We start from the raw sequence: 72,089 nt of genomic DNA on the forward strand, positions 1-72,089 counted from the left end.
GTTCCTGGGTGTCAATGTCTCTGAGGACCTAACCTGGATGCAACATATTGATGCAGCAATAAAGGCGGCAAGACAGTGGCTATATTCCATTCAGAGTTCGAGATTTGGTTTGTCACCTAAAACACTCGAAAACTTCTACAAATATATTGTGGAGAGCATTCTGTGGCTGCATCACATCTGGCATGTGGAGGGGGGAGGCACAAGATCGAAATAAGTTGCAGAAACTTGTAAAATTCGTCAGATCTATCAGTCTCCGTAGCATCCAAGATATTTTGAAGGAACAGTTCCACCACCCAGGACATGCCCTGTTCACACTGTTACCATTGAGAAGGAGGTACAGAAGCCTGAAGGCACTCACTCAGCGATTCAGGAACATCTTCCCCTCTGACATCTGATTTCTAAATGGACATTGAACCCATCAACACAGCAGGTCAGGCAGCATCCGTAGAAGCTACCAGCCTTCTCCTTCCCACCCTCCCCCCACCTTCTTTAAAGGGCCTCTGCCCCTTCCCTCTTCAGTCCTGATGAAGGGTTCCAGCCCGAAGCGTTGACTGATCGTTTCCACGGATGCTGCCTGACCTGCTGCATTCCTCCAACGTGTTGTGAGTGTTGCTTTGACCCCAGCATCTGCAGAGCATTTTGTGAACCCATCAACACTACCTCCATTTTTCTGTTACTTCACACTGCTTAACTTAACCTCCTGTTTAATAGACAAATATATATATATATTAGATTAGATTAGATTCAACTTTATTGTCATTGTGCCGAGTACAGATACAAAGCCAATGAAATGCATTTAGCATCTGACCAGAAATGCAAAGAATAGTGTTATTTACAAAATAACTGCGAATAAAAGAAATGCTACAGCACACAAATATAAAAGTACTGAGACAGTACAATATGGGTGCAATACTGCTTAGTGCTGTGATGAGAGGTTCAGCAGTGTCACAGCCTCAGGGAAGAAGCTCTTCCTGTGCCTGCTGGTGCAGGAGCGGAGGCTCCTGTAATGCCTACAGGATGGGAGGAGAGTAAAGTCCATGGTTAGGGTGAGATTCATCCCTGATAATGCTTTTCACCCTGCCCAGGCAGCATTTATGGTAGATGTTCTCAATGGTGGGCAATATATATTTTCTATATCATATATTTCATTGTATTTCACGTTGAGAATTTCCTTCCCACCCTCTGTTAATACTGTTTGACCTGCTGAGATTCCCCAACGTTTTTCTGTGTTGACCCTTCTCTATCTGACCGATTTAAGTGTCTGTCTAAGTGGCTCTTAAACACAGGAGCTGTATCTGACTCCCATCAGCTTCTCTGGCTGCCGCTCCCTGTGTAAAATAAAAATCCCCTCTGATCCTTTGTATGGACTCCTTTGGATGTCCTCTCGTTTTTTTTTATATGCCCCAAGTGCCCCTCACTGATCTTGCCCCCCAGTGCCCCTCACTGATCTCGCCCCCCAGTGCCCCTCACTGATCTCGCCCCCAAGTGCCCCTCACTGATCTCGCCCTGAAGTGCCCCTCACTGATCTTGCCCCCCCAAATGCCCCTCACTGAACTCGCCCCCCCCAAATGCCCCTCACTGAACTCGCCCCCCCAAATGCCCCTCACTGAACTCGCCCCCAGTGTCCCTCACTGATCTTGCCCCGAAGTGCCCCTTACTGATCTTGCCCCCCAGTGCCCCTCACTGATCTCGCCCCCAAGTGCCCCTCACTGATCTCGCCCCCCAGTGTCCCTCACTGATCTTGTCCCGAAGTGCCCCTCACTGATCTCGCCCCCCAGTGCCCCTCACTGATCTTGCCCCGAAGTGCCCCTTACTGATCTTGCCCCCCCAGTGTCCCTCACTGATCTCGCCCCCCAGTGCCCCTCACTGATCTCGCCCCCCAGTGCCCCTCACTGATCTCGCCCCCCAGTGTCCCTCACTGATCTTGCCCCCCAGTGCCCCTCACTGATCTTGCCCCGAAGTGCCCCTTACTGATCTTGCCCCCCCGTGTCCCTCACTGATCTCGCCCCCAAGTGCCCCTCACTGATCTCGCCCCCCAGTGTCTCTCACTGATCTCGCCCCAACCACTTCCTCCAGCTCACCTCTCACCGGCTGTCAGCTCTGCCCGGGCTCCCATCCCTCCGCTGCTCGCCGCTGCCGACCTAACGCCCCCTCCGTCTCGACCAATCCCGATCGCAGAAGTGAGGTTGCGTGGGCGGGGCTGACGGCGGATTGGCCGAGGCCGTAGTCAGTCTGGCGCCGGCTCTCCATAAAGCCGAGCGGCCCGGCGCGTGTGGTCTCCTGGCTCATCGTGGTGCGGCTGCGTTGCTGCCGGCGGGCGTGCGTGCGGGCGGGCAGGCAGGCAGGCGTCGGTGCCTCCACCGCAGGCAGGCGTCGGTGCCTCCACCACAGGCAACCAGAGCCGGCCGGTCGGCCCTGAGCTACCGAGAGATACCCGGCCGTCGGGCACCCAGGGATACCCGAGCAAGCCCGGCAGACACCGAGCGAAACCCGTCAGCAGGCCCCACAGGCACCGAGCGAACCTGGTCGGCGGTTCTGGAGCGCACCGGCATCCGGCAATGGACATCATAAAGAGCGGCTGGTTCACTGAGACCTCCACACTATGGCCGGGCCAAGCCTTGTCGCTGGAAGTGGAAGAGATCCTCTACCATCAGAGATCTTCTTTTCAGGACGTGGTTGTCTTCAAAAGGTCAGAAAATTCCAGCCGATTCTGGGAGATAACAACGTGTATGGCTCGTTTATAAAAAGGAAGGGAATGAAAATGTCCCTGTGAGTGGTTGTAGTAGATCAGCGCAGGTTAGGCCCGGTGCGAAACTGACACCCGGCCGGCCACCCGTGCAGGGGAAATCCCAACCTTACTAACGTGTCCGGAGCATTTAATCGCATCTGCTTTTGTGTAGCGCCACTGACGTGGCAAAGACGTGCTAAGGTGAGCGATATATCAAGTAAAATCTGGCACGGAACCCCCTGTTTGGGCTAGGTCAACGAAGTAGCGTCTTAAAAGTGGGAGAAAGGTATTTTTTAGTGGGTCTGGGGGTTTGTTCTAGGGTCGAGGGCCTAGATATCTATAACGATTGCCAGTGGTTGCATTGGTTTGTCAGAGAGGTTGAAATCAGTGAAATAAAGTTATGAGAGCAATTATTAACGGAGGAGGGTAGGCATGGATTTAAACCTGAAGATACAGATAGAGCACCCCTTATCTGAAATGTTTGGGTAGGAATTATTTCGGATTTTGGGATATTTGGCTCTATATAAGGTGATGCCTTGAGGATACCAAATCTAAACAGAAAATCCATTTGCATCGCATATACTCTGAAGGTAATTTTGTACAGTAATTTTCTGCATGAAACAATTCTGTGTACATTGAATCATCAGAAAGATAAGCTGTTGCTACCACAGCAGTCCAGATGGACAGTTAGTGGCTATTTGACATCACTATCATTCCCTACTGGTAAGGAAAATTTGTCTTACACTTGTTCATCACACATATGTACTGATTCAGCTGTTCAGTGTTAGACTTTCATCAGCAATAATCTTGGCAAACTTATCAATGAATTGTGCTTCATCCGCCAGAAGTGGGATCTCAGTGGCCACTCATTTTAGCTCCACCTCCCATTCCCATACTGTCGTGATGAGACCACACTCATATTGGAAGAACAATACCTTATACTCTGTCTTGGTATTCTCCATCCTGATGGCATGAACATTGATTTCTCAAACTTCCAGTAATCTCTTCTACCTAAGTCCTTCACCATTCCCTCTCTTACCTTATCTCCTTGCTCACCCATCGCCTCCTCCCTTTTCTTTCTTCCATGTCCTTCTGTCCTCTCCTACCAGACTCCCCCTTCTCCGGTCCTGTATTTCTTTCACCAATGAACTTTCCAGCTCTTTATTTCATGCCTCCCCCTCCCATTTTCACCTATCACCTTGTGTTTCTCTCTTTTCTCCACCACCTTTCAAATCTAATCCTCATCTTTTTATCTCTCCAATCCTGCCAAAGGGTCTTGGCCCAAAATGTCAACTGTACATTTTTTTTCCATAGATGCTGCCTGGCCTGCTGAGTCCCTTCAGCATTTTGTTCTGTGTTGTCTGGATTTCCAGTTTCTGAAGATTTTCTCTTGTTTGTGAATGAATTTCTCTGCTGCTTCATGATCAAAAGACACTTTGTTGCCACAAATCTTTTACAAATTTAATACGGTATCTTTTCTTAAGTTTCTGAAACCAGCCTGCTGAATATTCCTTCAATTTTCTGTTCATCGTTGTTTCACGATCAGTATACCATTAAGCGGCAGGTGTTTGCTCCGATACTGATAAATCCACTCTTTCCATATACGATCAAGACTTTCATTTTTCACTTTATTCAGTGTTTTTCATTAACTTCTGCTCATTATATATGTGGGGTCACTTTTCAGAACTCTGTTGTTCAGTGACCTGTACGTCACCTGGGAGCATTCCCAGCTTCTTGTGGAATTCCCCATTTGTGAAGTCATGTCAATGTTCAAACATTATGGAGTTTGGAGGATTTCAGATTTTGGATAAGGGGTGCTCAACCTGTAATTATAAAATGTGGGCTTTGCTGACTTGGAGAACTGCTGGTACCACCAAGTTGTTAATGGACTGGAGGAGGTTAGAGAGGCAAGAATGTTGACATTTTAGCTTTGTCAGATTGTGTATCAGTGATGCCAGCAAATTTTCAAAAGGTAGTTGAATTGGATTTGAGACTAAGGGTGTGGGGTGGTAAAGTTTTGGATATCATACTTGTGTTTTATCGAAAAGTAGAATAGCAGTGCACCCATTAACCATCTCTGCCCTGTCTTATGTTAACTTTCATTTTGCTAGGTCAATTCATAATTTTGAGTCATTTCATAAGGTAGAAATAAATGTAAAGGCAATTGTATTCTAAAGTAAATTGCAATTCATCTTTGGGTTTTTATTCTGCCTTTAGTTAGAATACAAACAAAATATGTTTGAATTTGTCTAATCCATTGTGCTCAAACAAGTTCTTACATACCGTCATATACCAGTCATTGAAAGTGGGCATGCAGGTACAGCAGGCGGTGAAAAAGGCGAATGGTATGCTGGCATTCATAGCAAGAGGATTCAAGTACAGGAGCAGGGAGGTACTACTGCAGTTGTACAAGGCCTTGGTGAGACCGCACCTGGAACATTGTGTGCAGTTTTGGCCCCCTAATCTGAGGAAAGACATTCTTGCCATAGAGGGAGTACAGAGAAGGTTCGCCAGATTGATTCCTGGGATGGCAGGACTTTCATATGATGAAAGACTGGATCAACTAAGCTTATACCCGCTGGAATTTAGAAGATTGAGGGGGGATCTTATTGAAACGTATAAAATCCTAAAAGGATTGGACAGGCTAGATGCAGGAAGATTGTTCCCAATGTTGGGGAAGTCCAGAACGAGGGGTCACAGTTTAAGGATAAAGGGGAAGCCTTTTAGGACCGAGATGAGGAAAAACTTCTTCACACAGAGATTGGTGAATCTGTGGAATTCTCTGTCACAGGAAACAGTTGAGGCTAGTTCATTGGCTATATTTAAGAGGAAGTTAGATATGGCCCTTGTGGCTAAAGGGATCAGGGGGTATGGAGGGAAGGCTGGTACGGGGTTCTGAGTTGGATGATCAGTCATGATCATACTGAATGGCGGTGCAGGCTCGATGGGCCGAGTGGCCTACTCCACCTATTTTCTATGTTTCTATAAGATATAGGAGCAGAATTAAGCTCTTTGGTCATTAAGTCTGCTCTGCCATTTCATCATTGCAGATCCATTTTGCTCACCGGCCCAATCTCTTGGCTTTTCCCCATATCCCTTCTTGCCCTGACTAATCAAGAATCTGTCAATCTTTGCCTAAGTGTACCCAATGATTTGGCTGGCCTCCACACCCACTTATGGCACCAAATTCCACAGAATCACCACTCTCTGGCTAAAGAAATTCTTCCTCATCTTCATTCTAAATGGATATCCCTCTGTTTCAAGGTTGTATCCTCAGCTCTTAGACCCCCTACCATAGGAAACATTCTCTCCACATGTACTCTGTCAAATGTTGAAAGGCCTCAGTAGGTTTCAATGAGCTTCCCCCCCCCGCCCCCCATTCTTTTGAATTCCAGCGAGTACAGGCCAAGAGCCATCAAGTGCTCCTCATATGATAAGCATTTCAATCCTGGAATCATTTTCATGAACCTCCTCTGAACCCGCTCAAATATCAGCACATCCTTTCTCGGATAAGAGGCCCAAAACTGCTCACAATACTTCTAAGTGTGGCCTCACCAGTGCCCGATAAAGCTGGAATATTACATCCTTGCTTATATATTCTAACCCTTTAGAAATGAATGCTAATGTTGCATTTACTTTTCTCACCAATGACTCAACCTGCAAATTAATCTTTTGGGAATTCTGCTTGAGGACTCCCAAGACTCTTTGCACCTCAGGTTTCTGAATTTTCTCTCAAGATAGAAAATAGTCTGATTTTATGTCTTATCAAAGTGCATGACCATGGGACGCGGACCGGTACAGGGCCGCAAAGCATGTGCTACCGGGTCGTGAGGAAACGATATGAGTCAGCTGCACCTTTCCTCATTTCCCTGTCACGCACTGTTGAACTTGACACAGGGTTGCCAACTGTCCCGTATTTGCCAGGACATTTTGTATGTTGGGCTAAATTGGTTCATCCCGTATTTCCCCCGTTAAGGTAGAGCATTCATATGAAACCTTTCATGCCGAAATGGTGTGAAGCGAAGAAACAATTACCATTAATTTATATGGGAAAAATTTTTGAGCGTTCCCAGACCCAAAAGATAACCTACCAAATCATACCAAATAACATACAAAACTGAAAATAAATAACACTAACATACAGTAAAAGCAAGAATGATATGATAAATACACAGCTTATATAAAGTAGAAATAATGTATGTACAGTATAGTTGGGAAGATGAAGGCAAAACCGATTTGTGGGAGAAAAATTCAGCATGTACACGCAAGCGCACATCACGCATGTGCGCGCAGGTGCCCGCACAAGGCTTCATGGTCATGGTAGTCTTTCCTGGGGTAAAGTGTTCCGGGATTTGACTGCTACTTTTGTCCCTTATTTGGGAGTGAGAAAGTTGGCAACCCTAACTGTAAAAGACATGTTAAGGTGAGTTTAACTCTACTTGAAAACCCCCTGCCCCCTGGTCGGCCGGTCCACAAGAATATTGTCAATATTAAACTGGTCCACGGTGCAAAAAAGGTTGGGGACCCCTGCTGTATTGCATCAGCCACTTCTTTGCCTATTTTCCTAATCTGTCTTAAGTCCTTCTGTAGTGCCTCTGCTTCCTCAACACTACCTGCCCCTCCACCTAACTTTGTATTGTTCACAAACTTGGCCACAAAGCCATCAATTCCTTCATCCAATTGATTCCAATTCTCAACTCTTTCTCTCTAGTCCAGGAAATTTGACCTTTAACTGTACAGCTAGCTCCTTTCAGAAGTTACTGCATCTCTTCATCTCTAAGCGTAGTGAAAAGTGATATTCAGCAGTGATTTCTTTAAAATCTGTTAACGTTTTCTCATGCTGCCTTTTGTCCTTTTTCTATTTACGTTGCATTTGTATTCTGTTGTGTAGTTTGAAACTGTTTATTCTGCTTATTCTTTTATAATCCTTCATCATTATGTAGCCTTAACAAATCTCTTTATTTTTTGTTTAAGAGCTCCAGCTTTCCAGCGTTTCATGCAATGGTGCTGTTTTAATGTTGAGGTCTAATCTTGTAAATGTTGACACTCCCTTTAAAGGTTTGAATTGTATTACTCCAGCTGAGGCATAACCAATGTTTTAATCAGCATATCGTGTAGCTGACTTGCCATTGTCCTCACTTAAGCCACCAATCTTTGGCTTTTAATGAGTGGTCTTGGTTTGTTGCACTACTTTTCAAGAACTTGTATACATACACCCAGATTTTAATGCCCTAGATTCATTTTAGAACTGGAGTTTTCCCCCATTTTAGCTGTTGTATGTCAGCCCACATAAGTCAGTGCGAAATGAGATCCTTCTCAAAGTTTATTACATTTGTGATTTGTCATCACTGCATACCCATCCAGTTTATCAGCTATTATGCATTTAATCCAAAGTAGTCAACTGAGAGCAAATGAATGAGATTTTTTTTAAGAACTGCATTGATTATAACGTTCTATAGAAAACAAATCTTACACCCATGTAGCACAGAAACACGGCCAATTGTGTCTGTGCCAGTCACCAACTTCCATTTACACTTAATTACTTACTCCTGTTATGCTTCTGGTAATTTGGGTTCTCCATTTCTCTCTGTCCTTGGCCATCTCTTCTCTGGTGTGGTTCAGAGTCCTCATTTCTGCCTCTATGTACTACACCAAACTGTTTTTAGTCTCCCATATTTAATCCGCCCTTCAGGGGTCCAATGAAGGAAGGTCTGTCTTAATGGAGTTGGCCTTTCTTCTCATCATGTGCCATTTACACCAATCTTGCATTAAGCCCCATTTTTAAAAATTCTTCCCTTTAATTTCCCTCAGATTCTACCACTCAGCTACAGGGGCAGTGGCAGTTTATAATGGCCAATCAACCTACCATCCTTGCATCTTTAAAATATGGGAGGAAACTGGAGTATTCTCTGAGGCTACGTCCACACTAGACCGGATAATTTTGAAAACGCCGGTTTTGCGTAAAAACAATAGGCGTCCACTCGAGGCGTTTTTGAAAATACCTCCGTCCACATTAAAATGGGTATTTGGGCGAATCTCCTCCTACTGGGCATGTGCAGGACACATCTACAGAAAACAAGCGAAGAGGAAACGGTATACTTGGCGCATGTTTGTCCAGTTACAGACTAGAAAAACTTAAAAGGAAATTGCCAAACAACGGACAGCTGTTGGCTCTCGCGCAGGAGGACTTAAAACTAAAACAAACAAATACTGGAGCGTATGGAGGCAACCGACAGGGAGTTCACAGACAGTATGACCCGGCTGACGACGAACATTGAAAAACTGACTAACTCTGTTGCAGAGGGATTTGCAATGATGAGGAATATGATGGCTCCCCCCCCCACCCCCCAAGTACTTTTCACCACCACAATACCAGCTTCACAGCCACTACAGTAGCTACACATATGGACACACAGACCCCCGGGTGGCCCCACTCCCACAGAGGTGTCACCCTGAAAACATTTCCGACAGCCATAGTCTCTTCACTGATGAAAGTGACAACAGGTTTTTTAAAACCTCCGGTTACCCTGTACACACTACAACGCCCAACCGGTGTTTTCAGATTTAAGTGTTTTAGAAAAGCTCAGTTTTCAGGGGAGGAAAAGGCCGTTTCAGTGTGGATGGAGAGTCAAAACGAAGAGAAAAAGCTTCGGTTACGGATTTATCCAGTCTAGTGTGGACGTAGCCTCAGTTACTGGCTTCACATCTACACCCAGCATCATTGCTGCAGGCAAACAGTGTTGTCCTGTAAACAGTGCTAGGATGGGAAAGCAAGCAATTGTCACTATTGTGGAAGTTACTTCAGATTTTGAAATCCTTTTGGGGAGATCATCTAGACTATGGACATGTATTGAAATAGATTTGATTCCAAAGTCTTTTGCCAAAATGTTTTACTTTACCAGTGGCTTACCATTGTTTATTGCTGCTGATGTGAATGAGCTCCGATACGATACAGCGCACATGAGAAGTATTAACGTTACAATATGTTTGTGCACTTGCATTCTGTTTAGCGATTAGTTGTGGCAAATGCTGGGGAGTAGGGATGGAGTGTGTGTGTGTGTCCCACACCTTGAGCACATCTTAAATTATTGCTTGATCAAACCATGTGTTCTTCCTTCAGTGTTGTCCCATCTATAATATCCTTATTTGAAACAACAGTGATAGAACCTGGGTTTCTTGACCGTGCACCCTGTTTGTAATCTGTCCTGCTGATCTTACTTTCAAACCATTTCAACTTGTTGGCCTGTTTATTCTCTGGAGTATAGACCAATCAATATGAAGCTCAAATGTTCATGACTCTGAATATTTGAACATCAATATCTTGTGTATATACAAGAAGCTCAGAAGTAGATGGAAGTGCACTTTTGAGAAAGTTCCCAGACTTCACTGGAGACAGACATTGTCTCCAAAAATTAAGAATTTTTAATTCAAGTGTGTGGTCTATTGTATTCCACCCTTTACGTTGACCCAGCATCAGGAACAAAGTAAATAAGCTTAAGAGACAGATCTCTTCAGATTTTGTGCTGATGTTCAATTTGAATAATGCATGTATTTATTAAAGTTTGATTTCTGTGGTATTAATTACCTCGTTTTTCTCTTTCCACTGATTTCTTCCTATACTTGGCATGCTAATTTGTTCACTGTCACAGATAATAGCTGAATCAGCAGAAATATTCCATAACTGTTTATTTGCCAGTTCAAGCAGTATTCACAGTACATTAAAGAGTAGATTTTTACTGACAGTTATTTAGTACAGTCTTTCTTTCCTGCAACAAACCTTGTGTTGTTCTATTGATTTGAGGGAAGGGTGAGGAGGCAATTAACATGTAAAACTATTATAGGATCAAGCTTCAAGAGGAGCAGAAGCAACACCCAAAATTTTGGTTGTAAGGTTTTAGATGGGGTAGAGAAAAGAGAAGGGTGGCTTTGAGGGTGTGATGAAAGGAGCAGAAATATCTTTGAAGAGGTTTTGTACCATTCAAGACAAGTGAAACAAATACAAATACAGATAGCGTATGAAACACCCTGGTTTCCTTGGCTGTGTAAGTCTAGGGGAGACGCTCTCAAGTCCCACCAAACTCATGAGATTGAGACAGCTCGTCCCACCCCAAACCCTGGTTTGTGTGGATGCTGTGTGATTTGCTCCCCTGTTACAAATTAGTACCACAAAATAACAGGCAGTGCACTGCATATGATGAAAGGAATGACATTTAAAGATTCAAAGGTACAACTTACTATCAGAGAAATGTATACAATGTACATCCTGAAATGCTTTTTCTTTGCAACCATCCACGAAAACAGAGTGCCCCAAAGAATGAATGACAGTTAAATGTTAGAACCCCAAAGTCCCGCCCCAGCTCCCCTCCCTCCTGTGCGTAAGCGGCAGCAAGCAACAATCCCCCTTCTCCCCCACCCCACCAGCAAAAAAAAAGCATCGGCACCCAGTATTCAACATACCGCAGGTTCTCTCTCTCCCTGATAAGGGAGAAAGAGGTGTCTCCAATTTCCCACCGAGCGGGAAGACATAACAAACAACTCGCTGGTTTACGATGATAAGAGGCTGAAAGCAGAACAGAGCTGCTAAATGAAACCTACAGCATAACAGTAAAGATGTGAACCAGGGCTTTACATATATCTGGTAAGAGAATTGCTGCTTAGCAATGCCACACCTCCACCTTTTTTGCCTCCCTGCCTGTTCTTTTTAAAACATCTGGCACTCATTCATGCCCTTGAGTCATTCAAGTTGTTGTAATGGGCACCGCATCATAGTTCCATGTTTTGATCCATGTTCTAAGTTCATACGCCTTGTTTATGATACTCCTTGCATTAAAATACACATCTCAAACCATCGGGTTGAGTGCATCTTTGCTCTATCATCTGCTTATCCTTCCTCTCAAACTCTCTACAAGCTGTCTCTACTTGTGCGCCAACTGCCCCATCCTCTGCCTCTTCACTTTGGTTCCCACCCCCCTGCAAATCTAATAGCATTGGCAAACCTCCCTGCCAGGATATTGGTCCTTCTCGGATTCAAGTGCAACCCGTCCTTTTTGTACAGTTCCCAATGATCCAGAAATCTGAATCCCTGCCCGCAGCATCAATCCTTCAGCCACGCATTTATCTGCCACCTTATTCTATATTATTCTATTCCTATACTCACTATTGCATGGTACAGGCAGCAATCCCAAAATTACTACCCTTGAGGTCCTGCTTAGCAGCTTCCTTCCTACTCCCACTATTCTGCTTTCAAGACCACCTCCTTTTTCTACCTATGTTGTTGGTAGAACAGCCTCTCACTGCTCACCCTCCCTTTACAGGATATTGTGGAAGTGTTCAGAAACATCACAACCCCTTGGCACCTGGGAGTCAAACTACCATCCGTGTTTTTTTTGTGACACAGAATTGTCCATCTGTATCCCTAACTATAACATCCCCTTCTGAGCCACAGTGCCAGAGGCACAGCCATTGTTTCTTCCCCTGGGTAGGTTCTCTCCACCCCCCCCCCCCCAACAGTACTCAAATCGGAGGAGTTAAGGTGAAGTTAATAAGGTGAAGAAATAAGGTGGAGTTATTGTTAAGGTGAAGGGCCACGGGGGTACTCTCCACTACCGGACGTGCTCTCTTCCCTCTCCTGACAGTCACATACTTATCTGTCTCCTGTGGCCCCGATGTGACTACTTGCCTGTAGCTCCTATCTATCACCTCTGCACTTTCCCTAAGAAGGCAAAGATCATTGAGCTGCAGCTCCAGTTCCCTAACTCAGTCTCTAAGGAGCTGCAGCTCGATGCACTTGGCACAGATGAGACCATCAGGGAGTCTGGAAAGTCTCATGGATATCCCACATCTGACACAGAACAGAGAACTGGCCTTGCAGTCATACCCACTATTATTAAGTTAGAAGGAAAAAGAGATATGAAAATAACTTATCTCCTTACCTCGCTGAAGCCCAGATGAGCCAAAGCCCTACTACTCTGACTCGTGCTACTCCTATGGCCGCTACCTTTTATCCCCGACAAGCTACTGCGTCTGCGCACTTCTCCCAATCGAATCGCCTGCGAAAGAAACTGCTTGCTTATTGCACACATTTAGATTAAAGTCTATTGTATTCTCTTAAAATTGATAATTAAATTATTGCTTTTCTTCTGTGCAGCAAAAGCTATGGTAATGTGTTGGTGCTGGATGGTGTGATACAGTGCACCGAAAGGGATGAGTTCGCGTACCAAGAAATGATTGCAAATTTAACCTTGTGCAGCCATCCTAATCCGAAAAAGGTAAAGTTAAGACACATTTTACTTGTCAAAAGCTTTGGGTAATGAAAATGTCTCCTAAACTTGGCATTGATTTTAAGAAAGTACGGGGGGAATTGGAGAACAATAAGTTGCTAAGATGTGATGGCCTGCCTCAAGAAAATTCCATTGTTTCTTGAACTGTTTTCACAGTTTGGAAAGTGGTGAGTATAAATCTGCTATTTAAGAAATGATAGAAAGAAAAATATTGAACCTTGGATCAATTAACCAGAAAACTCTGGTTGAAAAAGCTAATATATTTTATTATGGAAAAGGTACCAGGGCACACGAGGGGGAACAAGATGGTTAATAACAATTTTTGAAAGGGTAATTGTGTCTCTCAGCTTTGGTAGTTTTTGAAGTTGTACATAGCCTGATGAGGGGAAATCAGTAGATGTTGGATATCATGACTTTCAGAAGGCATTCCTTAAAGTGCACATGGAAAATAGTTCAACAAAAAATTCCCCATTTCTAAAATAAAATTGGAAAATATTAATTATCACTTGCTGATGATGACCTGTTGATCATTGTAGAAGGAAACACCATATTTACCAACTGTCTTAATGATACTGGCAGTATGCAAGACCCATTGCACTAGATCCTTTTTCACATGGCACTGCATGGAACCTCGTCATATGGAGTCTATAGATATCAGAATTTAGAAAAATAAAAAGTGATTGCATTGAAGTATACAAAATCATTACAAAACTTGGTAGAAACAAAGCAGAAGTAATTCGGCATATAGGTGTGCCCAGAAACCTGATGTCAAAGTAAAGACTGGCAATTCTCAGAGGGGGTGTGGAGAAATTTCTTCACTTCAAGGTCAGTAATATTTGAAATTCTATACTCGTGGTTGTCGGTAGTCAGATTTTTTGATATTAGGAGAATCAAGGGATATTGTATTCATAAAGTGGTTCTGAGGTCGGCTGTTATCTTATTGGGTAGTTGCAAGAGGCAAAATTTAAATCTTAAATTGTAACAGACTAACCCTCAATATTGATCTTGCTTGTATGATTTTGCGGTTTAAAACAAGTCAATCCACACTACTAAATGTTCACTAGATGTTTTGAGAATATACAAGATTCACTAAACCAGTTGAAATTTGTCTATGTAGAGCAATGAATTGTTGGTATTCCAAAATATTGAACATTTGGTTTGGTGCATTATCTTCCAATGGTGTCTATAGTGATCCTGTCCTCTAGCTGCATCTTACTTTCCAATTGCCCAAATTATTTCATGCTGTTTTTGATGCAGAGTTTCTTTAAATGTGGCCTTTTTTAAATAATGCCAACACAATAAATAGCTTTTGACTGATTGCATATAATAAGCATGTTAAACACATGAATGTTGTTGTAGTTGATTTTCTGACTGCCTACACAGTATGCATTTTATGCAATATGTAAGATATACTTTTGCTTAAAGATAGTCATAGAGCACAGAAGCAAGCCCTTTGCCCAAATGGTCAATGCCAACCTTGATTCCCATCTAATCTAGTCCCATTTGTCCAAGTTTGGCTCATATCTCTCCAAATCTTTCCTATCCAAGTCTTAATGTACCTGCAATGACCCATTCCTCTGGCAGTTCATTTCATAAACTGACCGTTCTAGGTGGGGGGGGGGGTGGAGTTGTCCTCTGGTTTCTATTAAGTTGTCCTAAAATGCTCCCCCACTGACACCTCAGTCACGGGTCCAGCTTCTTTTTCCCAAGGGTAGGTCAAGATATGCCCTCTCCCTAGAGCCTTCAACATATTGCCTAAAGTAACTTCCCTGAACACTGAACAAATTCCACCCCATTTAAGGCATCTTGAGTTGTATTTTTTATGTAACTGTATGTTTACTGCTATCTTGTATGTACGATATGACTATTGGTACTGTGTTTTGCATCTTAGCCCCAGAGGGATGCTGTGTTGTTTGGCTGTATTTATGGGGATTTGTGTAAGGTTGAATGACAATTAAACTTGAACTTTCTAGGGAATTGTGGTCAGATGCCTTGCAATTCCTGTACCAGATGGTGATGCAGCTGGTCAGGGCACTCTGTATGGTCTTCCTGTAAAAATTGATTAGAATGGGGGTGGGGTGGGGTTTTGCCTCACTCACCTTAATCTCTTCAAGAAGTAGAAACACTGCTATGCCATCTTGACAAAAGGATGTTGAGGGACCAGATGAGGTCGTCTGTTATATGCACTCAGAAATTTGGTGCTTCTAACTCTATTTGCAGAGAAGTCCTTTATGTGCAGTGAGGAGTGGTTATCCTGCACCTTTCTGTGCTCCACAATCAACTCTTTGGTCTTGTCCATGTTGGGACTCAAGTTGATGTGCTTGTTCCATTCCATCGGTTGCTCTGTCTCCTCTCTGTCTGCTGTCTTGTTGATGAAGCCAACCAGAATAGTGTCATCAGTGAACTTAATGATTCAGTTTCAACTGCATCTAGCAATACAGTCATGCTTCAGTGGCATGAACAACGGCAGGCTGAACACACACATTTATAGAATATCTTGAGGAGTGTGGACATCAGTAAGATATTCTCTATTCAATGTAATACTTTTAAATTGTAGTTACTATTCGTGGCTATCCTTTGAGGTCAAGGATGATGGTCTTCGTCCTGAAGAAGTGGCCAACAGAGCGAAGATGCCTGTGCGTGTATTTGTTTAACATGTACTTGATGTTGCACTCCAAGAAGCTCACAATACTTCACAAATCAACCAACTGATTCCAACGGCATGGAAACCACGATGATTGGAGCTGATGGATTTGTTGCAGCCTTTATCTGCCTTCACAGCCATTGAGTTCGAAGTAACTTCGTCCATCTGTTCCACCGTTGAGGTCTTGGTTGGATTGTTCTTTGTCAGGGACCTCGCCCTGGACTTTACCACCATGGGTGACCCTACCAGGAGCATAGCTCCAGGCGGCATTGCTCTCAGGATCACAGGACCACACAAGCTTCTCCACCATGACAAGGTGACAATCCACGGAGAAGATTATAATTACTATTTTAATATGTAATTATTATTATCACTTAAGAAACCACCGAAACTAATTTCTTAGCAGAGGAACACAAATAGCATTGTCAAATGACCGGACTTTTCTGGTGATTGAGGGATGGATTTAGATTGGGGGAAGATAAGAGAACTTTGAATTGTTTCATGGAATCTTATGTAAATACCTGAGTGGGGATTGCTTCATTAGAGCATCACTTTGCCACTAGTGTGCACAAGTGCAGTATTTTTCAGGAAAGTTATGCCCACAATTTACTAAAGTTGCCTTTTTGTGTATATTCTTAAATGTGATTAAAATATTTTGTAAATACTGTTTGTTTCTTGTTATATTTTAGGTGCTTATAATTGGTGGTGGTGATGGTGGAGTATTGCGAGAAGTTGTGAAGCATTCCACCGTGGAGTCTGTAGCACAGTGTGAAATCGATGAGGTAATGGGAACACGTCCCTTCATGTGGATTACATTTTGAATATCTTTAATGGGACTTGGGGATTGCACAGTGGTCCAGAATTTACACTCACTTATGCTCCCCACAAAGATACAGTAGTTTTTGTGCCAAGAGTTTCCGGAATTTTATTATCTGGGAGACATCTGTTCACAAGGTTCCTTGGTGGCCATCAGCTGATGTCATCAAGTTGGCTGAACAGTGGATTCATTTAAAGAATATACGCAAGCAGCAAACTAGGAAGCAATTTTTTAATAATGTGCCATACAGGAATCTGTAACCTTAAGTGTTCTAAATGGCTATAAAGTTTAGAGCACAAGATTAAATTAAAAATTGAGATACAAGTTATTTTGAAATGTACAGGGGCGTTATGATGAGCACAGACAATTAGACTGGGGTACATAATTACTGCTTAGCGAGCCATGAGTTAATTTGCAAAAAAAAAGTCATAAGTGAAATTTTCAGTATTTTTGCTTTTGCAGTGGACTGTGTCATAAGATAGTTTAAAGGTAAGTTCCTTAATGATTTCAGCTCCATTTGGATGGAAATGACATCAGTACAATCTATTGCTGGTTATTTGATCCATGCCAGTGTTTATGCTCCTATAAAAGCCTCCAAGCTGCTTCATAATCTCGTTAACGTGTCATTCTTATGCCTATTCCTTCACTTGTTATCCAGCTTAGAACATACTATTTGCAGCAGTTATTATGTGGTATTGAATTCTACATTTTTACCACTGAGCTAGACAATTTCCTCTGAATTTCCTGCTGAGCTTACTTAGAATGAATCATATGACTGACTTATCTTATTGCAGAGGTCTTATTGGTTATACAGGTGAGGAAAATTGGGAAAATAAGGTTAATGAACTTGAAATAATTTTGCCTTATAGTACTATGGAAATGAAATCCATTAATGATCTAACTTTACATGTGAAGCAGCATTCACAGCTGTTGCATTCCCATAGAGCTTTTTCTCAGTCTTGTTCTTCTTTCACCTGTTCCTACCTGGCTTGGATGTTTCTAGCCTTTTCTGATTTTATTTCATGTTTCCAATATGTGCAGTGTTTTGGATTTTTATTCCCAAGAACCTACTGGTTGTTCAGTCAGTTTTCTATTGTTCATCATTCCTTGTGTGGGTGGATGGTAGTCAAATCAGTTGGAAAGACAAATAGCCTGCTATGTTATAAGAAGATATAGAAATATAACATAAATCAACAAATTACATCTGATTTCAAGAAAATCATTTATTTTGATCAAATATCAAAACCTACCTGTCTCGTTGCAAAATGTTGAAAAGCTTCACTGGATCCTATGCAAGTTGGTAATTTGCTTTGCTATAACACTGAATTTACTCGCATTAGTTATCCCAATCAATGTGTGACAATCTTATTGTAAGGAATAATTAACCTGGAGTGTAGAAGAATGAGTGGTAATCATATAGAGGTATTTGGCTGAGACTAGAACTAGAGGTCATGGATGCAGGGCAAGAGGTGAAATATTTCAGGAGAGTCTGAGGGGGAGCTCTTAACTGTGAGTTTGGTGTGAGCATGGAATGAGCTGTCAGCAGAAGTGGTTGATGCAGGAAATTTGGATAGAAACATGAATGAGAGTGGTGTGGGGAGCTATGCTCTGGGTGCAGATGAGCAGAAGACCAACCGGAGTGGGCTGGATGGGCCAAAGGACTTGTTCCTGTGCTGTGGTGCTCTTTGACTATAACTCTATAGCAATGAGAAATAGCTGTTAATTATAGTGGTTAGATTTCTGATGCTTATAAACATGCATTAAGTACGAAAGCAAGAAGCTATGATGAATCTCCCTAAACAGCTAGTAAAGCTACAACTAAAATACTCAATTTTTAATGTTCTGTTTCAGGAGGATAAGATCTTGTAGAAGCTTGGGAAAAGATAGTCTTAAAAAGATCCTTGAGTTGTCCCCAAGTTAATTAGAAAACGGATTGTTCTTGTGTCAAAGAAAGTTGAGAAGAGATTTGATAAATAATTAAAACTAAGTGGAAGCTATTCACATTGGTAGATGAGTTGTAGGGGGTGAAGATTAAAGTGTTTAGCAAAAAACCTGTAGACAACCAGAGAGAAAGTAAATGTCACTGCCTGAGAATTGTGAAAGCGGAAATGATTGTGATTTCAAGAAGAAATTATGTAAGTAATTTATTTTTCACTGTTGCAGTTTATTTAAATGGTTCAGAGATTGAATGAAAAGCTGGGATGGGTTTGATGTGCTGAATTCCTGCATTCTGTATTGTATGATTGTGATTCCATAACCTGCGCTTTGGTGGGGGCAAGAGGGGGGATATTCAGCATGCATAGATTTCTATTTGGGATAATGATTATTATATAATAAAGGAACTTTTCAGATATTATAAAATGTATTACAGGTATTTTATTTTCTCTAATATAAAAATAGAAAATGCTGGAAGAACTCAGCAGGTCAGGCAACATATGTAGGAAGAGTAACAGAATTAACCATTGAAGTCATTTTGGTGGGGGCATCTGAGTCTTTACAGCATTTTGTTTTTTGAATTTTTATTTTAGATTTCCAGCATTTCTATTTCTTTAATTTTACACTTCTATTTTCCTGTTGGTTTTGTAATTTGTATAGAGTGATAAGGAAGTTGCTGGATTAACTGTATTAAATGGTTTTCCTCAGTCTTCTACGTGGCTCGTACTCTGTACAGATCTACTTCTCTGTTACTGGTAACTGCATAAATTTTATCAATAAATTGAGCATATCAGGGCATAATTTCCATGTAATACAGAAATTGTTTTACAAACTGGTATGACAGAAATATTTCTGCACAGAATCTGTGTTCTTCAATGATCAATTAAACTGTTTGGAAGTGGTCCATTTTAGGTTATGATCATTAACTTTCTAATAAGTATATTTAATTCCAACCAAGCTGTCCATTTTCTATTTTTGAATTAATTTTAGTTGTTTTTAGTGAGAAGAACTGAGCTATTTGCCTTTCAAGCATATGTTATTGACTTCAGATGTTCCATGATCTAAAAGTCATTTTGACTCGGTCATGATATGAGTAGGATCTTTATTGATGAAGTTATTATCCCAACTTTTCCCACAGCCAGAGGCAAGTTCCTTACCATGCCCTGTTTTCTATTTGTTACACTGGCAAGATACTTACTATTTATTAAGTGAACATGTGACACTGTGGTACACTTGCATTACTTGAATTTTGAATTTTGTTTTTAAATCTTTAGGATGTAATAAAAGTCTCCAAACGATACCTTCCTGGTATGGCTGTGGGTTTCTCGAGCCCAAAGTTGAAACTCCATGTTGGTGATGGCTTTGAGTTCATGAAGGAGAACCAGGATGCATTTGATGTAATTATCACTGATTCCTCAGATCCAGTAGGTACGAATACTGAAGAGTCCAACTGGCAATGAGTGAAGATGAATGGCTGCTGGATTCCAGCAGCTTTCCTGAAGAAGTGGAAGTATTCTCAAATGTTTAAAGAGTGGATATCTTGAGAATAACACCCTCCTGATATTTGACTGCATCTCATGATCTTAACCGAACTTAATAAACTTGTTGATGAAAGGTCAATTTGTAGTTCTCTGGTCTTTGGACAAAAAATTATTTGGAAGAGCTAGGTTCAGAATATGGTAAATAAATTTAGGTCTGTCAGAATATTATTCTTCAGTTGAAATGTAGGATTTTAGAGAAAGCTCAACACATTTGAAAGTTCAGTTACTATTACCCAGTGGATGAGCCTACATTAGTCATTGGTGTCTATCATGCAAACTGCTTGTAATCATTGCCACAAGCTGTTCCATGCAATGATGGGTGTAAGATGGCACTTTATGTATTTTGTCCTTAGCTGATTGAACTGTCTGGTTCTAATTTACCATCATCTTTAAAACATTAACATATTAATTCAAAAATGTCTCCTTCCAGTCCTTTAGCCTAAAAGGAGCCCTTCTATTAATATGTAAATATTTCAGTAGAATATTGAGCTATGTCATAATGCAGAAGAGGCTTTATTCAAGTGCAGCTATGTACCTCTACTGCTCACAAAAATGGTCTGACTTTCGTGAGTACCAGTTTTTCTAAATTAGCCTGAACTTCTTCAGTGACTGTTACTAGTGGAAGCCTTGCATTTTATGTAAGCTTTGAAGGCTAGATGGTTACTGATTTATTGCTGATAGTCCATAATGTTTAGCACCTGTCATTGCACCCTTAATTCAGCTATTCTAGGAATAAATGCATTTTCCATTTCTCCACACCAAGAGCTTGTTAATTAAGGTCCAGTTATATTTACCAAATTACTAAGTGGGTGAAAGGGGCATGAGGTCAACTGTATAAGTATGAAATATGCTTGTAATTAATGATCTTTTTAATCTATGCACATCTTATTTGTTCTACTATCTTGTTAACTGATGTTCTTGCTCTTTTACTTTTCTTTCATCTGACTCCAAGGTCCCGCTGAGAGTCTATTTCAAGAATCGTACTATCGACTGATGAAGAATGCATTGCGTGAAGGTGGAATCCTTGGTGCGCAAGGTTAGAAGTTGGTATTTTTTTGCATATAGAATTTGTGCTTTATTATTGTTTCCTGATGCTCCGAATTTTATTTTTTCTACCTTCCAACTTGAAGTAGTGTATATAATTAAATCTTGTTTTCTTAATCGTATTTTCCTTAATAAACTATTTTTAAAGTTGTTTATCATGGGGATATGAAGCTGTTGTTTTAATTTCCATTTCACTTGGTAAATTAAGCTGTGTCACTGAGGCCAAAAGAATTATGTTTTACTGTAATGCTACAAGCAGTATTGTTTTATGGGCTTTGCCTTCAACTTTGTGCCTTGGGTGACTTTTATTCTATTCAACTCTGAGTGGTTCAAACCAGGTAAACTGGGTCACCCAGACACCGGGCCCAGATGATGAGATTATCTGACACAATAAACAGTTATAGTTTAGTAGATCATTAACAGAAACTTATTGTGTCCACATTCATTTCCTCTGATTAAGTTATCCCAGAGTAAGAATCAGTTTATCAAACAGTTCACAAAATAGTGGCTGCAAATGCAGTCTCACAAAATGGCCGCCTCCAGTTCTGTTTACTAATTGTAGTTCTTTCTGGCCACTGTCTCCCTCCTCGATACAAAGATAATTATCGTAAGATCAGTATCCTCCTCATGTTCTGTTGACTGCCCAAAGGACTGCCATGGACTTCCACTATAGGTGTGCAATACTTAAATTATATAAATGTGGAAGTAACATTTACTTACTGAATTTACACACTTTTTATACCAACAGTTACCTCTTCTGTTTTATAAGAGTGTCATCCTCTAAATTTTACACGTTTAGTCTTCTACCTTCTAAGTTGGTATACATTAAGCATTAAATTATCAACGTATATAAAATTAGTATTACAGCAGTATGCGATACTATTCTTACCCACAAATGTATTTGACAATTTGATACCCAATTCCAAACCTTACTTCTAATATTTGAGTACTCTATACTTCATTTGCCTTACCAGCATGTGCTTTAATTACTTTAGTGTGTTTACTGTATTGCCTCCTCCACAACATGTGTCCAGTCTGCAGTCAAGTGAGAAACCAGTGGCAACTCAGTAACAGCACAGTCCCACAAATATTGATCCTATTCAGTGTGTTGGATTGTGAGGTTCTCCTTTGTTAGCACGTCTACTGCTGGCTGAGACAAAGTTCATCTTGCAGATAGCCAGATCTAAAGTCACGTTCCCGATTGTAACATTGTGACTTTACAAAAGGCACTGTTTCTTTCCCTTGGCCACTGTTGCAATATAATATATCTGTCTCACCAATGCATATTGAAAGAAAGACTGATTATTCACAAGCAAAATAAACAATGAACAGTTGTCATAAGTACTGAAACTGCAATTCATAAGTTCCTCTGTATTGTCATTTGTTCTGGTGACCAGTGGTGTTCCCCTTCATGGCATCTTGATAAACCTTTCCCAATACCATTCACAACAATAATATGTGTTGGTGGGTTACTTAAGGGCATCCAAGTCTTCTATGATATTTGCCCAGATTGTGAACCCTATTCAAAAGATGTGTTAAATTATTTCCATGTGGAACACTACACCAACACAAAACCTTCCTTTCTCATTGTCACAGCTGCCAGTACTCTTATTGGTTAGTTTAAGACTTGTAAGGTGACACAAGGTTACTATTTCTGTGACCAATTCTTTTAGCTGCTTATCTGATACCCAGTTCGGTACTTGATATGCATCAAGTTGTTATAAATTTGTGCCAATCATGGCAGAGGCAACCAACTGGTGTATTTAGCACAAATATCAGTCTTGTGTGTTTTCCTAGTAGTGAGTTCTATGTGATCAATAATCAGGTTTGTTGTGTTTTGAAGGGGCTTTGGAAATTTAAGCAGGTCACTTGGGACACATATTGACCAACCTGATTAGTCTGTATCTGATCTTGATAATTTTCTCCATTAATATCCCATATTTTCTGCTGGAGGACTGCATCTAGGTTTCTAATTCTACTCTATCTAAGGTCTTGACCATTGCTATCTCTGATGCACAGCCTGCTCCCAATAATTCCAATAGTCCTCTTTACCTTCTATTTTTGACTGGTTGTCAAAATAATGGGTCACAGAAATAGCATTTCTGCCTAGTTGTCTCCCAAGAAGATGACTAAGTAACTGTTTAATTGTAGACAGACACCATTATTTCAGTCAGATTAAAAAAAAGTGTGTGCTGGTATCTTGGTACCAAAATGACAAATTCCCCTTTATCTTCTGACACTAAATCCACTCCCTCTGTGTTATTCTGGCTCTATTGTAATTTCATTTGCTTGAGGGTGTGGGGTGGTAAGTTTTCTAGCAGTTTGGTAAACCCTGAAGCGGTCAATCTATGTTGTTTCAACGTCATTGGCTTGAGGTTATCTGACTGACCTGCGTCAGATTCCCATTGTTTGTAGCTCAGGCCTCTGCCTTCAACTTCGTGCTTTAGGTGACTTCTTTTGTTCTGTTAATTCTAACTGGTTTAATCAACATGAAAATTGCTGAAGGAACTCAGCAGGCCAAGCAGCATCTATGAAAAAGAGTAAACAGTCACATTTTGGGCTGAGACCTGATGAAGGCCTTGTGTCATGTCAAAAGAAATTCAGATTTTAGAAGTTCAGATAAAGGTGCTCAACCTGCTTTTCGATAGGCTTATTGTGCATATAAGTTCTGTGTAATAATCTTGTGGAAATTAGTGCTGAAAAACTGTACTAAAATATCTTTAATATGTTAGTTCAATAAGTACATTTAATATCAGAGAAATGTATACAATATACTGCAGTTCTTTTTCTTCGCAAACATCCATGAAAACAGAGGAGTGCCCCAAAGAATGAATGACAGTTAAACGTTAGAACCCCAAAGCTCCCCCCTCCCGTGCACAAGCAGCAGCAAGGCAATGACCACCCCCTCTGAGCATTCAAGCATGTAGCAAAGCATCACTAAAGACATGGACTTGCAGTAACCCAAAGACTGCTCATTCACCCGGTAATTTGATATACCACAGGCTCTCTCTCTTTCTCTCCCTAATAAGGGAAAAAGTGGTGTCTCCCCTCTCGCTGTGAAATAGGGACAAAACATTATAAATCAGCAAGTTGTTTTAAAAAACAAAGTCTGTTGTGTCCCTTTTTCTGAGCTCTGCGCTCAGAGAGTCCGCTCCAAGGCTCAGGTGTCTGGACAAATAGCCCACGGCAGCTAACCCGCTGCCTCCCATGTTCTGTGTTCTCCCTTGACATGCCAGTCAGGGTCACCGGCCTTGAATCAGCCTGTCTCCAGAGCCACGAAAATATGGTCTGCAAGTCTTCCAGACTGTGTCATTGAGATACCAAAAAGCCGTCGGTCGTGAGGCCCTGTGTGTGGGTCCCCTTCCCGCAAAGAGCCGAAGTCAGAGTGTAACTCCAGGTCAGGGTCTCCAACAGCCCCAGTTAAAGTTCCTGTGTTTAATATCTGAGGGTACTTAACTGCTTTATCTTAGTTTTCTAAGGTCATGAACTAAACCTCCAGTCTGAATAATTTACTGGGGACTTCAACTGGTTAGGGTTGACCATGCATATTGTATCCTAGCTGTCTACATGATACACAAGCCAGGGCAGTAGGGTATAGAGAGCAAGCTGTTGCCTATGCAGGAGGCTACATTTCTCCACACAGTTGATGAATCCAAAGGAACGGCAGAGACTGATTCAATTTGACACCACTGGTACTGCAGGAGTTTCCAGACAGCATTGAACTCAGAGCAGGACTGTCTTGGGGACTCCAGCTCTGTATTTTTCCCTTGTGGTTTACTCCTGAAGCCTTCCCCATGAGTGAGTATAGCGACAAGGCACTGGAGGTTTGAGATCAGAGTTTTCCTTCTAGATGAGCTGCCAACCACCCCTAACAAACCCCATCTACCTGAAGTGACTGGTTTTATGGCACCAGTAACCCACCTTTGCCCCTTCTCCTGTCAGTAGAAATGGTTCGGCCTGGCTTAGTATCTAAGCCACGTGAAGGCCAGGAGCTGGACTTGGATTTCAAAGGCTATTTGAGACGCACACTATTGGGAGAATTTAATAAGTAATGGGAGCTAATCACTACCACCACCCCCAGCTATGAAAACTTGAATGTTAATTCCATATATGTAGTTTTGCATTCCCTCTTCCTAACTCTTTAAAGTCTTCATTGGTGACCCCATAAGCTCTTAAATGGTTGAATAAATAATTCAAGCTTTGTTGTAATATATGTAGCTCTTAATGTTTGCTTTAGCAATGAAGCAAATTTTAATCATCTATTTCATGCCCTGGCCCATAATTTCAAAAGGTTCAAGTTTGATTCTTTTTGGCTTGGCGCCCCATCAATGAAATGCTCCCACAACCAATGAACTCATTTTCAAGAGCTTTTCATCTCATGTTCTTGATTCTTATTGCTTATTTATTTATTTATTTATTTATTTATTATTGTTGTTTCTTTTTGTATTTGCAGTTCGGTGTCTTCTACATGCTGTTTGAACATACTAGTTGGGTGGTGTTTCATTGATTCTGTTATGGTTATTCGAAGACTTTTTGAGTATGCCCTCAGGAAAATGAATCTCTGTTGTATATTGTGACATACATGTACTTTGATAATAAATTTACTTTGAACTTTGTACAATGTTGGTGATTTTTTGCACTTAATGTAATGCTTCCTCATATAAACAATGGCCAGCCGGCACAAGACTACATAAAGGTGTGGGGTAAATTTGGAGAGGAAAGTAATGCAGGTGACAACAGCTTAGTAGTGGAGAAAGCTGAGGTTTTCTGCGTTTTGATGTGATTCTGTCTTTTGTAGGTGAATGTCAGTGGTTGCACCTTAAGCTCATAAAGGAGATGCAGAGGTTCTGCAAGTCTCTGTTTCCAGTGGTTGAATATGCATATAGCACAATACCTACATACCCCAGTGGGCAGATTGGCTTCATGCTGTGCAGTAAAAATCCTGTAAGTCAAATGTTCTTCGGTTTGTTCTGACAAATTTCTATCTGCTATTTGTGAGTGAGCTGTATTTTAACATCATGTGCTGTGTTTGGCATTTGTCATTGAATTGAACAGAGAATGGTCAGTATTTGTTGGGCCAATGATTTCTAATGGGTTTGTTGGCAATGCTGCAATATAAGTGAGCTGGTGCTAAGGCTTATCATGAGGATTAAAAGTAATAGACTGAGGCACTTATGAGAGTACCACAGTCACCTCAATATATTTAGTGTCACTGAGAATATTGATGTACAATAAACATTTAATTGTGCCAACAACACACACAATGCTGGAGGAACTCGGCAGGCTAGGCAACATCTATGGAAAAGAGTACAGTTGACACTCCAGGCCTAAATCCTTCAGAACTGGAGTAAAAAAGATGGGGAGTAGATTTTAAAGGTGCAGGAGCAGAAGAAACACAATGTGATAGGTGAAACTGAGAGGGAACGTGGTGAAGTAAAGAGCTGGGCAGTTGATTGGTGAAGGAGTTACAGGGCTGGAGAAGGGAGAATAAATAGGAGAGGATAGAAGGCAATAGAAGAAAGAAAAGGGTAAGGAACAGTAGAGGGAGGTGATGAGCAAGCACAGAGATGAAGGGATGGGGAATGGTGAGGGGGGTGTGGCGTCATTACTGGAAGTTCGAGAAATTGATGTTTATGTCATCTGGTTGCCCAGACAAAATATAAGGTGGTGTTCCTCCAACCTGAGTGTAGCCACGTCACGAGAGTAGAGGAAGCCATGGATAGACATATCGGAATGGGAAGTGGAATTAAAATGGGTGGCACCTGCGAGATCCCGCTTCGTCTGGCGGATGGAGCATAGGTGCTCTGAGAAGCAGTCTCCCAACCCGTGTTGGGACACCGGACGCCACACCAAGAGCACCGGACATAGTATACCACCGCAACAGACTTGCAGGTGAAGTGTCGCCTCACCTGGAAGGACAGTTTGGGGCCCTGAATGGTAGTGAGGGAGGAGGTGTAAGGGCAGGTGTAGCACTTGTTCCATTTGCAAGGATAAGTGCCAGGAGGGAAATCAGTGGGGAGGGATGAATGGATAAGGGAGTTGTGTAGAGAACGATCCCTACAGAAGGGGGGGGGGGGGAGGTGAAGGTGGAGATGGCAGAAGTTACGGAGGATTGTGTGCTAGATGCAGAGGGTGGTAGGTGAGGACAAGAGGAACCCTATCCCTAGAAGGGTGGTGGGAGGATGGGTTAGGGAAGACGTGTAAAATGGAAGAGATGCGGTTGAGGGCAGCATTGATGGTGGAGGAAGGGAAGTCCCTTTCTTTGAAAAAGGAGGACATCTCCTTTGTCCCCACCAGCCTCCATGTCACACTTGGGCTGGAGGAACAATGTAGTCTCCAACCTGATGACATGAGCATTGATTTCTCGAACTTCTGGTAATTACCCTCCCCAGCCCCCCTTCACCATTCCCCATCCCCATTTGCCTCTCTCACCTTATCGCTTTGCCTGCCCATCGCCTCGCTCTGGTTCTCCTTCCCTTTTCCTTTCTTCCATGGCCTTCTGTCCTCTACTATTATATTTCCCCTTTTGCTGTCCTTAATCTGTCACCAATCAATTTCCCAGCTCTTTTCTTCACCCCTTCCCCTCCTGGTTTTGCCTATCACCTCGTGTCTTTCCTGCCCCCTTGCCCTACCTTTTAAAGCGGCTACTCATATTTTTTTTCTTCAGTTCTGCTGAAGGGTCTCAGCCTGAAACATTTTGACTGTACTCTTCCATAGATGCTGCCTGGCCTGCTGAGTTCCTCCAACATTTTGTATGTGTTGCAGATCAGCATTTGTTAGCGCAGACAAATGTGTAAATATCACAGTGACCATATGAAAATGTGACACTCTCAACACGCTGGAAGATTTAAACTTCTTCAGAGTAGTACTGCTGACTAAATACGTATGTGTGAATTCAACACACTCTTGCTTTGAAGTGGTTTGTTTAAACATTTCAAAGCAAGTTTGAGGTCAAACAGACTGCTGGTTTCAGTGGTGAAAGGTACACCTGTACCTACCAATGTTAAAAAAAACTTGTGTGCTTGTCATTAAAATTAAAGTAAAAGTACTTTACAGAATTTTCATGTTTTTGTTGTAGCATAAACTAATTCATTGGATTATTTCACAGGAGACAAATTTTCGTGAACCAGTACGGCAGCTGTCAGCTGATGAAGTGAATAGGATGCAAATGAAATATTACAATGCAGAAATGCATAGGGCTGCATTTGTTCTTCCAGAGTTTGCCAGAAAGGTAATCCTACTGGGTATTTCTGACAAGTTTGAAGTCTACGATGGTTTTTAGTACTTTTCCCAACAAGGAATTTTAAATGCTTTATGTTTCTACCCCAAACTCCTTATTCTTCTGTCACATTGTTGGCAAAGCTCTAATCACACATACCAATGTGAAATGTTATCCCTGGTCATTCCTCTTGCCTTTGCAATGCAAGCTTTGTATTCCAGTTTGTGATTATCCTTTCCAACTAAAAACTTCCCTTGCTCAGACATTGCTTCTTGTTCTGGTTAATTTAGAAGCTCCCATATCAAAATTTAGAAAGCAAAAATTTCCTGCCTAACTTAATGTTTTCGGTGTTGGGTTTTATTACAACAATTCCTGCCACTCACTTCTGGAAGGCTTTGACATTTCAATATATAAATTCAAATAACACTGCCATGTAGAACCTCTTTTTTCACATTTTAGAAATTGTTTGCCTTCTGTGATTCCTAGTTCAGTCAAAATGGAAATTTATTTCCAGCTGGCACCATTTTCAGATAAGTGAACTTTTGTTATTTCCAGAATATTTCCGAAGTTTCTGAGATTGTAGTCTGTAAATCTTCTGAAATTTGGAAAAGAGATTTTAAAAGTGAATTCTTGCATCAGTATAATTTTTTTTCTGTTCATCTTGCAGGCTCTTAGTGATGCATAAAGATAACTCCACTGCTCACTGTTAATTACTGTCAATACTGGAAAGTGTTTAAAAGTTTATCATCAATTTATAGTGCTGCAGTTACCTACCATACAGCATATTAACCCTTTCCTGTCTTCAGAGAGGGAAAACTATGATTTTTACTGCTTAGGAGGCACGGAAATAGCAACACTTGATAGAAGACTGAACTTCAGTAACTTTTACAAAGGAGAAGACTACCTGCCTTGTGATTTCCAGAACACTGGGTGATTTCTTGAAGATTTGGTCAACTGTACTATGAACCTCCTGAACCTGTTGTCAACTGACTAATCGGTAACCTGGATTTGTACGTGCTTCACATTACAGCAGATTGCTGAAACTTTGGTCTGTGATGGTTCTAGATTGGAAAGGATTAAAATTTTATCAAAAAAAAACTAAATAAAAATCCAACTATCTAATGTTTAGAACTTGGAATTGTGTGAAAACTTTTGGCATTAAGTGTGTGGGAACCGTGAATCATATGAAAATCCTGCTCAATTTTGTCTTAACAGCATGCTTATTCTTTTAAAATATTTTGTCTCTTGTAGGATTCACTACAGTTGTACTGATTTAGCAACAGACATTTGGCTAATTATGGAATGGATTGTCTTGATTTTGACCCTCTTTTTTTAAAATACCCATTTTCTTCCCCTTCACCTTAACCTCTCACTTTATTTTGTCTCTCTTCTCACCCCTTCCTGCCCCACCCAACTGAGCCTTGAATGCATTTAAATTATTGTAAGGTAAATTCAAACTGGCTTTCATTTTTTCCTTGCATGCAAACATTTGTGATGAAGCTCTTCTTTTCCATTCCAGTTAAGCCTATAACTTTGTATGTTATAATGGGATGGATGAAGTTTAATGTATATGCAGGAGCATGTGTTTACTTCATTAGAGGAACTCATCTTTAGACTAATTGAACTTGACAGGGAAATATTAAGATGGCCAGGGAGGTGGTGGTGGAGGAAGACATAATTGATAGCAACTCCAAATAATTCTCTAGGCCCAATACAGTAACTTTGTGGTCAAATTGAAACTTTTCAGAAGGAGCAAGTGAATTTCAGCATTTGATGTGGAAGGCTAAGTACACCTTCTGGTAGTTTAATTTATTGGCCTATCGGCCAAAGTTTCTTAAACATTTAAAATCTTGGACTATTAATTGCACACCCCCATTTAGAGGGGAAATCCCCAGGGAATTATTATTAAAATGATTGTTTATTCAATGTTCACTTAACAGCTGCTATTTTACCAGGGCTCTTCTAATTATTTTAAAGTGGGATAAATATCTTTAGACCTCATTATCCCACAATATAATTTGAAAGCAATTTGTTTTCTAAATGGAGACCTGCTGGTTTGGGCTCCTCCTCTGTATTTGACCATTTTGATCTCACTAAAGAGAACATCCTTCATAATGTCAATAAGTGCCCTGGGGTCAGCACCTTCAGACTAGCATGGAAAAACTGCTCTCCTATCTGAGAAGCACTCAATAACTTATCTAAGTTCAGAAGAAATGGGTCAGGTCTCATTAAGTACAATCTCGATTGCTTCAAGTAGAGCTGATGTTTTTCTATATTATGGTTTATGGAAGTTCCAACTTCCCTTGGTCTCCATTCAGGTGGTGATGTATATTAGGTAATTATGTGTAATAGGCAATAATGCTTTATTTAAAAAAAAATAATTTTTCTACCTCTCCAAAAAAAACTTGATTTGGCCCAAGCACCATGTGTTGTTCATAATTTTGATATTTCTTTAAAGGCAGATTATTGTGTGCTAATTATCAGACCAATTAATGAAAACTGGAATGTGACCTCAAAATCTAGGAGACAAATTCTGAAGTGCACCGATTTTTAATTTATTTAAGACCTTTGTTTAAAGTATCTTTAATCTGGTTACTATTACATAGAAAATAATCCTGTCACGAAAAAGACTTGAATATTTTAGAATTTAATACTATAAGAAGGGGGGGGGGCTTTTCTCTATTCAGACACTCAGTCTATCTGATATTTTAAATCAAACTAATGTTTAAACTTGGAAAAACCAATCCATGCTTTTTATTCTGTTTACATTTCCACAATCAAATATTGTACGTACTTTGAAGTTTTATGCACCAGCTTGTATATATATATATCTGAAATCTACAGTCATTAATATATATTTGAAATAAAGCAATACTGATCCATGGTGAATCCCATGATGTGTCCCTCAGAGTCAAACAATATTTCCCCACTACTATTTACTCTGTTTTGGTCAATTTTCCATCCACACTCTTTCAGCCTTCTATTTCATTGTGATAGCAAGTCTTGTGTGGCACTTTATTGAATAACGTTTGCAAGTTCATGCTGCACTTCAACCAGGTTTCCCTTATCCATTCTGTACTCCATCAAAACATTCTGCAGTTGTCTTACAATTCTTTAAAGAATTTCCCCAAATTATTTATGTATTTTCAGAGTGCTCCAAAAATTGATGGTTAATGTAAGACCATCTCTCATTGAAGAAATTGCTTAACTGAATGGAATACAATGGCTGTAGCTTCAGTTTCAAGAAATGGCGGAGAGAACTGGCTTTTGTTTTTTAAAATAGGTTTGAGTATTGAGGTTTCTTTGTAGCACTTACTATTTATGGACTCTAGTAAGTTTGATTTTAGGTGCCTATAATTCTGTAAGACAGCAATTGTGCAGGTCTTGTTGCTGATGGCTTATACTAATGAACACAAGCTTGCACATCCTGTTAGAAATAGTTGCTTGGAAACCATACAGTTGGTCAAAAATACCACAATGAATGAGACTTGGAATGCACTAGGGTCAATTTCAAAGAAACTTCTTTGCATCTACCTGTATATCTTGTCCAGGGATGCGTAATGCTGACGTCACATGTCTGAAGTAGGATAGATGTCTTAATACCCAAGCACCCTTCCATCACCTTGAACGCAATTACCTTAAAAGAACCTATATGGAGTTTGAACTATTGCAACACTGTATGTAGTGCATAATCTCTGATCAGTAATAGCGTACTTGAATGCCCCTTAGGTCAGTAAATATTTTAATTGGACTGAAAATTGTAAGTTTCTAACTCAGTGGAAAATGATGAAAGTATGGGCATTTCTAAAAAGCTGACTTTATTGTAACGTAGGACTTGAGTATAAACTGGTTAATAATACCAAATACTGTTCATGATTCTTTGATCAAAATTTATTATCTGTTTGGTACTTAATGTATGACAGTGCCTTGCTTAATATTATTCACTGCTGTAGTTTTCATTGCCTTTAATTTTTTTCCCTGTTCCACCTAGTTGATGATAGTTCTTCTTCATAGGTCTTGAAATGTAATTAAAATGACAGCTGTTATTTTTTCCTTCAGAGTCTTGGGGTAATGCTGGGAGGAGTCCTGTGAATGTGAAAATGTTATGAAAATGAATATGAATCAGTCTATGCATGTTGAGGGGGAAAGTGTCAGTAACATTTCACTGAAGTCTCTGGAATCTCATCTGTTTCATTACAGTCTCCAATAAAATGTTCCTCTTAAACAATTCACTGTCAGATCTTCATTCTGAGAGATTTTCCTATTTCAATTATTGCATTGGCTCCAGTGACCTTCCGTATGCTGTGGTTGTGCAAGTAATTATGTAGAAAGAGAGCCTGCATCAAGGAGTGTGATTTCTCAAAGGGATTTTTGTTATGTTTGTTGAATACTGTTTCACTAGCTTCTTGTGAGCAATATTAATTGATTTATACATTTAATACAACTAATTACTACAATTTAATATAATACATTTCTAAAATGTACAATTAATTGATTTATACATTTAATACAATTAATACATTTCTAAAATGTACAATTAATTGTATTGGATTTTCAATTTGAATGGCTTTTTGTTTGGCTCGTTCATTTTGTGAGTTAACAACAAAGCCTCAGTCCCATTACCCATACGTGAACATTGACTTCATCTCCAATGAGTTGAAAGCTAGAGGGCAAATTGTCTTAGCAGCATAAACTAAATGCAGGAGGAACTCAGCAGGCCCAGCAGCATCTATGGAAAAGAGTACAGTCGACGTTTCGGGCCAAAACCCTTCAGCAGGACTCAGTGAAGGGTCTCGGCCTGAAAGGTCAATTGTATGCTTTTTCATAGATGCTGCTCGGCCCGCTGAGTTCCTCCAGCATGTTGTGTGTGTTGCTTGGATTTCCAGCATCCACAGATTTTCTCTTGTTTATGGGTAAATTGTCTTTGCCCCTTTATAACAATCAGAAAACAATGAAACAAAACAGCTTTATAATTAACTACATCAAGCCCATAAGACATAGGAGCAGAGTTAGGCTATTTGGCCCATTGAATGTGTTCCTTCATTCCATCTTGGCTGATTTTGTTCACTCAACCTCATTCCCCTGCCTTCTCCCTGTAACCCTTGATGCCCTTACTAATCAAAAACCTATCAACCCCTCTTTAAATATACCCAATCACTGGGTCTCCACAGCCATCTAGCAATGAATTCCACAGAACCCCGCTGTAAATATACCCAATCACTGGGTCTCCACAGCCATCTAGCAATGAATTCCACAGATTCACCATCCTCGTTAAAATTCCTCAATTCTGCTCTAAAGGAACATCCTTCTATTCTAAGGCTGTGCCCTGTGCTGCTAGGTTTCCCAGCTATAGGAATCATCCATCTAGGACTTTAAATATTTGGTAGATTTCAGCAAGATCCACTCATCCATGTTCTAAGTACAGGCCCAGGGCCATCAAATGCTCCTAATATGTTAACTGTTAACAGGATTATTCTTGTAAACCTCTTCTGGACCGTATCCTAGACAAGGGGCCCAAAGCTGCTCTCAGTACACCAGGTGTCATCTAACCAATGCCTCGTCAAACCTGAGCATTGCATCCTTGCTTTCATATTTTAGTCTACTCAAATTGAATGCTAATATTGCATTTGTCTTCCTTATCATTGACTCAACCTGCAAGCTAGCTTTTGGAGAACCTTGCACAAGAATGCCTACATCCCTTTGGTCCTGTTATTTCTAAATTTGCTCCCCATTTAGAAAATAGTGTACACCTTTATTCCTTCTACTCTTCCGTACACTGTGTTCCATCTGCCACTTTGCCCATTCTCCTAATCTATCCAAGTCCTTATGCAGACTCCCTGCTTCCTCAACACCACCTGCCTGTCCACCCATCTCTCTATTGTTTGTAAACATGACCACGAAGCCATTATATGTCATAATTTGGATGACAGATTAAAGTGAAAAGGAGGGGTCCCATAACTGACTCTGCGAAACAGCACTAGTACCAGCAGCCAACAAGGAAAGGCCCCTTTTATTCCCAATCTTTGCCTCCTGCCAGGCAGCCAATCGTTAATCTGTGCTAGTATATTACCTAAAGAAGCATGGACACCTGTGTGCGGCACCTTTTCCAAGTCCTTTTTAGAATCCAAGCAAATAACATCCATTGACTTCTTTGTCTCTCCTACCTGTTATTTCATCAAAAAATTCCAACAGATTTGTCAGGCAAGATGTCTCTTTAAGGAAACTATGCTGACTTTGGCTTATTTTATCAGGTGCCTCCAAGTACTCAGAAACCTCATCCTTTATAATGGACTCCAATATCTTATCAACTACTGAAGCCAGGCTAATTGCCTATAATTTCCTATCTTTTGCCTCCTTAAAAAATGGAGTGACACTTGCGATTTTCCAGTCCTCCAGACCATTCCAAAATCTAGTGTTTCTTGATAGATCACTACTTAATGCATCCACAATCTCTTCAGCTCCCTCTTTCAGAAACCCTGGGGAGTAGTCCATCTCATCTTGGTGACTTGACTACCTTCAGACCTTACAGTTTCTGTCACCCTTTTCCTTATTAATAACAACTACAGTACTATCACTCCTGCCCCCGGAAACTTGAATTTCTGGCGTACTGCTAGTGTCTTCTACATTGGAGACTGACACATTACTTATTAAGTTCATATGCCATTTTTGTCACCCATTACTACTACAGCATCATTTTCTAGAAGTCTGATATCCTCTCTCACCTCTCTTTTACACTATATATCTGGGGGAAAAGCTTTTGGTATCCTCTTTTATATTATTAGTTAGCTTACATTCATTTTGTCATTTTTTAAAATTGCCTTCTATGGTTTTTAAAAGGTTCCTAATCCTCTAGCTTTTCCTCTTTTGCTTTTATGCTGCCTTTGACTTGCTTTCTTAGCCACATTCCACCTGAAAATGTTCTTGCTATCATATCTTATCAAATTCTGGTTTTATGTTGTGCCACAATGGAATGTTTGATATTTATTCAAATGTTTGGTGTATACAGTAATCTGACTGCACTCTTAAGACCAAATGATATAGGAGCAAAATTAGGCAAACAATGCAGTTGTTCATGGAGAATAAAACATCAAATTCCACTTATTTTTCTCATTTAGCAACACCTTTTGATTTTTACTCCTTTCACTATTTGATAAGGTATCCCTTTTGAGCTTGTGACTGATTCTTCCGAGTTTCAAAATTTTTGACAATGATTTCTACCTTTTTTGACTGTATTAAGTTTAAAAAGTGAATGTTTATCCTGTGTTTTAAGACATCTGAAAACATTTTCATCCTCAATCAGTAGACTCCGGACTGCAGGCTCGGGCCATGGCTGCAGTTTCCCTTTAAGGAAATGTAGAAAGCATGCTGGGCTGCACGTAAGATTGATTCACAGGGCCCTAAGGCTCCCACTCCCTACGGTCCTATTGGCTAATATACAGAAAATAAAACTGAAGACTTCAGAGCAGGATTGCAGTACCAGACATCAGGGACCACTGTGTACTTTGCTTCTCAGAAACATGGCTAGCCCCCAGCATTCCTAAGGGCTTCACCTTCCACCATATGGACAGGACATTTAAAGGTAGCAGGGCAGAATTTGCCTTATGGTTAACTCTTCGTGGTATAGAGACATGGTGGTTATTCCTCAGTTATACTCACCTGACCTGGAATATCTAGTGATCAAGAGTCCATTTTATCTGCCGAGGGAGTTTTCCGCAATCATCCTGATATCAGTGTACCTTCCACCCCGGTAAATGTCAGGTAGGTACTGGAAGAGCTGACCACTGCAATCAACAGACATGAAATGGCGCACCCTGGTGCTTCCTGTATCATTGTGGGGAAATACAACCAGCCCAGCTTGAGTAAGTCTTGACTACCCACCAAGTTATCACCTGTGAATTCAAAGGAGCCAACACATTTGGAAATTGTTACACCACTGTCAGGAACGCTTACTGTGCCATCTCATACCTGCACTTTGGCAAGTCTAATCATCTGGCTGTAATACTGTTGCCAGTGTATATGCAGTGATTGAGAACAGCAGCACCAGTGGTGAAAACTGCAAATGTATGGTCAAAGGAGTCAGGGGGAGCTTATAGGTCTGCTTCAAATCAGTAGACTGGATAGTATTCAGGGATTCATCTTCAAATCCGAATGAATATGACACAGTTACCGACTTCACAAAAAGCATGTCTCTTTGAAAACATACTGGCCATACCCAAGCCAAAAGCTATGGAGGAGTCACTGCACAGAATTTAGTAAAGCTTCAGAGAATTGTAAACTCAATCAGCTCCATCAAGGGCACTAAACTTCCCAATAAAGAGGACATCTCCAGAAGACGATGTCTCAAAAGGCAGCATCCGTCATTAAGAATGTCTGTTACTCTAGACATGCTCTCTCTTTATTATTACCATCAGGGAAGAAGTACAAGAGCCTGAACACACACTCAACAATTTAGGAACAGTGTCTATGCTCGTGCCGTCAGATCTCTAAACAGATAATGAACCCATGAACGTCACCTTACTACTTTTGTTCTATTTTTTCCATTTCCTGTTTAATTTTTTATTGTTTCTTACTGTAATTTAAGTATTGTACTGCAATGTGCAAAACAACAAATTTCACAAAGTCAGTGATATTAAATCTGATTCTGAAGAAGAAAAATGCAAATACAAGTCAACCTGTAAATTAGATTGAAAATGGAATGAGTGCTATGGGATCTATTTACAATTTAACTCCATACTTCAGATTAGAGATCATTTCTGTGTGCTGTTCATATTACCATGACTATTCTCATTATCAGATGAGCAGCTATTTTATTACGAGCTTTTCAAATCAGCGATAGACCTGTTATCCCTTTAAAATTTATTTTTTCGATTAAGATAATGATGAATTGATCTTATCCTGATTTCTTATAGCTTTCCACTCTCCCAAAGATTCAAATATACTCAGATCAGAGGTGAATTTTAATGATTCTCTCCTTCCCGCTCTCTGGGGTAGGAAAATGCAATGACTTGGGACTTGAGCGCTCTCTGAAATGGTGACTTCTTTCTCTGATGTTTATTTTTATTTATTTATTGAGATGCACCACAGAATAGGCTTGTCTGGCCCTACGAACTACACTGCCCAGCATCCCCCCGATTTAAGCCTAGCCTAATCATGGGACAAATTACAATGAACAATTAACCTACCAACCCATGTGTCTTGGGCTGTGGAGGTGGGGGGCGGTGGAGAAGAGAACTGGAACAGTCAGAGGGAGCCCACACAGTCATGGGGAGAATGTACAAACTCCTTACAGGGAGTGGCGGGAATCGAACCTGGGTCGCCTGTACTGTAAAGCGTTGTGCTAACCGTTACTCTACTGTGCCACCCTATATCCACCACCACCACCACCCCTCCAAATTAGAATCAGAGCAAAAGTTAAGATCCAGAAAACTATTTTGTCCAATAGGTATGGCAGCTTTCCAGCCTTGTCCCCTTTCTTTACCATGTGATTCGATGGCTCTTCAGGTTCACGTGCAGGCATTGTCAAATGTGGTGAGTGTTGTGCCATTATTAGCTTTTTAATACTAAATTCAGACTTGCCACCTGTGAGCATGCAATTTCTAATACTACCAATTGCTGTAAATCAATTCTTTTTTGCCCCTTGAATAAGGGCATTGTGCCCTTCCTCTTTCCACCTTATCCAGGCGGCTGATGGACCTTTTTCGTCTTCTTCAAAGTGTATCAGTAGTCAGTGACTTCTCAAGTTGTGATAAAACTTTTAAGTTCTGCAGTATTGATCTCGAAAAGAAGCCACTTTAAAAAAATGAAATTGCCAAATCAACATCTTGCATGCAGATAATCTTTTTGCCATTGCAGTGCATTTGTACAATCCTTCACATCACAATTTAATGAAAATTACTTTGCACATTCTGAAAGTTATAGATGATAGTCTATTTTCTTTGCAGTGTTAGCACCATTTGGTTCATTGCAACCACAGTGATGTAGTTTGATGACTTCTTCAACATTAAATATGTTAGTGTGAGGTACTAGGTTTGGATATATCAGAATAATGAGGAAAGATTTACTGAGTGAGGTACCTGCAATCTTAGAATCAGGAAAAGGCGAGATTAGGCGGATAAATTGATGCTGATGAATGTGTTTGACCTACCGAGCACCCTCAACATAGCCCAAATAGCATCGACAGCTCCAGTGAGCTGGGACTGGAGCCAAGATGATTATTATAAGCCAAATGCCAGCAAATTCCCATGCGCGGGTTGGAATAGAGCCAGTGAAGATAGAATGGGAACTTCATGAACCCTATGAGGGACATTCCAAAAAAGTTGCAGCACAAACAACCATCGGAAGCTTGCTTCTGGAATGGATACAGAGAGATCGCAAACACCAACTCACTCATATTGTCGGTAAAGCCTGGTTCACAATCGGGTTTATAATCACTGCCTTATGCCATGTGAAATTTTCTGTAAAATTAAAATTAATATAATCTATCAAATAAAACAAATGGTGGTAACAGGGAATAAAGAGATGTTGGGATTTACAGGAGATTCTGACAGCATGAAATTGCCATAAGGTTTTACTTCAAGAGGAGGAGCAAAGCTTATTCTGAAAGTATGAAGTAATTTTCATTAGGTAAAGCAATGTTGAACAGCATATGCTAGAACACTATTTCAATATAAGACATGGTTCAGTTTAGTTCATGACTGCCTTTGTGTGCAGTATACCATTTTATCTGATAACCTGAATAGTGAATACTATTAATTCATTTACTAAGAGAACAAATTGCAATTTGATTGTTATAAGTAATTGTTTCACATCACTTTAGCAATGGTCAGACCACATCCATGGAGAGGGAAACATTGAGAAAGCAAAGGTTTAAAATTGTAGAGAATTTTTTGCGGGGATAGCGGGAACAGGACTAGTGTCTGATATAGTGCACAGCCTAACATTAATCATCAACAGAGTGGCCACCTTGTGTAAGCTGTAGAGTCATAGAAAGCTACAACACGAAGCAGGTCCTTCAGCTCATCTAGTCCACACTGAACTATTTCAACTGCCTAATTCCATCAACATGCACCCAGACCATATCCTTCCCCTCCATGTAACTATCCAAACTTTTCTTAACCATTGAAATTGAAATTGCACCCCATCATTTGCACTAGCAGCTAGTTTCAAATGCTAACCACCCTCTGAGTAAGGAGTTTCCCCTCATGTTCCCCTTAAATATTTCACTTTTCACCCTTGACCCATGACCTCTGGTTATTGTCTCACCCGACCTCAATGAAAAAGCCTGCTTGCATCTACCCTATCCATACCTCTCATTGTTTGGTATGCCTCTATCAAATGAATCTTTCCTCATAACTCAGGTTCTCCAGTCCCAGAACATGCTTGTAAATTTTCTCTGTACTCTTTCAATCTTATTTACATCTATCCTGTAGGTAGGTGACCAAGATTGCAGAGAATACGCCAGATTGGGCCTCCCAATGTCTTGTACAACTTCAACATAACATCCCAACTCTTGTACTCAATACTTTTATCTATGAAGACCAAAGTGTCAAATATAAAATATAACATGACTAGAATATAAAAGCAAGGATGTAATGTTGAGACTTTATAAAGCACTGGTGTGACCTTATTTGGAGTACTGTGAGCAGTTTTGGGCCTCAGCTTAGAAAGGATATGTTGAAACTGGAGAGGGTTCAAATGAGGTTCACGAAAATGATTCTAGGATTAAACAGCTTGTCATATGAAGACCGTTTGATGGCTCTGGGCCTGTATTCAACGGAATTCAGAAGAAGGAGTGGGGACCCCGTTGAACCCTACTGAATGGTGAAAGGCCCTGATAGAGTCGACATGGAGAGGATGTTTCCTCTGCTGGGAGTCTAAGACCAGGGGACACAGCCTCAGAATCAAATGGCATTCTTTTAGAACAGAGATGAGGAGGAATTTCTTTAGCCAGCATGTCGTGAATCTGTGGGATATATTGCCGCAGGCAGCTGTGGAGGTGTATAGGTAAATGTGTGGGTATAAAAAATGGATATGGCAAGGATTAACAATTAGGAATTTGTGGGTCTGTCCTGTTTTGAAGGTCTACCTGTATGTTGGGCAAATTGACCCTTGATACTAGATAAAGGAAAAACAATATATAACTCTGGTCTACCAGATAACATGCCTGAGAGCAACTAAAAGTGCTGATTTCTGTAAAAGTAATTAATCACCTTGTCTCTAAAGAATGTTTTTTATATTGTTTGGTTGTAGACTTGATAGGATGTATTGCCCCTGGGGAGGCAAAGGCCAATTGTTAAAGGTCACCCGACCGAGAGGTTAGGGTCATGTAAACGTTGGATTGGATGCCTAGTCCCTTCCAGCTGGACTGGGGGAGGTGGCAATAGTGCTATAAAGGTGGGCAAGTTCTTTCTTGGGCAGACCATTGGCCTGGGTCCCACCTTCAGGCCGAGCAACTGAACCGGCACCAAGGCCCTCCACCCTAGCCAGTCCACGGTCGCTCGCAGACTTCAGGGACCATGCAGACGTTGCTGAGTATACTCGGCGGTGTAGACTACTAGGGGTTGCTTAAGTTAGCCCTACCTATTTGTGGTGTAGGTAGTGTACAATATAAAGCATTTCTCACAACTCTCTTTAAGCTTTAAGTTCCTCGGGGTCAATATCACAAATGACCTGACTTGGTCCAACCAAGCAGAGTTCACTGCCAAGAAGGCCCACCAGCGCATTTACTTCCTGAGAAAACTAAAGAAATTTGGCCTGTCCCCTAAAACCCTCACTAATATTTATAGATGCACCGTAGAAAGCATTCTTCTAGGGTGCATCACAACCTGATATGGAAGTTGTCCTGTCCAAGACCGGAAGAAGCTGCAAAAGATCGTGAACACAGCACAGCACATCACACAAACCAATCTTCCGTCCTTGGACTCACTTTACACCGCACGCTGTCGGAGCAGTGTTGCCAGGATAATCAAGGACACGACCCACCCACCCAACACACTTTTCGTCCCTCTTCCCTCCGGGAGAAGGCTCAGGAGCTTGAAGACTCATACAGCCAGATTTGGGAACGGCTTCTTTCTAACTGTGATAAGACTGCTGAATGGATCCTGACCCGGATCTGGGCCGGACCCTCCAAATATCCGGACCTGCATCTCGGTTTTTTTGCACTACCTTATTTTCCATTTTTCTATTTTCTATTTATGATTTATAATTTCAATTTTTAATATTTACTATCAATTTGTAATGCAGGGAGTGGGAAGCGCTGAATCAAATATCACTGTGATGATTGTATGTTCTACTATCAATTGTTTGGCGACAATAAAGTATTTTCTTCTCTGTATTAACAATAAAATGGGTCTCGGAGGAACCATTGAGTCTGGGTCCATTTGTTCAAGCAAAACCAAATATTTGCAGCACCCACCCGTCACGGTTATTCTTATTGGGTATCAGTTTTGTGCAACAGGAGGCCAAGTCAACAGGTATATTTAAGGCAGAGGTTGATAGATTCTTGATTGGTCAGGGTGTGAAGGAATATGGGGGTTGAGAGGAAAATTGGATCAGCCAGGATGAAGTGGTGGAACAGACTCAATAGGCCAAATGGCCTAATTCTGCTCCTATACCTTATGGTCTTATGAAATGGAGTCTGACATCGGCTCACACCCTGTCCTGCAGCCTCCTTTCCACCAGGTTCACTCACGCTGCCACTGTCTCCCGGAATCCTTTCAGAGACTGCAGACCACTCCACTGAAACACCCAAACTACCTCCAAATAGTAAATCACAGGCTCCACTAGTTCCAGAATCACATTCAAGGTAAAAAAAAACACAGATGTAAAAGACATAAAAGAAATTAAATATATGGTTTCTTGGTCTATACAGAAGATGTCTACCCTGGGAGTGAACGCAGGTGCCTTCTTGTCCGGATGTAGATCCCAGATCCCTTTGTTCTATAACACTCCTCAGTGCCCTACTGCTCACTGTGTAAGACCTACCCCAGTTGGTTCCACCAAAATGCAACAACTCACACTTGTCTGTATTAAGTTCCATCTGCCATTTTTGCAGCTGATCCAGAACCCGCTGCAAATGTTGATAGTCTACCTTGCTATGCACTACACCCCAAATCACAGTGTTTTCTGCAAATTTGCTGATCCAGTTTATCACATTATCATCCAGATCACCGATATAGATGACAAACACCAAAGAACCCAGCAATGATCTCTGCACACTCCATGAGTCATAGGCTTCCAGTCAGGGAGGCAACCATATATTGCCAACTGCCTTTGCCCACAGTGCCAATATCTAATCCAATTTATTACATCATCTTGAATGCAAAGTGTCTGCACCTCTTGTCCAGCCTCCCATTGGCACCTTGTCAAATGCCTAGCTGAAGTCCACGTAGACAATATCCACCGCCTTTCCTTCAACTTTCTTGGTAACTTCCTCGGAAAACTGAGACACAACCTAGCATGCACAAAGCCATTCTGACTATCCCTAATCAGTCCCTGTCTATCCAAAATACTCATACATCCAGTCCCTTAGAGCACCTTCCAATAACTTTCTTACTACGGATGTCAGGCTCAGCAGCCTATTCTGGCTTATTTATAAACCTTTCTTAAACTGTGGAACAACATTAGCTGTCCTCCAATCTTCTGGTACTTCACCTGTTGCTGAGGATAATTTAAATATCTCTAATAGGGACCCTGCAGTTTCTGCACTTACCTCTCAAAAGGTTCAAGGGAACACCTTGTCAGGCCCTAAGGATCTCTCCACCCCAATATGCCACAAGACTGTAAACTCCTTCTCCTTTGTAAACTGTGTAGGGTCCAGGACACTTGCTGTGTCTGTTCCCCCCCAAAAAAATCAATTTAAGACCACCCCCATCTCTTTCAGCTCCACACAAAGATTACTATTCTAATATTCCAGAGGATCAATTTGTCCCTTGCAATTCTTTTGCTCTTATCGTCCGTAGAAGCCGTTGGGATTCTCATTCACCTTGTCTGCTAGGGCAACCTCATGCCTTCTTTAGCCCTCCTGATTTCTTAAATGTTCTCTAGCTGTATTTATAATCCTCAAGTACCTCATTTGTTCCTGCCTGCCCGTACCCGCTGAAATTTCTCTCCTTCTCGCCTTCTCTCTTTTTCCATTCCCCATTGTGGCTCCCCACTCACTGTCCATCTCCATTTGGTGTCCCTCCTTCCCTTTCTCCCATGGTCCACTGTCCTACCCTATCAGATTTCTTCTTCTTCAGCCCCTTATCTTTTCCATCTATCACCTCCTATCTTCTCACGTCATTTCCTTTCATCCCCTTTACCAGGGACTCAATATCTCTTGAAAACTACCCTTGCCTTTTATTTCTGATGTACACATATAAGCCTTGTACTCTCAAAATTTCACATTTGTACAAGATTTGTACAAGATAATAAGAGGAATAGATAGAGTGGATAGCCAGCGCCTCTTCCCCAGGGCATCACTGCTCAGTACAAGAGGACATGGCTTTAAGGTAAGGGGTGGAAAGTTCAAGGGGGATATTAGAGGAAGGTTTTTTACTCAGAGAGTGGTTGGTGCGTGGAATGCACTGCCTGAGTCAGTGGTGGAAGCAGATACACTAGTGAAGTTTAAGAGACTACTGGACAGGTATATGGAGGAATTTAAGTTGGGGGCTTATATGGGAGGCAGGGTTTGAGGGTCGGCACAACATTGTGGGCTGAAGGGCCTGTACTGTGCTGTACTATTCTATGTTCTATGTTCTATTTGAAGGCCCCCACTTACCGAAGTTTGTGTAGGGGTACACTTTGCCAGAAAACAGCCTGTTCCAATTCACACTTACAGGTCCTTTCTGATACCATTTCCCTTTTGGAATATCAGCCTGAGGACCAGATCTACCTTTTCCCATAATTACCTTGAAACTAGATGCAAAGTGTACCCCTCCACAAACTTCTGTCCCAATCCCTAATAGGAGGTCAAATTTTGTACACTCTCTCATTGGGAATTCTACACAAGGGTTGATTGATAAGTTCGTGCCCTCAGGTAGAATGAGTCAATTTTACAAAACCTGGCACATTTATTTTTCGACATACTCCCCTCCTACATGTACACACTTAGTCCAGCGGTGACTGATAAGTTCGTGGCCTACGGCAGAAGGAGATGAGTTATTAACTTCAAACTTACTGCATTATCACTCAAAGAGTTGAACTGCACGTGCATGGAACGAGAGTGTCTTGGACCTCCAGCCAGTCCACAGCAGGGGTGATTGATAAGTTCGTGGCCTAAGGGAGAAGGAGATGAGTTATACAGCTCTCATTACATGTTCGTGCACTTCAACTCTTTAAGTGAAAGTGCAGAAAGTTTGAAGTTTCTCCTCATCTCTTTCTACTTTGGGCCACAAACTTATGAATCACCCCTGCTGTGGACCACTGCTGGAGGTCCAAGATGCCAACTTCTACAAAGAAAGGATCCGTATGCTCCACGACCCCTGGATTAAGTGTGTAAATGTAGGAAAAATAAATGTGCTAGGTTTTCTAAAATTGACTCCTTCTACCTTAGGCCACAAACTTATCAATCACCCCTTGTACACTGATTAAGGAAACTTTCCTGAACACATTTGACAAACTCTCCCCCATCTAACCCTTTTACAGTATGGAAGTCCCTGTCAACATGAGGAAAGTTAAAAGCACCTACTATCACAATCTTATGTTCTTACAACAGTATGTGGTCTCTCTTCAAATTTGTTCCTCTAACTCCCACAGACTCTTGGGTGGTCTGTAATATAGCCCCCATCGACATGTTCATGCCTTTCTTATTCTTCATTTCCTTCCATCAAGCTTCATTCCAGTCTGTCCTGACTAGTAATGCTACTCCTCCCCCTTTAATTCCTCCCACTCTATGACATCTAAAACAATGGAGCCCCAGAATACTGAGTCCTGCCCCTCCTGTAACCAATGGCTACAATGTCATAATTCCATGTGCTGATCCACGCCCTGAGCTCATCTGCCTTTTCTACGATACTTATTGCATAGAAATATACGTAACTCAGATCATTAGTCCCACCATACTCAACCTTTTGATTCCTGACTTTTTCTAAAGTTATAACAACATGTCTCCATAACCGTTCTACTATCTGTTCCGATTCCCATCTTTCTGCAACTCTAGTTTAACCCCCACCCCGTATATATTTCTAGCAAACCTTCCATGAGGGTATTGGTCCCTCTCCAGTTTAGGTGCAAACCATCTCTTCTGTACAGGTTCTACCTTCCATGGAAGAGAACCCAATGATCAAAAAATCTTAAGCCCTCTCTCCTACACCAACTCCTTAGCCATCTTCCTATTTCTGTCCTCACTTGCAAGTTGCATGGGTAGCAAGCCTGAGATCACAACCCTGGAGGCCCCATCCCTTAACTTAATATCTAACTCCCTGAACTCACTTTGCAGAACCTTGTCTCTCTTCCTACCTATGTCATTGGTATGTATATGGACCACAATTTTCCTACTTCAGAATGCTGAGGAGTCAATCCAAGATACCTTGGCACCCAAAAGGCAACATACCATCTGAAAATCTTGTTCTCGTCCATAGAGACTCCTTTCTGTTCCCCTACTAACAAATCCCCATTACTACAGATGACCTATTCCCCCAGTACTCCCCCATTTCCCTTCTGAAGTCATAGAGCTAGACTCAATGCCAGACACGTGACCGGTGTAACTTTCCTCTGCTAGGTCATCCCCCAACAGTATCCAAAGTGATATACCTGTTGTTGAGGGGGATGGCCACAGGGGTACTCTGCACTGGCTCCTTAACCCCTTTCCCCTTTCTAACTGTCACCCAGTTTCCTCCGTCCTGCACCCTGAGTGTAACTACATCTCTATATATCCTATCACAGCCTCAGCCTCCTGAAGGATCCAGTGTTCATCTAGTTCCAGCTCTAACTGCTTAATGTGTTGGATTCTGTAGCTGGATTGTAGGTGAAGTCATCAGGGACACTCCCTGCCTTCCCATACCCCGCACGGGGAACATTCAACTATCCCGCCTGGCATTCCTACTATTCTAACTGGGCAATTATGAAGAAGGAAACAATAAATAAACTGGAAAAGAAAACCATCTCACCTACAGTTTTTCAACTTCTCTCACTCAAGCCTCTCCTCACTGAAGCCTTGAAGAGCCAAACCCTTAAAATCCCTACTCTAACTCTATGATTTTGTATATTCTATCACCCCTTCCTCCTGACCCTTGTTTCAGGGTTAAATTCTCCTGTCTAACATTCCAGTGGAAATACCTGACTCCTGGAACTGCTCTATAAAATCCTGTCCAACAGGACGCATCCTTCTTGCGTTGTGATAACCAGAGAGAGCTGCATTACCCCAGTTGTGGATGAACTGGTGTTTAGTACAAGTTCAACGTATGCCCCCTGCTTTGGCATTTAGTGACTGGATTTATTAATTCCGGGTCTCATACGTTTTACTAACTGATTTCTTGGCTGCTTCAACATCATAATTTGTGTCACTCATTCCCTCTAGAATTCTACCAATCAAATGTAGGATATCGACACATACTAAAGATGTGTGTTCTTGTAGTAACCCTGGGAACACCCCTGCTCACTATCCTCCATTCTGGAAAAAAAATAGACATTTACCATGACAAATTGCACAGAAATGTTAAAACATTCCTCTAAGGGCCGAATGGCCTACTCCTGCACCTATTTTCTATGTTTCTATGTAACATAAATGATAAGGCTGGATAGGATATATTTCTGTCGAAGAAGCTTATGAGAGGAAAAAGACCAAGTACTCTGAACTGGCAACTGAAGCTGCCCAGAATGGCTGGAAGACCAAGATTTTCCCTGTAGAAGTGGGATGCAGGGGATTCGTTACTACATCTACGACCAGTCTATTGAGGAAGATGGGGGTGAGCGGTCACTCCCTCCAACAAGCAATCAAGTCCTTGTCAAATGCAGCAGAAGAAAGCAGCAATTGGATTTGGATTAAAAGGAAAGACAACAACTGGGCTGCAAGATGAAGACAGGAGGGTATGGAACTGAGGGGGTGTATCTGGGATGCCAGGTAGCACCGTTGACCCCTCTGGAGATGTCGTGGGCTTATCAATGAAACGTCAAAGAAGGAGGGTGCCCACCTGATGACCCTGATGACTTACCTACCCTCTCTCCTTGTCACCACTCCAAACCCACTGTCAACATCAAGAGTGCCAACTTACCATAGGGATTGAAACATCAAGTCCTGGAAGCTCTACTGAATACTTTGATGTTAAAAGTTCATCTGTATAAGATCCACACATCAAAGTTGCTGGTGAACGCAGCAGGCCAGTCAGCAACTCTAGGCTGAGGTACAGTCGACGTTTCGGGCCGAGACCCTTCGTCAGGACTAATGAAGGGCCTTGGCCCGAAATATTGTCTGTTTATTCATCTTCATAGATGCTGCCTGACCTGTTGGGATCCTCCAGCATTTTGTGTGTGTTGATCTGAATCGAGACTTGCTTCAGGTTACTTGAAATACCTATTCCCACCATCTTTACTCAATCTAATCTCATTGAGTCTTCACATAGCAAAATACTAACTAATATCTATGGCAGTGTCTTACTCAGACCGATTTGCAGAATGGATGATCAGTTGAGGTTGTTAAAGTCGTGAGAATAAAAGGCATTTTTTTTGCACTAGGATAAGAGTGGAACTAGTTGTAATCTTTGTGTATGAAACTGGGACTGTAGTATCAAGATATTAAGTTCAAAAGTTCAAGCACATCTGATATGTCTGTTTGAATATTATTGGCTCAGATAGTAGGCTATTTCATTGGGAGAAATAATTCAAATATTAACGGTTGTGTGAAGTTAACTATTTAGGATGCCTGATCATTCAAACTGAAGCACTTGAAAGGATTGATCAGCAAAATGAACACAAAAAAGAAGCTACACACACCAAAGTTGTTGGTGAACGCAGCAGGCCAGGCAGCATCTCTAGGAAGAGGTACAGTTGTCGTTTCGGGCCGAGCCCCTTCGTCAGGACTAATTGAAGGAAGAGCTAGTAGAGATTTGAAAGTGGGAGGGGGGGGGGAGATCCAAAATGATAGGAGAAGACAGGAGGGGGAGGGATGGAGCCAAGAGCTGGACAGGTGATTGGCAAAAAGGATATGAGAGGATCATGGGACAGGAGGTCCGGGGAGAAAGACAAAGCGGGGGGGAAAACCAGAGGATGGGCAAGGGGTATAATCAGAGGGGAGAAAAAGGAGAGTGACAGAAAAAATGTGTGTATAAAAATAAATAACGGATGGGGTACGGGGGTGAGGTGGGGCATTAGCGGAAGTTAGAGAAGTCAATGTTCATGCCATCAGGTTGGAGGCTACCCAGACGGAATATAAGGTGTTGTTCCTCCAACCTGAGTGTGGCTTCATCTTTACAGTAGAGGAGGCCGTCGATAGACATGTCAGAATGGGAATGGGATGTGGAATTAAAATGTATGGCCACTGGGAGATCCTGCTTTCTCTGGCGGACAGAGTGTAGGTGTTCAGCAAAATGGTCTCCCAGTCTGCGTCGGGTCTCGCCAATATATAGAAGGCCACATCGGGAGCACCGGACGCAAGTATATCACCCCAGCCGACTCACAAGTGAAGTGTCAACTCACCTGGAAGGACTGTCTGGGGTCCTGAATGGTGGTAAGAGTAAGGACTAATTCCGCTAGACGGAGCAGAGTGGTGGTAGAGGGGAACTGGTTAGGTCTGGAATCCAAAAAAAAGCGGAGAGCTTAGAGACCTTCCTCTTCAGTCCTTACTCGTAATATTATTTCTCCTTTGGCTCCTCCCACTTCCTCCAAACTAAAGGTGTAGCTATGGGCACCCGTATGGGTCCTAGCTATGCCTGCCTTTTTGTTGGCTTTGTGGAATAATCTATGTTCTGAACCTATCCTGGTATCTGTCCCCCACTTTTCCTTTGCTACATCGACGACTGCATTGGCGCTGCTTCCTGCACGCACGCAGAGCTCGTTGACTTTATTAACTTTGCCTCCAACTTTCACCCTGCCCTCAAGTTTACCTGGTCCATTTCTGACACCTCCCTCCCATTTCTAGATCTTTCTGTCTCTATCTCTGGAGACAGCTTATCCACTGATGCCTACTGACTCTCACAGCTATCTGGACTATTCCTCTTCTCATCCTGTCTCTTGCAAAAATGCCATCCCCTTCTCGCAATTCCTCCATCTCCGCCGCACCTGCTCTCAGGATGAGGCTTTTCATTCCAGGACGAGGGAGATGTCCTCCTTTTTTAAAGAAAGGGGCTTCCCTTCCTCCACCATCAACTCTGCTCTCAAACGCATCTCCCCCCTTTCACGCACATCCGCTCTCACTCCATCCTCCTGCCACCCCACTAGGAATAGGGCTCCCCTGGTCCTCACCTACCACCCCACCAGCCTCCAGGTCCAACATCTTATTCTCCGTAACTTCCGCCACCTCCAACAGGATCCCACCACTCAGCACATCTTTCCCTCCCCCCCCACTTTCCGCAGGGATCGCTCCCTACACGACTCCCTTGTCCATTCGTCCCCCCATCCCTCCTCACTGATCTCCCTCCTGGCACTTATCCTTGTAAGCAGAACAAGTGCTACACATGCCCTTACACTTCCTCACTCACCACCATTCAGGGCCCCAGACAGTCCTTCCAGGTGAGGCGACACTTCACCTGTGAGTCGACTGGGGTGATATACTGCGTCCGGTGCTCCCGATGTGGCCTTCTATATATTGACGAGACCTGACGCAGACTGGGAGACCGTTTTGCTGAACACCTACGCTCTGTCCGCCAGAGAAAGCAGGATCTCCCAGTTGCCACACATTTTAATTCCACATCCCATTCCCATTCTGACATGCCTATCCACGGCCTCCTCTGCTGTAAAGATGAAGCCACACTCAGGTTGGAGGAACAACACCTTATATTCCGTCTGGGTAGTCTCCAACCTGATGGCATGAACAGTGACTTCTCTAACTTTCGCTAATACCTCACCTCCCCCTCGTACCCATCCGTTATTTATTTTTATACACACATTCTTTCTCTCACTCTCCTTTTTCTCCCTCTGTCCTTCTGACTATACCCCTTGCCCATCCTCTGGGTTCCCCCCCCTCCCCCTTTTCCTTCCCCCGGGCCTCCTGTCCCATGATCCTCTCATATCCCTTTTGCCAATCAACTGTCCAGCTCTTGGCTCCATCCCTCCCACTCCTGTCTTCTCCTATCATTTTGGATCTCCCCCTCCCCCTCCCACTTTCAAATTTCTGACTAGCTCTTCTTTCAGTTAGTCCTGACGAAGGGTCTCGGCCCGAAACGTTGACTGTACCTCTTCCTAGAGATGCTGCCTGGCCTGCTGCGTTCACCAGCAACTTTGATGTGTGTTGCTTGAATTTCCAGCATCCGCAGAATTCCTCTTGTTTGCAACAAAAAAGAAGCTATTCAATTTTGGCTTCAGAACTGAAGTTAAAACTGAACAACATAAGCAAGCTCAGGAAGTCACTCCCAGTGGCTGAGTACATGCAAGCAGAGAAACATAACCTTGTTTTTTATTCCCAGTACCATTAAAGCCTGACGTGACAATGACACCAACAGTTATCTGCAGAACAGACGTGAACTTCAAAGGCGCTCATTCTTTGAAGATTGGGGACTGCCTGTAATAAAGCCACACAAGCTTTTTTATCAGTGGGAATTAACAGAACAAAGAGTTTTTTCTGTATGCACTGATAACATCTGCAATCATTTCAGCCTCAGGGTAACATTATAAAGTAGTAGTCATTGGGGAGTTTTGGAAATGAATCAATTAGTTTAATAATGTCATCACACTGACAGCTCTGGAATCAAATTTATTTGCAGGAATTTGTGGATAATTTGCTCCTGCACTTTGTGCTGAGGATCCCAAAAGGATTCATAATTCATTCGGCAATGGCTGCAGGTTTCAGCACCAGAATCCGTAGTGCATACAGCAATAAATGCTATTTAAAAATATTGGAAAATGATGCTGAGGTTGAATATCATCCCAGTCTTGGTGTGGAGCAGACTCAAAGGGCAAAATGACCCACTCCCAATTCCTGTTTTTATATTGGAATCCATGCCATTCAGCATAGAAACAGGCCTTTTGGCCTGTCTCATCCGGCCTAAGCAAGATGTTCGTCTGTTTAAGCTAGTCCCATTTCAGAATCGGAACCATAATCAGGTTTAATATCTGGGGCACATGTTGTGAGACTTGTTAACTCTGCGGCAGCAGCTACAATGGGAAGAAACTGAATTACGGTAAATATATATATAATAGTTCAATAAGAGATGAAAAATATAATAAAGAGTAGTGAGATAGTGTTCTTGGGTTCAATGTCCGTTCAGGAATCAGATGGCAGAGGGGAAGAGGCTGTTTCTGAATTGTCGAGTGTGTGCCTCAGGTTTCTGTACCTTTTTCCTGATAGTAACAATGAGAAGAAGGCAAATCCTGGGTGGTGGGGGTCGTTAATGATGGATTTGCTGTTGTTTGTCCCTTATCGCTCTAAATCTTTCTGATTCATGTAGCTGTCTTTTTCAAATGTTCTTGTACAGTAGTGAGTAGTATTCCCATCGAACCTATGTGGCTCACGTTAGTGAAATGATCAGCAGCAAGTTAATTGACTCCTTTGTGGTCTGAAGACTGCAGCATAATGAAGTCAGTTTAAACCTATAATCGATGCTGAATCAGTTAATGTCTCCAGGCAGAATGGTTGGAAGCATGGGAAATCCTGCTCTCTGTGGGATCAGCTGTAAAATAGTCATGGCTTTGGGATGACAACAGAATTCAGCTGTTAAGCCCTGACACAAACGATCTTGCCAGGATTTCCTCCCTCTTGATCACGAGCATCCACTGTTGAGAGGCTATAATGGGACAAGCTCAATCAGATACAGTTCAGAGGTATCTGCCAGTCAATGAAGAAGATACAGGAGATCCTGTACTGTCTAGAATCAGTGAAACTGGAGAAATTTATTGTACAGTTAGAAACCTCTTTCATATAGCGAACTTGGATAAGAGTTGATTTTGTGGGGCCTTTGATTATTCTGCCTGCTTTAATTCACCGAGAAGTATAGACAGAATCCACAGAGGGGAGGCTAGTTTTTGCAGTGTGCTGAGCTGTGTCCACAGCTCTGAAGTTTTTTTGCAGTTACGTGCAGAGCAGAGCTGTGGTGCATCCAGATAGGATGCTTCCTACGGTGCAGAAATAGAAACTGGTAAAGGTCTATCGGCAAACATAGTCTTAGTCATAGTCTTAGTCATAGTCATAGTCATACTTTATTGATCCCAGGGGAAATTGGCTTTCATTACAGTTGCACCATAAATAATAAATACTAATAAAACAATAAATAATTAAATAGTAATATGTAAATTATGCCAGGAAATAAGTCCAGGACCAGCCTATTGGCTCAGGGAGTCTGACCCTCCAAGGGAGGAGTTGTAAAGTTTGATGGCTACAGGCAGGAATGACTTCCTATGACGCTCTGTGTTGCACCTCGATGGAGTGAGTCTCTGGCTGAATGTACTCCTGTGCCCAACCAGTACATTATGTAGTGGATGGGAGACATTGTCCAAGATGGCATGCAACTTGGACAGCATCTTCTTTTCAGACACCACCGTCAGAGAGTCCAGTTCCATCCCCACAACATCACTGGCCTTATGAATGAGTTTGTTGATTCTGTTGGTGTCTGCTACCCTCAGCCTGCTGCCCCAGCGCACAACAGCAAACATGATAGCACTGGCCACCACAGACTCATAGAACATCCTCAGCATCGTCCGACAAATGTTAAAGGACCTCAGTCTCCTCAGGAAATAGAGACGGCTCTGACCCTTCTTGTAGACAGCCTCAGTGTCCTTTGACCTGTCCAGTTTATTGTCAATTCATATCCCCAGGTATTTGTAATCCTCTACCATGTCCACACTGACCCCCTGGATGGAAACAGGGGACACCGGTACCTTATCTCTCCTCAGGTCTATCACCAGCTCCTTAGTCTTTTTCACATTAAGCTGCAGGTAATTCTGCTCACACCACGTGACAAAGTTTCCTACCGCAGCCCTGTACTCAGCCTCATCTCCCTTGCTGATGCATCCAACTACGGCAGAGTCATCAGAAAACTTCTGAAGAAGAAACACGAGGAATTCTGCAGATACTAGAAATTCAAGCAACATGCATCAAATTTGCTGGTGAACGCAACAGGCCAGGCAGCATCTCTAGGAAGAGGTACAGCCGACGTTTCGGGTCGAGACCCTTTGTCAGGACTAACTGAAGGAAGAGCTAGTAAGAGAGGTCTATGGGGACATTTCAAATATCTTTAGCCTTTTAAGGAAGTAGACACATTGCTGAGCTTTCCCGGTTGTGACGTCTGTATGGTTGGTGGGCATGACTGGCAAAGTCAACTTCTTCTGTTCATTGTCCTTGAAAAGATGATGGTGAGATTCAGCTTGAACAAGTGTAATCCTGCTGAAGGAAGTCTCAGCATGCGGTTGGAGAAGGAATTCCAGGACTTGGACCTCAGTGGTGACGAAGGGACTGTAATATATCTTCAATGTCAGGATAGTGTGTGACTTAAAAGAAGCATAAGATGCTGGTGTTCTCCTGCACCTGCTGCCCTGCTTTTGTGAATCTGGGATGTGCTGTCAAATGGATATTGGAGAGCTATAGTGCGGTTTGCATTTGGGTATGTTGTACTGTTGGTGAAGTGTATGGTCAATCAATCATGTTGGTTTGCCATGGAGAACACTAAATTAATTCTTGCATCTGCAATGATCCAACTAAAAGCCAGCTACTCCATCACACTTCTGACTTGTAACTCACAGATGAATTTGAATTTGAATTTATTTAAATCTTACATCTGTCCCACAATGTGAGGGAGAAAAAATCTTTGTGTTTGTGACTCAGTCGCAATGTACAGACATGTGAATTTATAAGTCTAATGGCTTGTAGAAAGAAGCTGTCCCGTTGCCTGTTGGTCCTGGCTTTAACACTGTGGTACCATTTGCCAGATGGAAGCAGTTGAAACAGCTTATGGTTGGTTTCCCCAGTGATCTATGCATCTGCTGCTGTTCCTCATTGCAGGGAAGTTCACATCCATACATGTGCTGGGCTGTCCGTACCACTCTCTGCTGTGCCCAGCGCTCAAGATCAAGATTGGTGCAGTTCTCGTACCACGTGGTGACACAGCCAGTCAGGGTGCTCTCAATGGTGTCCTGTAGAAGGTCTTGAGGATTTGAGGGCTCATGCTGAACTTCTTCACTTGTCTGCGATGGAAGAGATGATGTTGTGCCTTGTTTGCCATCCAACCAGTGTGTACAGTCCAGGTGAGATCTTCATTGATGTGCATACTGAGGAACTTGAAACAACTCACTCTCTCAGCTGCAGACCCATTGATGTTGATCGGGCTGAGCCTGTCTCTCTTCCTCCTGTAATCCACAATCAGCTCTTTTGTTTTTTGGACATTGAGGGAGAGGTTGTTGTCTTGGCACCACTGTGTCAGGGTGTTAATCTTTCTGTGGGCTGTCTCGCCATTGCTAGAAATAAGGCCGATCAATGTCATGTCATCTGCAAATTTGATCAACAAATCGGAGCTGTGTGCGGCAGCACAGTCATGGGTGTAAAGGGAGGAGACTCAGGACACAACCCTGGGGTTGATGGGATAACTGTGGGGTGTCAGTAGGTAAGCCACAATAAACCCAATCTTTGACCTGTTATTTGTATTCACACTCTTGAATAGATTTGTAGATTCTGTTTCTTTCTCTCTGGGCACAAACTACTTTTTACCTGAACTCACCTCTATTGCCTTAAACTGTTCTTGTTAAATTACAGTCAGTTTCACCGCTCTCCTGTGTTGGTCTCTGCCGTTCCTTTGGATTCATCACCTGCGTGGAGAGGAGGTCTGCTGCATGGGCAACAGCTCGCTCTCCATATTGTACTGCCCAGGCTGCTCTCCATATTGTACCGCCCAGGCTGCTCTCCATATTGCACTGCCCAGGCTGCTCTCCATATTGTACCGCCCAGGCTGCTCTCCATATTGCACTGCCCAGGCCTGCTCTCCATATTGCACTGCCCAGGCCTGCTCTCCATATTGTACCGCCCAGGCTGCTCTCCATATTGCACTGCCCAGGCTGCTCTCCATATTGCACTGCCCAGGCCTGCTCTCCATATTGTACTGCCCAGGCTGCTCTCCATATTGTACCGCCCAGGCTGCTCTCCATATTGCACTGCCCAGGCCTGCTCTCCATATTGTACTGCCCAGGCTGCTCTCCATATTGCACTGCCCAGGCCTGCTCTCCATATTGTACTGCCCAGGCTGCTCTCCATATTGCACTGCCCAGGCCTGCTCTCCATATTGTACTGCCCAGGCTGCTCTCCATATTGTACTGCCCAGGCTGCTCTCCATATTGTACTGCCCAGGCTGCTCTCCATATTGTACCGCCCAGGCTGCTCTCCATATTGCACTGCCCAGGCTGCTCTCCATATTACACTGCCCAGGCTGCTCTCCATATTGCACTGCCCAGGCCTGCTCTCCATATTGCACTGCCCAGGCCTGCTCTCCATATTGCACTGCCCAGGCTGCTCTCCATATTGCACTGCCCAGGCCTGCTCTCCATATTGTACTGCCCAGGCTGCTCTCCATATTGCACTGCCCAGGCTGCTCTCCATATTGCACTGCCCAGGCTGCTCTCCATATTGTACCGCCCAGGCTGCTCTCCATATTGTACCGCCCAGGCTGCTCTCCATATTGTACCGCCCAGGCTGCTCTCCATATTGTACTGCCCAGGCCTGCTCTCCATATTGCACTGCCCAGGCTGCTCTCCATATTGTACTGCCCAGGCTGCTCTCCATATTGCACTGCCCAGGCTGCTCTCCATATTGTACCGCCCAGGCTGCTCTCCATATTGCACTGCCCAGGCTGCTCTCCATATTGCACTGCCCAGGCTGCTCTCCATATTGCACTGCCCAGGCTGCTCTCCATATTGTACTGCCCTAGCTGCTAACTAGTTTGCAAAGACAGCAGGGATGCTACATCCATGGTTGACCCCAACCTCCTCCTCACTGTTCTCTGTCCCGTCTCTTGCTCTGCTGCTGATGTACCCAGCACCCCCCAATCCAGTTTCTTTCCCCTCCTCCATCACTCCATCTGCCCTTGACCCACACATTCTTCCTACTGGCTTCCCTCCCCCGCTGTTCCCATTTGCCCTCCTCACCTTTATTTGGTTTCCTTCAGATTCACTGTCTGCAGACCATTGCTTCCATCTGTCACCTGTCAGCCTCCATTTCTGTTTCCACACTCCTGTCTTCCATCTGCCCATCAACCGTCCTCACGTGGATCCACCTATCATTTATTAACTCTTAACTCACCCTTCCCCTCACCTCCTTATGCTGGCTATCTCCTTTTAGTTCAGATGAAGCGTCCCAAAGTTCGTTTCCCTCTGCAGATGCTGAGTTCTTCCAGCTATTTGCTGCCCTGTGTTTTCGTGATATTCTTGTTTATTTGATTTTCCAGGACACTACTTCAGGACATGCATCTCAATCAAACAACTCCTTTACGAAGGAACTGAATTTCATTGTGTGGTGATGGGATTAACCATTAACGTTCTTCCGTCGGTCTTCACCACAGTTATGAAGCCAATGAACCTTTAGTAGAACCACTAGTGTCTGCTTCTCCTGTATTACATCTCTGTGGTCTTCCAGGTACACAGGATGTTCCTCCTTTTCACCACCTCCTCCAAGGTCTCCCACATATTGCAAGAAAACTGTGCAGAACCTGTGAACTGCCACTCTTGAAAGTTCCTTCGGTTAGGGCAAGCATTTTACTGAAACTAAATTCCTCCACTTCGTTAAAGGAACAAGTTGTCTTTAGTTGGTGCAATCTGATTTTACCTGACATGAGTCACTCCTGATCAGATAATGGAGTGGATGTCAGCAACAATTGTACTGCACTGGTGCAAAGGCCTGGATCATTGTGCTCAAGTCCTTGTAATGGTAATTGATCTGACAACCTTCCGATTTAAAGCTGAAATGCTAGAAAAAAACAAGCTAGATTCGGTATATAATGAACCCGTGCCAGTCTCAGCTGATGCTCGTAGCAGGAAAAACAAAGTTGATCTGTGGGATGTATTGGAAGCAACATGTGTGTCTGACTGAAAGTTAAGGTCGCAGACCTGTTTATCCAGCTTCGGTCTCACTTTCCAGCTTGTACCATTCGCTTAACTCAAAGGTCAAAGAATGTATAACTGAGCAGGCAGTCACTACTGCTAACCCATGACATGGCTCGAGCCTGGGAGTTGTTTACCCATCCGCACAGAATCCAAGTGAATACCTCTTGTTCCGTAAAACAGTCCTTCTAGGTGAGGCAACACTTCAGCTGCAAATCTGCTGGGGTCGTCTATTGTATCTGGTGCTCCCGATGTGGCCTTCTCTACATCGGTGAGACCTATTGTAAATTACAGAATGTGTTCTTCGGTCCATCTGCCAAAAGAGGAACTTTCTGATAGCCAAGCATTTTAATTCCTATTCCCATTCCTGTTCTGACATGTCAATCCATGGTCTCCTCTTGTGCCAAGATGAGACCAGCCTCAGGGTGGCGGAGCAACACCCAGTATTCCATCTGGGAAGCCTCCAACAATGGTAGGGAGGAGGCGGGGCGGGGAGAGGCTTTGGGGTTTTGATGTTTCTATCATTCAGTCTGTGTGGTTTCTTGTTTTGTGGATGTCTGTGAGGAGTAAAAATTTCAGGTTGTTTACTGTACACATCCTCTGATATTAAAGTGAACCATCTGAATCCGATGGCATGAATATCGATTTCTCCTTCCAGCAAAAAAATTCCCTCCCCCTCTCCTCCTCTTCTATTCCCCATTCTGGCCTTGTAACTCTTCCCACCTGGCGATCACCTCCCCTGACTCCCCTCCTCCTTGTCTCTTTCCTGTGGTTCCGTCTCCTCTCCTATCAGATTCCTTTCTCTCCAGCTTTTTATCTTGCCTACCCACATTGCTTCACTTATCACCCTCTAGCTAGCCACCTTCCCCACTCCCCACCTTTTACTTTGGTATCTTCCCCCTTCCTTTCTATTCCTGAAGAAGGATCTCAGCCTGAAACATCGACTGTTTATTCATTTCCATCTGTGGTGCCTAAACTGCTGAGTTCCACTAGCACTTTGTGTAAGGTGAATTGAATTGAATTGACTTTATTTCTTACATCCTTCACATACATGAGGAGTAAAAATCTTTCCGTTATACCTCTGTCTAAATGTGCAATGTGCAATCTTAGTAATTTATAATAATTTATAATACTTTATAATAAATAGAAGTCAATGTAATATAGAGTACACTCAAGTCAGCGTGAGTTCATCAGGCTGATGGCCTGGTGGAAGAAGCTGTCCTGAAGCCTGTTGGTCCTGGCTTTTATGCTGTGGTATCGCTTCCCAGATGCTAGCAGCTGGAATAGATTGTGGTTGGGATGGCTTGGGTCCCCAGTGATCCTACACACCTGTCCTTGTAAATGTCCTGAATCATGGGAAGTTCACAACTACAGATGCGCTGGGCTGTCCGCACCACTCTCTGCAGAGTCCTGCGATTAGGGGAGGTACAGTTCCCATATCAGGCAGTGATGCAGCCAGTCAGGATGCTTTCAATTGTGCCCCTGTAGAAAGTTCTTAGGATTTGGGGGCCCATACCAAACTTCCTCAACCGTCTGAGGTGAAAGAGGCACTGTTGTGCTTTTTTCACCACACAGCTGGTGTGTACAGACCACGTGAGGTCCTCAGTGATGTGGATGCCGAGGAACTTGAAGCTGTTTACCCTTTCAACCCCAGATCCATTGATGTCAATAGGGGTTGGACCATCTCCATTCCTCCTGTAATCCACAACCAGCTCCTTTGTTTTTGTGACATTGAGAGAGAGGTTGTTTTCTTGACACTACTGTGTCAGAGAGATAGCTTCTTCCCTGTAGGCCACCTCGTTATTGTTTGAGATAAGACCAATCAATGTAGTGTCATCGGCAAATTTAATTAGCAGATTAGAACTGTGTGTGGCGATACAGTCATGGGTATACAGGGAGTAAAGGAGGGGACTCAGTACGCAGCCCTGAGGGGCTCCTGTATTGAGAGTTCTGTAACCCCAATTATGTTTCTTCGTGCTTAAGACCTTACCATGGTCTCAATTTACAATCGATTGCCTCCCATTTAATCTAAAGTTCTTTTTAAAACCTAACGTAGTATAATAAAACACAAAGGACTGAAGTTTCTGTGATGTCATACTTAGTTAAAGAATATTCATGGCTCATTTGATTGTCCTAACTGATTGTCATATGGTAGCAATAGCAGGTGGATTCAGACGTTAAAACTGCTCCCAGTAAATGGTTTATTATGACCACAAAGAAATTCTGGAATCTTAAGCAATGGAGATAAAATGATGGAAAACTCTGCAAACCAAGCAGCACCAAAGGAGTCGAATAAGTTGGACTGAGACACTTCATCAGGACTGGTTTATTAAATGCTTCCAAAAATTACTTCCATAAGCAACAGTAAAAATAACCTTCAAAGCCCTGTCAATGTCAATATCACTGTTTCATTCCTCAATGGCTCACCCAAGCAGGCATGCAACAGAAATTTTATGCTGAAGGTAGCTCAAATTATTTTGAAGAAAATGTCACATGTCAGCCATCTGCTTTTCAAGATTCAAGATTGTTTCAATAGGTAGACTTAATGTCAGAGAAATGTATGCTCTATACATCCTGAAACTCTTTTACTTCGTAAACATCCACGAAAACAGAGGAGTGCCCCAAAGAATGAATGACAGTTAAATGTGAGAACTCCAAAGCCCCCCTCACAAAAGCAGCAGCAAAGCAACGACCCCCCACTTCCTCTCCGGCAAAAAAGCATCGGCACTCCCCACTGAGCACTCGAGGGTGCAGCAAAACATCAATAAGGCACAGAATTGCAGTATTCCACAAAATACTCGTTCACCTGGTAATTCGACATACTCTCTCTCTAATAAAGGGAGAAAAGGTGTCCTCATTTCACAGCGAGAAGGGAGACATAACAAACAACTCGCTGATTTATGGTGGTAAAAGCCTGTTGCATCGTTTATTTCCAAGCTCTGTGCCCAAAGAACTCGGGTCTCTGGGCACACAGCCTGCAGCCAGCTCGCTGCTTATGATCTTCCGTCTCCCACGACAGATCAGGTAGCGGCACGGGCTTTGAATCTACTCGCGTCCAGAGCCACAAAAACCTGGCACCCTGAACCTGGCTAGTCTTCCAGGCCGCATCCCTGGCATATCGAAAAGCGGCTGGTCGTGAGGCCCAGAGATCGGGTCCCAGTTCCACAAAGAACCAAAGTCAGCGTGTAACTCCAGGTCAGGGTCTTCAAAAGAACCTTGAAAAGGAAAAAAAAGATATATCAAAGATAGAAATAGAGCTGTTTCTGAAGATGCAAGCAAAGGAGATTAGGCGCCATCATCCTCCTAAGCTCTGCCTCCGATTGTTTACCGTTATTTCCTGTGCAGGTATAAAGATGAACAAAATAATTGTTACTCTGGATCTGATGCAACACAAAAGAAAGCACAATAAGATAAAGAACACAGTAATAACAACATAAACACAATAAATATAAGTACGTTACATGGCTTATATACATAGATTGATATATGATCATAAAGTGTCATCAGGCTGTACGTAAGGTGACTGACTGGAAATATTGAAGTAGTGGTGGAGTTAGTGGGTGGAGGTGTTGATCAGCCTTACTGCTTGGGAGAAGTGTTTTTGAATCTGCTGAACTGGGTGTGAATGCTATGTAGCCTCTTCCCTGATAGGAGTGGAAGAAACAGTCTGCGTAAGGGGGTTGCTGTTGTAGTCTGTGTATAGGATGGGTGGGACCTTCCATGGTGTTTGCACCTTTCTGTATATACTGTATGTCCTCGATGGTAGGTAGGCTGGTGCAGGTGATGCATTGGGCAGTATTGACTACCCTTTGTAAAGCCTTCCTGTCCACTACAGGAAACACGAGGAACTCTGCAGATGCTGCAGTTTCAAGCAACACACATAAAAGTTGCTGGTGGACGCAGCAGGCCAGGCAGCATCTCTAGGAAGAGGTACAGTCGACATTTCGGGCCGAGACGAAAGGTCTTGATGAAGGGTCTTGGCCAGAAACGTCGACTGTACCTCTTCCTATAGATGCTGCCTGGCCTGCTGCGTTCACCAGCAACTTTGATGTGTGTTGCTGTCCACTACAGTGCAGATTCCGTACCTTGCTGTGATGAAACTTGTCTGCTATTGTACAATTGTAGAATGACATGAGTATGGATGTGCAAAGTCCAGCCCTTGTCAACCTCCTCAGAAAGTAGAGACATTGGTGAGCTTTCTTGACTGTGTAGGATATGTTTTGGGACCATGAGAGTTGTGAATGATGTCCCAGGAGTTTAAAACTGCTCACAGTTTTCACTGCTGTGTCGTGGATGTAAAGTGGGGTGTGTGTGGTGCAAGTTCTCCTGAAGTCTATAACCATTTCCTTTGTCTTGTTGACATTAAGGAAGAGGCACCAGGTCTCGAGCTCTTCCAACTCCTCTCCATGCCATCTCAGATGATGCTGGTGATGTGTCCCAACACTGTAGTGTCATTGGTGGACGTGACGATGTGATTGCTTGGGTGTTTGGCATGTGTGAGCAGGGTGTACAGCACACAGCCCTAGGGTGATGTGAAGGAGGAGTGGTTGTGCATCTGGACTACCTGAGGTCTGTCTGTTAGGAAGTCCAACATCCAGTTGCACAGAGGTGTATTTAAACTGAGGAGTAGGAGTTTGTTCACCAAGATCTGTGGGACAATAGTGTTGAATGCCCAACTGAAATCCAGAAGTAATATTCTGAAATAAGTGTCCTTGTTTTCTAGGTGTGTCAAGGCCAGGTGCATGAAAGATGCTGTGGCCTCTGTCACAGAGACTTTGCTTTGTGTGCTGTTACCCACCATTCAAAGCATTTTGTGATGATCGATGTCACATCAGTGCCATTGGGCGGTAGCTGTTTAGTTCTGAAGGTGTACGGTTCTTTGGTACAGGGATGATGGTGGCTGATTTGAGGCATGTGGAGACAGCAGCCTGGATGAGTGAAATGGGTCAGGCGAGATGGAAGTGAATAATCGTGAAGCGGAGAGATTGCCTGAGCAAATAGTCATTTCAGTGATGGAGCCGAGTTGTGGGAGCTGGCGTATATGTACTTCCAGACTTTAAATGGGACTTTAAATAGAAGCCCAAAGGTCTTTCTTTCTTTTTAAATCTTTTTATTGAATAAGTATACAAAAGGTAAGCCATATAGGCACTAATACACTGTTAGAATATAATAAAATTACAGGAGATATTAAAACAGAAAAGAAATGATACAAACAATGTAATTTAAACATAAAATAATAAGGTAACATAATAGTATACTAATTTTTATATATATATCAATAGAAAATGGAACCCCCCCCCAAAAAAAACCCACTGTGCAACTAAACTAAAAGCAAAGCAAAGCAATGGGCTAACTTGGAAACAAGTAGAGTTAAAAGACTTAAAATCACGTCCTCAAACCCGACCTCCATTAAAAACAGTAGAAAAAAAACAAGAAGGGAATATAAATATGGAGCAAAAAGTGGAAGAAAAAAAATTACATTAAATGAAAATATTGAATAAAAGATCTCTAGGTCTGTTCAAATTTAAGTGAGGAATCATAAAGATTACTTCTAATTTTCTCCAAATTCAAGCATAATATCGTCTGAGAAAACCAAAAAAAGGTAGATGCATTAAGCTCTTTCCAATGTTGTAAGATACATCTTTTCACATTAAGCTCTTTCCAATGTTGTAAGATACATCTTTTCACCATTAAAGTAAGAAATGCAATCATTCTACGGGCCTGAAGGAGAAAGATTACTGGAAATTTTAGGTAATCCAAAGATAGCACTAATAGGGTGAGGAGAGATATCTATATTCAATACCTTTGAGATTATATTAAAAATGTCTCTCCAAAAAGTTTCCAGAGTAGAGAAGCCCAAAGGTCAAACCCGTGATCACCAAGTCCTGGGGTCAAACCACTGATTGACAAGTGCTGGGGTTGATACCCAGATGTTGGCAAAATCCAGAGAGCAGAGCTGGCTGTTTAAGTCCAGAAGGCAGTGAGTCTGGAGATAAAAGCCCATAGGTCAAAGGCCAAAGTTGGCAAGTCTGGAGGTAAAAATCTGAATGTGGAAGCCCTCAGTCAGCTTGTCTGGAAAACAGAGACTCAATGTCTGCAAGCCTAGGCAAGGGACTGGATGTCGGAGGACTAACGTCTGCAAGTCAGAGGGCCTGGGGCCAAGGACTGGAGGTAACTGGTTCTGAAGCTGGAGGCCTGCCTATGGGTGTGGCAGGTAGGAAAGGAGCTTGTTGTGCTGTTGCTATGTTGTGATGAAATGTCTTGTTTTGTTGCTATTGTTACTCATTGTATTGTCCCGCTGAACATAGTGGACATGATGTGTTAGCGCCAGGATGTGTGGCTGCCCCAAGCATATCCTTGGCTGTGTTGGTTGTTAACACAAACACCACAGTTCACTCTGTTTCCTTATACGTGTGGTAAATAATCTGAATCTGCTGTCTAACCATTCTGAAATTCTGATGGGGCAACATTTGGTTCATTAACTACTGATATTTGCGCTCTCTTTCACTAACTGGGTTCTCAGTTTACCCCAATCCCCTTTCTCGGCAGTAGCCCAGTTTCTACACGTTAGGCCCAGACTCTGACAGACTCCTATAGATGTAGAGTGGAGAGAATTCTAACAGTTTGCATCACAGTATGGGGACTCCAGAGCATAGCAATGCAAGAGGCTGCAGAGACTGATGGACCCAGCCAGTCCCTTCATGAGTACACCCCCCCCCCCCCCGCATTGAGGACGTCTACAAGAGGAGATGCCTCAGGAAGGTTGTATCCATTATCTAGGATGCTCTTCATCTGAACTGTCCCCTCTTCTCATTGCTGGCATCAGGCGGAAGGCACAGGAATCTGAAGACCCATAACTCGGGGTACAACAACTGCTTCATTCCCAGTGCCATCAGCTTCTTGAACTAACCTGAAAAAACATCATTCTATATTGGGCTATATTACCATAATTTCCCTCTCAATTTGTATGAATATTGCTTTGTTTATTTTGTTGTTTATGCATCATTTGTTAAGTTTTTGTCAATTTATACTTGAACCCTTCTCCTTCCCTTTCTCCCATGATCCGCTCTCCTCCCCTATCAGATTCCTTCATCTGCACCCTTTGACCTTTCCCACCCACCTGTCTTCACCCATCACCTTCCAGCTACCCTCCTTCCCCTCCCCCTCACCTTTTTATTCTGTTGTCTCCCCCTTCCTTTTTGGTCCTGAAGAAGGGTCTCAGCCTGAAACGTGGGCTGTTTATTAATTTCCATAGATGCTGCCTGACCTGCTGCGTTCCTTAAGCATTTTGTGTGCTTGCTCTGGATTTCTACTATAGCTGCAAACAATTAATTTTCATGGCTTTTATACCCTCGGTATGTACGTCTATGATAATAAACCTGAACTTGAATTTGAGGTTCTTTCACCTTCTTTCATTCCTTGGGGCATAATTTCCTACATTAATCTATCTGCCTCTGTTAGCCACAACTTGCCTGATTCTATTTCCCACTTCCCCTTTGAACTTGTTTCACTCAGCTCCATTAAATTAAATAGATCCAGCAGGAATGTTACTGTCCAATGTTACTGTAAGCTCAGTCAGCTCCATCATCGGCACTAACCTTCCCAGAATCCAGGACACCTTCAAGGAGCGTTGCCTCAAAAAGGCCACATCCATCAATTAGAAACCCCATCAGACATGCTCTCTTCTCATTGCTACTGGAGATACAGGAGCATGAAGGCACACACTCAACAACTCAGAAGCAGCTTCTTCCCCTCTGCCACCAGAGGGCGTATCTACACGTATACGTATATATGTACTGTAATTCACAGTTTTTATTGTAATGTATTGCAGTGCACTACTGCCACATAACTACATATTTTACAACATATGTCATAGAGTCATGGAAAAGTACAGCACAGAAACAGACTCTTTGGCCCATCTAGTCGATACTGAAACCAGTTAAACTGCCTACTTCCATTGACCTGCACCAGGACCACAGCCCTCCAAACTCCATGTACAGTACTTGTCCAAACTTCACTTAAACATCGAAATCAAGCTTGCATACACCACTTGTGCTGGCAGCTCGTTCCACACCCTCACGACCCTCTGCATGAAGAAGATTCCCCTCATTTCCCCCCTAAACTTTTCACCTTTCACCCTTAACCCATGATCTCTGGTTGTCGTCCCACCCACCCTCAGTGGAAAAAATCTGCTTGCATTTATGCTATCTATACCCCTCATAATTTTGTATACCTCTATCAAATCTTCTTGCAATCTCCTTTATTCCAAGGAATAGAGTCCTGACCTTTTCAATCTTTCCTCATAACTCGAGACCTGGCAACATCCCTGTAAATTTTCTCTGTATTCTTTCAACCTTATTTACAGGCTTCCTGTAGGAAGGTTACCAAAACTGCACACAATATTCAAAATTAGGCCTCACCAGTGTCTCATACAACTTCAACATAACATACCATCTGCTGTACTCTGATTTATGAAGGCCAATGTGCCAAAAGCTTTCTTTATGACTCTATCTACCTGTAATGCCACTTTCAATGGATTATGAACCTGTATTCCCAGATCCTTTTGTTCTACCACACTCCTCACTGTGTAAGACCAACCCTGGTCTGGTCTTGCACTTATCTGCATTAAATTCCATCTGCAATTTTTCAGCCCATTTTTTCAGTTGATCCAGACCCCTCTGCAAGCCATGATAGTCTTCCTCACTGTCCACTGCCCCCCAATCCATTAATTTACTCATCCACTTTACCACATTATCACAAGGAAATCTGTAGATACTGGAAATTCAGGCAACACACACAAAATACTGGTGGAATGCAGCAGGCCAGGCAGCATCCATAGGAAGAAGCACAGTCGACGTTTCAGGCCAAGACCATTTGACGAAGGGTCTTGGCCTGAAACGTCGACTGTGCTTCTTCCTATGGATGCTGCCTGGCCTGCTGCATTCCACCAGCATTTTGTGTGTGTTACCACATTATCATCCAGATCATTGATACAGATGACAAACAACAGTGGACTTGGCACCGATCCCTGCCGCACACCACAAGTCACAAGCATCCAGAAGGGAGGCAACCATCAGCCAATGATATTAAACCTGAATCTGTTGTGTAACATTTAACAAAAAGCAAATTAAAAGTGTAACGTATAACATCTAATACTTTGGAAAATCTGCTTGCCTGGCGTCACCAAAATGGGTTAGGGTGAAGGGCCTTCCCATGTTCTCTGCGAGGCAGCACAGGCTGGAGGTACTCAGATGTGTTCAGCTCCTAGAATGCATTACAAAATAACTTAGGTGCCACTTTGCTCAAGGGTGATGTTGCCAAAGAGATCTGCTCCCAAGGGGAATTTAGTGGAACTTTCGATCAGTAAGTCTAGTGAGCATGCACAAGAACCAGCTAAGAATGTTGGAAATGCTTCCCTGAAGGCCAGTGATCCGAGACATGTACCTGAGATTTGAATTATATTGAGGGTAATTCCCACTTGCTGGACTGCACATGCATCATGAATCATAAAGAACCTTTAGTCTATGGAGTGGTTGGAGTATGAGACTGTCAGTGCAAGGCTTCCAGTGCAGGACATGCCTGGGTTACAAATATCCGAATTATGGACACCTTATACAAGTGAGTGTTTGGGAGACCAGCGGGTTGGATGGAGATTGATTTACTGGCTGCTACAGGCTGTAGATATCTTCTGCTGCGTGGGAATGGGGAACTCCCCCATGCCTTTGCTCCCCACCCACTGAGCCGCGACAGTCAGGGTCTGGGTGGAGATGAGCAGAACAAGTCCAAAACGTTGACTGTTCTTTTCCCTCTATAGATGCTGGCTGACCTGCTGAGTTCCTTCAGTGTTTTGTGTGTGTGTTGTTCAAGATTTCCAGCATCTGCAGAGCCTCTTGTGTGTCAGGAATGGACCCTGTCACAAGCTGAGGACTTGCTGTACTCATTCCACCTAGTAACTATAAATGGCAATGTGCTTTAGCTGTAAAATACAGTGCTGCTGCTCACAGCCCATCCCAAAACACCTCCAAAATCCACGAATAAAGAAACATTCACTAACATAGCACATAGAAGAGTACAGCACAGGAACTTGCATTTGGCCCACAATGTTGTGCTGAACGTCCATTTCCCTCCATCCTCCTCATATTCCTGTGCCTATCCAAACGTTTCTTAACAGCATCTAATGTATTTGCCTCTACCTCCATACCTGGCAGTGCATTCCAGGCATCCAACACTCTCTGAGTAAAAAACTTAACCCTCATATCCCCTTTGTACCTACCCCCTCTCACCTTCAATTCATGCCCTCTGATATTAGACGCTTCAACCCTGGGAATTCAGGTAGATGGTGCTCGTCAGCCTGGGAAGGCAGTCCATCTAGGAGAGGGAAAACTCTGATTTCAAACCTCCGCTGCCTTGCGGCCATACCCACTCATGGGAAAGGCTTCGGGAGTAAACCCTGAGGACAAATCCGGAGCTGGAGTCCCTAAGGCAGTCCGACGTTGCCTTCAACCTCGTTCTAGCAACTCCTGCAACGACACCGGTGCCAAGCTGTATCGGCCCTTGCCCTTCCCTTGGACAACATCGGTGGCGTGGAGAGGGGAGACTTGCTGCTTGGGCAACTGCCGGTCTTCCATACAAACTTGCCCAGGCCTGTGCCCTGGAGAGACTGAAGCAAGACTTTCCAGGAGCAGACCTATGGTCTTGCAAGACTAATGGATGCATCCAACCCTGGGAAACAGATGCTCTCTGTCTACTCTATCTATGTCTCTCAGAATCTTGTCAATCTCTACCGGATCTTCCCTCAGCCTGTGACGCTCCGGAGAAAACAACCCAAATTTATCTAGACGTCCAGTCTTCTGGCACCTCACTTGTGGCTAACAGAAATACAAATCAAATCAACCAAAATCAAATTAAATCATTTAATTGTCTTTCAACCATGCACTGATAGAGTCAAACGAAACAGTGTTCCTCTGGGACCAAGGTGCAAAACAATAAGCACATTCAAAATAGTGACCAAAAGAAATATAGTCACACAAAGAAACACACACTGTAATTAGTCCAACACCCTAAGCGACGTGTCCCACAAATTGACGGTACAGTCTCCTGGCCCTGCAGACACACACAAATCCAGCCTGTTATTCAACCAATCGAACACTGGAGGGCAGCACTGATGGGAGAGTGCACTCCCCAACCGCTCATGGACAACACGTTGCACCGACTCTGGTGTTTCCTCACTTGGACTGCATCAGCAGGCAAGCCCGTGGCTTCAGGCCTAGTCCTCACTACAACTGAGGCTACCCAGCCCCCACGGCACCTGACTCGCCACCAAACAAGGGAAACAGGCCTGCTGCATCTTACATCATCAATGTCCAATGGGGTCTTGTGATGACAAGAGAACTGTCCAGGACAATCACCCATGGTTACACTGCATGCCGCCTTCGTGCACCAACCCCAATGCCTTCCAGTAGCAGGCAGCTCCTCAAAACCCAGTCTGGCCCTTCCACCGACATGCTGGCTGGCTACTCCGATCAACTAGCAGCTCACTGATGCGGTAGACTTGCTATACTCAAAGTTCTTAGAGTCCAGTATAGTCTTGTGATCATAAAAAATACATTTTCCAAAGGTAAAAACCACCTTTGGTTGGCCCCGAGAGGCCGCTGAATCCAATGCACCAGTATCTTACTGGAAGTTGTAAAAGAATAGTTAGTAATCTCTGTCAGGGCCCCAACAATCTCTATTGCTTCTCACAGCAACCTGGGATACATTTCATCTAGCTCTATGAATTTTCCCATCATTAAGTATTCCTGGACTTCCAGCACCTTCCTCTTGGTGCTATTGACAAGTTCTGAACTTTCAACAGACCCTTCCCGGAACTCACTGTCTCCTTCCTTCCCCTTGGTGAATACAGATAAGAAGTATTTATTTAGGACCCCACCCACATCCTCACATCTCTCCAGGTGATCACTGTCAAATTGTATTTGATGAGACTCCTGTGAATTCCTTGAGACACTTTAATCTGTTATAACTGCCAAGAAAATGTGAGCTGCAAGAAATGTGAGTTATTTCAATATGTTGCACTTCCACTCTACAGGAAAACAACAGGATCTTAAATCTGTGATGGGAATTCTGGGGCCTTAACATCCAGATGTGCTGAAACAGTCTACACCTCCTGCTTGGTGACAAGAGAGACAGACATGAGTGGAAATATTGCTCTGTATGGTGTTGGTAAAGGCAATAACATCATCACGTGAGTTTTACAACAGAAACTAGCAATGGGGAAGTAGTTAACAAATAAGGAGTCTGTTTGGAAATGGCTTAAAAATACTGGGCTACCTAAGGCATTCACAGCCTTCTGCAAAGCCAACGTTTACATCAAATAACAACAACTTGAATTCACAACGCATCTTTAGCAGAGAAAATGTCCTGAGGTACAAACACGAGGAATTCTGCAGATGCTGGAAATTCAAGCAACACACATCAAAGTTGCTGGTGAACGCAGCAGTCCAGGCAGCATCTCTAGGAAGAGGTACAGTTGACGTTTCGGGCCAAGACCCTTCGTCAGGACTAACTGAAGGAAGAGCTAATAAGAGATTTGAAAGTGGGAGGGGAGATCCAATATGATAGGAGAAGACAGGAGGGGCAAGGATGGTGCCAAGAGCTGGACAGGTATTTGACAAAAGGGATATGAAAGGGTCATGGGACAGGAGGCCCAGGGTGAAGGAAAAGGGGGAGGGGGGGGAACCCAGAGGATGGGCAAGGGGTATAGTCAGAGGGACAGAGGGAGAAAAAGGAGAGAGAGAGAAAGAATGTGTGTATAAAAATAAATAACGGATGGAGTACGAGGGGGAGGTGGGGCATTAGCGGAAGTTAGAAAAGTCGATGTTCATGCCATCAGGTTGGAGGCTACCCAGATGGAATATAAGGTGTTGTTCCTCCAACCTGAGTGTGGCTTCTTCTTTACAGTAGAGGAGGCCGTGGATAGACGTATCAGAATGGGAATGGGACGTGGAATTAAAATGTGTGGACTGGGAGATCGTTTCGCTGAACACCTACGCTCCGTCCGCCAGAGAAAGCAGGATCTCCCAGTGGCCACACATTTTAATTCCACATCCCATTCCCATTCTGACATGTCTATCCACGGCCTCCTCTACTGTAAAGATGAAGCCACACTCAGGTTGGAGGAACAACGCCTTATATTCCGTCTGGGTAGCCTCCAACCTGATGGCATGAACATCGACTTCTCTAACTTCCGCTAATGCCCCACCTCCCCCTTGTATCCCATCCGTTATTTATTTTTATACACACATTCTTTCTCTCACTCTCCTTTTTCTCCCTCTGTCCCTCTGACTATACCCCTTACCCATCCTCTGGGTTCCCCCCCTCCCCCTTTTCCTTCACCCTGGGCCTCCTGTCCCATGACCCTTTCATATCCCTTTTGTCAATCACCTGTCCAGCTCTTGGCTCCATCCCTCCCCCTCTTGTCTTCTCCTATCATTTTGGATCTCCCCCTCCCCCTCCCACTTTCAAATCTCTTACTAGCTCTTCCTTCAGTTAGTCCTGATGAAGGGTCACGGCCTGAAACGTCGACTGTACCTCTTCCTAGAGATGCTGCCTGGCCTGCTGTGTTCACCAGCAACTTTGTTGTCCTGAGGTACAACATGGGATCAAGCAGAACCTGACAACAAATTTGCTATATCAGAAGATATTAATACAGGTTCAAAGTAAAATTTACTATCAAAGTATTATCGCCATAAACAACCCCTGAGGTTCCTTTTCTCAACAAATAGATAGGCATCTGTTAGTCTTGCGAGACCATGGATCTGCGCCTGGAAAGTCTTCACTCTCCAGGGCTCAGGCCTGGGCAAGATTGTATGGAAGACCAGCAGTTGCCCATGCTGCAAGTCTCCCCTCTCCATGACACCAATGCTGTCGAAGGGAAAGGCATTAGGACCCGTACAGCTTGGCACCAGTGTCATCGCAGAGCAATGTGTGATTAAGTGCCTTGCTCAAGGACACAACACACTGCCTCAGCTGAGGCTCGAACTCACGACCTTCAGGTCGCTAGTCCAATGCCTTAACCACTTGGCCACATGCCCACATAGCAAAATAACTATAATGAAAGACCACCCAACTAGGGTGTTCAACCAGAGTGCAGAAGACAACAAACTGTGCACTACAAAAGGAATAAATGATAATAATAATAAACAAATAAGTGTAATAGCCTCATTCACATTTTTACTGCTATGCTGTAGGTATTTCATTTTCGCAGTTCTGCAAGAGCAGCCTGTTCTGCTTTCAGCCTGTTTGGGTTATTGGTGAAGATGCTGAGGAATGTGTGTCATCCAATTAGGATGATGGAACTGGGTGGTTTTGTGAGGGACACTAAGGTTGGTTTTGGTTTCTTTTGGTTCAGCGGGAGATGAAGAGAGAAGAAGCTGGAGAGAACCGGTTGTAGGATTTGACTTGGTGGGGACCGTGATTCGATAGAGCAAGGTGCTGGGGTCTACTGAGGGTTGGTGAATGTGTGTGACTTTTGAAAGATTTGAGCTCCAGCTTTTGCATATTTGATTGACTGTTTAATTATAATGGGCCCATTTCCGTTTTTTTTCTTCCTTTTCTTTATTAACCCTTAAGTTAAGTTCAAATTCATAAATATTGCTTTTAATCGTATTCAGCATGCTGTCTGTTGGCACTGAGTTGTAACAGGGTAGCAAATTACATAGCATCCCCACAACCTGTGGT

At 42.8% G+C, this 72,089-nt stretch overlaps 1 protein-coding gene across 1 annotated transcript; it reads left to right on the top strand.

The window, feature by feature from the left end:
- The first annotated feature begins 2,249 nt into the window (after window positions 1-2,249).
- On the top strand, window positions 2,250-32,436 carry srm (spermidine synthase). Its single transcript, XM_072245090.1, has 8 exons — window positions 2,250-2,689; window positions 12,876-12,996; window positions 16,342-16,434; window positions 19,679-19,832; window positions 20,898-20,981; window positions 25,788-25,933; window positions 28,098-28,220; window positions 28,876-32,436. Exons 1-8 carry the CDS (start codon window positions 2,559-2,561, stop codon window positions 28,891-28,893), a joined length of 870 nt encoding a protein of 289 aa, XP_072101191.1. The 5' UTR covers window positions 2,250-2,558; the 3' UTR covers window positions 28,894-32,436.
- The last annotated feature ends 39,653 nt before the right edge of the window (window positions 32,437-72,089 follow it).

The sequence above is a fragment of the Mobula birostris genome, chromosome 27 (genome assembly GCF_030028105.1).
Source record: "Mobula birostris isolate sMobBir1 chromosome 27, sMobBir1.hap1, whole genome shotgun sequence".
Taxonomy (NCBI): domain Eukaryota; kingdom Metazoa; phylum Chordata; class Chondrichthyes; order Myliobatiformes; family Myliobatidae; genus Mobula; species Mobula birostris.

What these genes read in the sequence shown, in the direction of transcription:
- srm (XM_072245090.1), top strand. Translation starts at nt 2,559, where the DNA reads ATGGACATCATAAAGAGCGGCTGGTTCACTGAGACCTCCACACTATGG. An exon ending in GCCATCCTAATCCGAAAAAG is followed by an intron (nt 12,997 to 16,341) that starts GTAAAGTTAAGA and finishes GTTATATTTTAG; the next exon opens with GTGCTTATAATTGGTGGTGG. An exon ending in CACAGTGTGAAATCGATGAG is followed by an intron (nt 16,435 to 19,678) that starts GTAATGGGAACA and finishes TTAAATCTTTAG; the next exon opens with GATGTAATAAAAGTCTCCAA.